This window comes from Rissa tridactyla, chromosome 4 (assembly GCF_028500815.1).
Source record: "Rissa tridactyla isolate bRisTri1 chromosome 4, bRisTri1.patW.cur.20221130, whole genome shotgun sequence".
NCBI lineage: Eukaryota > Metazoa > Chordata > Aves > Charadriiformes > Laridae > Rissa > Rissa tridactyla.
In genome coordinates this window covers 24,026,579-24,098,667 of record NC_071469.1, presented here as the reverse complement: position 1 = coordinate 24,098,667, position 72,089 = coordinate 24,026,579, and positions in this window count along the sequence as shown.

Here is a 72,089-nt window from a genome sequence, read left to right as displayed (position 1 = left end):
TTCCAGTCGTACGAGCCATCCCACCATGTTTCTGTGATGGCAACTACATCATAGTTTTCCTGCTGCACAATGGCTTCCGGCTCCTCCTGTTTGTTGCCCATGCCGCATGCAGTAGTGTAGAAGCACTTCAGCTGGGCCAATGGTCCTGTCACCATAATTACAATTTAAACAGATGGAGAAACTGAGATGCTGAAAAATCAAACATCTTATCCAGACTCAGGTCAGAATAATATTCACAATATGTCTAAATCATATAGAGGTGCCCTGGGATACCTGTGTCTCTCGAGTAAGTGAAGTCCACAAATGGAAATAATATAGTAATATCTATTATGCTTCTGGGACAATTATTTCTGTAGGGCTCTGCACTGTGTTATGTCCACGTCTTTGCTAGGTGTCTGTAATACTGCTCTGCACTGTGGCAGCATAGCTGGACCCTCAGATAGGCCCTTACGCATATTTCTTTTTTTAAGTTCTACTGACGGCACCAGGCATTGAATGCCATTGTGAAAAGAGGTTCTTAACTGAATACCTACTACTTCTCTTTCACAGTAAGCCAACAAAATGCATTTTTTTCAGTTGACTTATGTTCCAGTGGATTTGGATATAATGTCCTGTATCGATACCTTTACTATATCAAATTTTACATAATTTTTTTCTTCTTTTTTTTCTTGTCATATTTTTCTTACAGAAACATCTTTGCTATAGAATAATGTTATTAAGAATTAACTGAGGACCTGTTAAAGGCGCTTCATTAAATGCAAAATTAATTTGCAGCAATATAGACACATAGTCTGTCAATAGAGGGATAAATATGCTTCGTACTGGACATTTTCCTGAGCACAGCCTTCTTCATAATATCATACAATTACATATGCCTGTGGAGGTATTGCAGTGGTTATATTCAAGTCAGTATAGAATTTTTGAGTGCTGCTGCCCTTGTTTTATAATATTATATTCTTCATTTCATAGCAAGAGAATGATAAATTTCAGAAATGTTTTTGTGTGAACTTGAAAAATCAATATAATAAAGATGAAAGCATACACATACACAAAGCAATAAAGTTACTAAGAGACTTTAGGAAAATATATAGCTCAAATAGCACTAACTAATTAGAAGGCTGGAAGTTATCACAAAGGGTGTGATTCAGCTCCAGGTTAAGACACACATATAAGCTAAAATTTCTCTTTGTAACTATGTGTAAACTAGATTTCTAAGCTTATGCTATGGTCATTGGAAATTTATGACTTAATTCATAGCTGCCTGATGCCATTTCAGGTGCCTGGCCTTCAGCAACTATAGAAAGGTAAGTGACTGGAGGTTCAGCTGCTGCAGAAATGTATTCTACAACACATAGGTTTGCCTGGAACCATCAAAATATCTTCATATGCTATAGTAGGGTCTTAAATATGTGATCTGTGTTTTACAATGGGAAGAAAAAATAATTCCAATTTTGGAGGACTTATTTCTTTCTGAAATTGTGAAATGTGTGCAAAAGAAAAAAGAATTAAAATCTCCCAGAGTCAAGCTAGATAGTTCTCTGTATTCACATCCATTTAGAAAAAAGTTAAATAATTGTTAATTATACCACACATTTAAACCAGAAGCTGAAAGTCAAGGCGCTATCTATAAACATCAAGCAAACAAGCATCTACAACATGTAAATAGAAGACAATAAGAAAGGAAGACTATTTATGACCTTAGTTGATGTTTCTGTTATTGAAGGTGACTTTACATTGCTGTACCTTCTTTAACAAGATTAGAGAACACTTTAACAAGTTTATATTCTGATTCATTTTTGTATGAAAAGAAATTGTGTAATGATATTACCTTCCTTATCACTTGAGAAATAACTGTTTAATATTTTTCTTTAAACCAGAGAGGGTCACTTAGGATCTTGTCTTGGTCCTGTTTACTTCCGCTATTTAAGTCTCTCCTTTATTTTTCTTTTAATAGGACTTGCCACTCCTAGTCAAAATTATTATTGCTGTAGTAAGATGATCAGTCTTCCACAGTTGAAAACACTAGATATTTCACAGGAAAGTGCAAAAGACCTTGCAAAGGGCAGAGGATCATCTTCCTTAGTGAAATCTTTGCCAAATCTCTGAGTTAAGACATGTCCTGCTCATGAGATTTTTCTTTCTCTTGCAAATCTTGTTCTGCGGTGCTTTCTAATTATAACTCTTCATATCTTTATATATGCATATTGACTTGCTGGATATAGCACAGATCTTGCCTTCAACATTAAATAGTAATGCATGTCGTTGCCTAATTCTATAGTATGTGAAAAATATACTTTATTTCAGCAGTTCAGGACAGTCTTTCTTTACATACCATTTGAGATATTACATTCTTTCATTTAAGACAGGAACACTAGAAACTACTAATCTACCATATACTATTCTGTGTTTTTTTCATATCAAAGAAGTAAGCAGACCTTTCTCTGCAGCCTTACTGTATACTGAGTTGCTGACTGAAGCGGGGAATTTATCAGCTATGATTTTATGAACTATGTTGAGGTACCTACACCAGACTTCAGGAGCTGTCAGCCCATATAATAGAATTTTTCAAAAATTACTTGAAACTAGATGGCTTCTCCTATTATTGAGTGACCAGAGCCACAGGACTATACAAATCTCGAACTTCATAAACGATTATCAACCACCAGGGACAAAAATGGAATGGCAGTACAGGGAGTTGTCACCGGGAGAAACTGTTCAGTTATGTGAGCAAAAACCAAATCAAGACCAAAATGGCTTATTAATGCATTAGGAACGCATAACAAACTGGTAATCAGTGATCTATACATTTTGGATATGTTTCGGTAACACTTCAGATGAAAGACAATACTGAATGCTCACAAAATGTTAATAAACTACTAAAAATACCTAAATAGCCTTCTGTTACTAATCCCAAAGCTCTAACCACACACACACACAGAGATGCGTGCACAGAGCCACTTATACACCCCACCTCCCCAGGACACACGGGTCACAAGCATATACAACTTTTTCTGATAGTGCCAGTTCCCCTGTTTACTCACACTGTTCATACTCACATTCCTACCTTAACAAGTGAGGTTATCAAGGTATGTCACCAAGGGTAAGCCCACGCGATCACTCCCACAGGAATGATTCCTTGTTTATATCAGGAATAAATGTGTATGTATCCAAAGAGATAAATATAGAAGTAAAAGCAAACAAAACAAACAAAACCCAACCAACCCACCCACCCAGAAAACTGTGAAACCCAGTAAACCGTGAAACCCAGTAAACCATGCAACCAGGCATGTCATGTGGCTCCAACTGTTTAAACTTAACAGTTTGTGATAATGCCTATTTCTGTGGCTTATCTTGACACAAATCTAAAAAAAATAATAATTAATTAGACTCAGTAAATATTGTCCTATAAAACCTCCAATGCTCGTAGATGCTAACGAACAGCTCAGAAATACCAAGCTTATAAAAAGACATGCAAAGACAAAAGTAGGTGGTAAATGGGTGAGTTATTTGAGCTGAAATTTCCACCCCTGTAAAGATTAATATCCAGATGCCACCAGCCATCCAACAAGAGGAAAGGAGGGGGAGAGGAGAAGGAGAGAGAATAAACGGTTTGTCGCTCTAGGTGGTGAGCTCTCACACTGCTAGGGGATTCAGCCAGGCAGCGATCAGTTGCAATGACACAAACCATAAAATGGAAATCTGAGTTCCAAATCTCCCTTAAATGGAATTAGATCAAAAGATCTTGTGTTTTACTGTAAATAAATACAACTATTGAGTGGGATACTGTTTTCTCAGAGTTTACATTGATCGTACTTCCAAGCCTGCCTCGCAGTTGCCCTATCTCCTCATCTAAGACATAGAACTGACAGTATATCTGCCTTTAAAAGTCCCTGAGCCACAAATGGCTGAAGAGAAGAACACTCTGGGGCAGCAGGACAATGCACTTGCTCTGTTCTTGTGCACCTCTTTTAAGATATGGTATTAGCAACTGTCGGAAACAGCATGCCAGCACAAAGGGAACTCTGATCTAACTGTATATCCTTGGGCTTACTCTTTTTATGTCCCCATCCAATGGTCTCTTTTTTCCCCTCCACTTTTCACAGCCATCTTATCATAATCATAGTAGCTTACACTTTTCTGTCCAGGAACTTTTAATTCTGACATCCTCCAACCCTGGAAAGATGATGGAACAGCTCGTTCTGGGCGTCATCTCAAAGCATGTGGAGGAAAAGAAAGCTATCAGAAGTACTCAACATGGATTCACCAAGGGGAAATCACGTCTGACTAATCTGATAGCCTTCTGTGATGGCATGACTGGATGGATAGATGAGGGGAGGGCGGTAGATGTGGTCTACCTTGACTTAAGCAAGGCATTCGACACGGTCTCCCACAGCATCCTCATAGGGAAGCTTAGGAAGAGTGGGTTAGATGAATGGATAGTAAGGTGGATAGATAACTGGTTGAAAGACAGAGCTCAGAGGGTCGTGATTAGGGGCACAGAGTCTAGTTGGAGGTCAGTGACAAGTGGTGTTCCACAGGGGTCAGTATTGGGTCCAGTCCTCTTCAGTATATTCATCAATGACCTGGATGAGGGGACAGAGTGCGCCCTCAGCAAGTTTGCTGATGACACAAAGCTGAGGAGGGGGGCTAACACACCAGAAGGCGGTGCCACCATACGGAGAGACCTGGACAGGTTGGAGATTTGGGCAGAGAGGAACCTTATGAAATTCAACAAGGGCAAGTGTAGGGTGCTGCACCTGGGGAGGAATAACCCCATGCACCGGTACAGGTTGGGGGCTGACCTGCTGGAGAGCAGCTCAGCTGAAAGAGACCTGGGAGTCCTGGTGGACAACAGGATGACCATGAGCCAGCAATGTGCCCTTGGGGCCAAAAAGGCCAATGGCATCCTGGGCTGCATCAAGAGGAGTGTGGCCAGCAGGTCGAGGGAGGTCATCCTCCCCCTCTACTCTGCCTTGGTGAGGCTGTACCTGGAGTACTGTGTCCAGTTCTGGGCTCCCTGGTTCAAGAAGGACACAGGGAACTGCTGGAGAGGGTGCAGCAAAGGGCTACCAAGATGATTACGGGACTCGAACACCTCTCTTAAGAAGAAAGGCTGAGGGATTTGGGTCTCTTCAGTCTGGAAAAAAGACGACTGAAGGGGCACCTTATCAACTATAAATACTTAAACGGTGGGTGTCAGGAGGATGGGGCCAGGCTCTTCTCAGTGGTGCCCGGGGACAGGACAAGAGGTAATGGACACAAACCTGAGCATAGGAAGTTCCACCTAAACATGAGGAGGAACTTCTTTACTTTGAGGGTGGCAGAGCACTGGAACTGGCTGCCCAGAGCGGTGGTCGAGTCTCCGTCTCTGGAGACATTCAAAACCCGCCTGGACGCGTTCCTGTGCAACCTGCTCTAGGTGACCCTGCTCTGGCAGGGGGGTTGGACTAGATGATCTCCAGAGCTCCCTTCCAACCCTATGATTCTATGACATAATTTTGGCAACTTTTTCCTCATTAGAGCAGCAACTTTTATTCCTCATCCTTCCAGCTCCTGCTTTTATTCTCCAAACTAAATGCCTAATATTCCCTTCCACAATGTGGATTTTTCCAGAGGCGAAGCATGTGACAGGCCCACATAACACTGTCACAGAAGTCGATTAAGTAGCACAAGAAAAACTATTAACATCTCATGACTCAATGAAGAATTAATCATACATCACCAAGACATACATAAGCCAGTAAGGTGCAGACCTGGATGAAAAGGGTGTTCTGAACGTTAATGTGCTAAGATTTGTAGTTGAGATTCTCCTCCAGAAAGTTAAGTGGTTCGAAAATTTTGGGGCATCAGATTCCAGCGTCTGAACTGGAATACGACTGGTGAAGAACTTAAGATAAGGGTTGCAGCGGGAAGCACTTTGAAACACATAATGAGGAATAGATTCATCTGTCCTACACTGCCACGCTTTCTGCTAAGTAGCCTTGAGCACCATCTACTGGCACTTTCTGTATTAACTCCTTACAAGCAACCCTGCTCCTGAAAGAGGTTCAGCCCTGGTTACTAAATGTCTTACTAACTGACTGAGCAATTCATTTCATCCCTAGTTGACAAAGCACCAGAGGGACAGATTAGCTTCTATCTAGCCAGAACGGTAGACATGGTACTGCAGTCACAAAAGTATCTCTGGAAATCTTCTATGTGCACTATGATTCTGCATCACCTTGCTCAGCATAGTAGCTAAATGTCCAACACACTGTTCTGGGGAACTCAAAAGGAATTTACACCATCTCCTCAAGAGCTATGTCTGGTGCCCCCATACATGTCATCACTACTAATACACGAGCCCAGAAAAAAATAATAATGTACAGGACAACTTCCACAAGAATATACAAACACTTCTGAGGATCAGAATTTTGAAGTAAAAACTGTTGGGAGATCAGGATTTTAAGAAACATGAGAATCACACTCAAAGCTATTTTATTGGCTTTCACAGAAAACAGAGCAGAAAAGTATAATTGCACAGGGATCAGGACTGAATATATGATAAGGTCTTCATTTTAAATGGTATGTTATATGAACAACATGGGGGTTTGGTTGGTTTTTTTCGTTGGTTTTTGGTTTGGGGGTTTTTTTTAAGCTCTGGCTATACAAAGAAAGATAAAAATATGTTTATGGAAACAAGAAACTTTTAAGACTATTGAACTCTCCACGTTCACAGTGCATTAGAATTGTGTTATTTAGAACAGACCTTCCTGTAATTGCCATACATTAAGAAAATAATGCAAGGTTTAATGGTGTACTAAGAATTGAATTTATTGCAAAGTATTAGTGGATTTCTCTCAGATTACTGGGAATTTAATTTAAGTAAGATGCAATAGCAAGTAGGGAAAATGCAGCTTTCCTGACTGCAACTGTGTTTAAAGTCTGTCTTAGGACAAACTACATTGCCAAAGTATCTCTTCCAATGGTCTTGTTCTTATTTTGAGTGGACCATTCCTTTTATCAGAAAAGGAATATGGAGGGTACGAGATGTTGTGTGGGCTTCGTAGTACCAGTAAGTCAAGGACATGTGATTTATATCTTTTTTTTGCTAGCAGTAGTGTCACAAAAAAGTTGAACTGCATGTGAGAAACCAGACATGTATGAAAAGCAGATGGATAAGCTTCCACAAATTTAAGGCTGTTTGCTAGGGGAAAAAAAAAAAAAATGGCACTGAGCAAGCTGGTGCCATTCTTCCCTAAAAGCTCTTTCCTTTATTTGTCAAGGTGGTGCACAGTCATATGTCCCACTGGGCTTCCCTCTGGTGGATACATGACTAACAGTGATTAAAATTTACTTTATGTCTGTATTCATGTCTGTGTCTGTGTCTGTGTGTGTTTCCTTTTCTTCTGCCATGAAGACCTACACTTAGTTGCCACTGTATTAGGTCATTGTAATATAATCTATAAAGACCATGGCAGTCCTTTTGAAATTTCAATAACTTCATCAAATGAACAATTTTATTAGGTGGATAAATACACATACCGTAGACTCTGATCCTCCTCTTCTAGACTGTACTGATTTAATGCAAATTCATTATTAGAAGTGGCTGTAATCCGATATGTATCACCAATCTCCTTAGTTAATCAAGGCAAATACAAACTTTTTGGACTGTACTTCATAGGGATTTCAGACTCTCAGTCTCTTTGTCTGCACTTATCCTTTAAGAGAAGATGACTAATATGCTTTTCTAATCAGATTTGTAACTCAAAGAATGTAAATTGCACATCGAATTGCCAGAGCGGTGAACATCAGGGTGAGTTACTGACAAAGGAGAGAAATAAAACATTTAAAAGGAAAGAAAACAAAACCCCACCTGCTATGCTAAAAGTTTTGATTAATTAGTGTGACCTGTTTCGTATTTCGTATGTCAAAGAAGAAAAATGAATGTGTATACTAGAGCCATTTACTGTGTGCTCTTGTTCACTAATCAAAGCATCTTAAATAAAAAAATCATACATTAGGGTAGTCAGGCAAAGAGTTTGAAATGTAACAGATGACAAGTCATCGGCTAGTGCTCTGTGTTTCAAAACTTCGTGAGAAACTTTGGAAATTTATTCTTCCTAATGAATTTTCTAATAATTGTACTATCTTAAAGCTCATCTTATTATTATCATCTTATTATCATCATATTATTAACCACAAAGTTGTTAATAATAATATCTAACCGATAAATCCCAAACTGCTTCATTGAAAATATAATGGAATTTAGTTCTGAATATAACCTCCTGAAAGGTTAAGTTCAAAGGTTAATGAGCTAGAATGATCCACCTGCATAACTTAAGGTATGCTAATCCATGTAAGCTTTGTTTTTATACAGAAACAGTGCGTGCAGAAGACCCCTGCCATTCACTAACAAAACATCTTTAAAGAAGGAAAAAAATATAAGTAAAACTCTTCAGGGTTGGGAAAGGAAGCTGTTAGATTACAACTTAGATAGTTACCATCAATATTAATTATACTGATGGTAGCTATTAATTATGTGTTTGATGTTATTTATACCATATTTCAGTAATCACGACTAAAATTAGCCTTTTTCTTCAGATATTCTACTATGATACTGACAGCAAATAAAAATAATTATCTTTGATACCTTTTTGTGACTAAGGACCGGATTCCAAAGTAAAACTTCATTTTTGGTTTAAAACCTCTGAGATCGGTGCATATTGACAGTCATCTTGGAAATGAAAGCATTTAAAGTATATGAAAGTGAATCTCTGGAGCAAAGCTCTTGATTTCTTTACTTAAACAAAAACTATTTAAAGGTAGTTTTCCGTTTTACCACCTCTGGCTATATGACTGCTATTTCTCATATTCTAAGAGAAATTGTAACTGAAGGAACAAAATGAAATGGGGATTTCCAAACAGAATACAGTACTTGCCAGAAATTATAAATTCAGAGCCCATAAATATATTTAGACATTAGAACCAACAGAGTCCTTCCATACACTGTTAAATAGAAGGTATTAAGTAGGAAAATACTTGCATCAGTGAATAAAGGTGACAGTTCTGCTGGTTGGATATACAAGAGATGAGAAGCCCCAAATTCTGAATGGAGGTGTTAAATATAAAAGAAAATCTGAGGTAGTCCATTCAAAGGGTAACAATCTTAACTAGAGGGAGATGAAGTGCATTGTACTAGACACTGAATGTTACGTCTATGTATTTCATAGATCCTACATGGAGGACTGTTTTGAGTGTTTTTTTTCCTACCCTAAAGGAATTCATCAAGTGTATCTGCTGCAACACAAAGGTTAACAAGGAACACATCTTTTTATTTTAGCGTAGTTACATAAAGAAAAAAAAATTGTGAAGTTATTAAAAAAAGCACCATTATGTAACAGAAATTACACTTTGTGTTCAGTTCTTTTGCTTCTAATTCTCTGAACCTGACATTGTACAGACTACAACAGACTGGAAGGGATCGTGTGCTGCTCGCTCATCTTCTAAATTGAAGATCGGGTCCCTTATATTAGAGAAATAGAGGAATGTCCCTCCAATGGATGCCAACAGTTAGGCAATTCCCATCATCTTTCCAAGAATCAGTTTATTAGGCTACTAAGAATTTACAGACCTCTCAGTTTTAGAATGGGTGTGAGCAGCTGCTCCATAATCTCAAGCCGCCCTTAAGCGTCACTGAAGTTTTGCTTCTGTTGCCTTAATTTTATTGTGTATCTTTTGCTCTTGCTAGCAAATGTTAAACAAAGGATAAAACGTGCTTTGATTAAAAAGCTCTAAAAAGAACAAGAAGGTATTTTATAGCTCATTCTTTAGCAGAATAATTCTATGGAGGAATCCCCAATTATATTTCAGAAAGCTGAACAAGGCAAAGATCTCTTTTAAAAAAAGCTATGTTTAGGGTATGTTATAGCAACATGTACAAGTGCACCTAATATAATCACTAACACAAAAGAAACTCACTGAATCATACTTAACAGCTGTAAAAACCTACTGTAATTTACTAAATTCGAGAATTAGTTTTGCAACAAAAATGAAAGACAACACACCACAAAATATATTTTCTTCATTTACTCTGACAAGTGAAGCCTAGTTTTAATAATTCATGATAACTTATAATGAGCTTGTAAATAATGTGAAACATCTATTATAATAACAATAATAAAGTAGGAAGCTTTTATAACTTCTTTTTTTTTCCAGGGGTTATTCTGCAGCTGGGTTATGCTCTTAGCCCTGGGGCAGTTTGCTTCATAACATAAAAGACTCTATAAACAGAATTTGATATTGCATCTTCTAATATTTTTTTCCAAAGATAGTTACTAACTTTTTGAATGTCACAGAAAATAGAACATTTCTGATGTGTTCATTGATGGGAATATTATTTTTTTCTTGTATCAAATAGTTAAGGCATCTACACTGAGATCTAGAGCTGATGAAAAATAAACTTTTTTCCCCTTTGGATTCAAATTTTTACTGGTCTTGTGGTAGAGATTTTTAAATATTTTAGCAATGCCTTATTTAGAGAAATGACAAGCTACGTTTTTCTTGCTCTAAGGTAAAGGCACCCCTCAGATGTAGCTATACATGAGCTGTGGTAGAATAAGGAACTAAATTATGGTTTTATTTTCTCCTTGCAGCCTGGAATTTATTTAATAAGATTTTCCATAAAAGCATTTACTGTATACATAATGATAAAAACTTTAAAAACCTTACAGAGTTGTTTTTCTTTGCATATAAAAATAGGACATAAAGAGATGTAGCTTTGTTGCAAGTAATGTTGATAGATGCTTTCTTATTCAGCTCATCTTTGCTATTATGTCAATGACCATTATGTCTACGGTGCTCTGTCCTGGAATAATCGTAATTAGTGAGATTAAATTGGAAACATTTTTTTGTTAGCAGTAATTTTAGAATTTGTAAAAGGTCAGGAGAAATGCTGGGAGAAGTTTACTCTCCACCAGTGTGCAAAATAGGCTGGATCGTTACAGGGGGAAAAAATTAAAATATTTATCAAAGGAAATAAGTTTGCATGCTAAATCTGTAAAAATACTGTAGTTAATTTATGTACCATTAAGGAATACAGGTTTTTATTAAATTGTCTATTATACTTTTCAAGAATATTCTAATACCATCTGCCACTTACAGCACCTGTGAAAGAAAAAGTAAGGTTTTCTTTTAATTGCCTAATGCTTTCCCATGCTTTCCTGGGCTTCTTTGGTACTACCTGTAAAAATGTTGTAATAACAGAATGGTATTTTTGCATAACTTAATCATATACATTATAAAAATACCTTTCCTTCAATTTGCTTTTTAAAAATGCAGATTCTTCATAATTCTGAACTAACACCAATGTAGTAAACTCAGCACACACAGGTGCTTATAGGGGAGATATGTTTTGGGGATTTTTGTTGTTCGGGTTTTTTTGTTTTGCTTTGTTTTGTTGTTTTGGGGGGTGTGTGTGGTTTTTGGTTTTGGGCTTTTTTCAAAAATTCTGAGTATAAAATTCTGTGATCAGTTATATACTTAGTTGGTTGGGGCAGTGATCATGATTGCGTACACAAATTACACAGTTCCACTTTCAACTGGTTAATGGTGTTTGAAAATCAGTTACAAGACTCTATGTGACTTTCCAATACTGATTTGCTCATTAGTACTATTTGTTGGCACTTCTGCAGCCACTGACCTCAAAAAAAAAATAGTAATGGTGCTTGTATTCTGCAATTTACAGATCACAAAACTGACGCAGAATGGTTTATCTGAGCTCTCAGAGCAGACCCACACTTTTCCCTGAGCTGCCTTCAGTAAAAAAAACTTAAAATTGTAACCTGTTGGTGGCTAGCATCCCTAAGCACAAAATTCATGACAAGATTGCAGGTCAATAAACAGTTGGCGCTGGGCAATAGCCCTTTTATATTTTAAAGGCGGCAGTTGTTTAAGTAAAGTTCACATCTCTGATCAAAGTGGATGTGAAGCTGTTTACAAATTCAGGACCATTCAGGATAAATGAATCTCATACTGAAAAGAGAGTCCTACTTCAGGAACGAAATCTTATCCTAACGTGAAAATAAAGTGACTCCCTCAGTGTCATTTACCTAGACCAAAATACATAGATTATAGATAGATTATAGCATATAAGAATTTCTGTAGAATTGAATGTGATCCAAAGAAGAAAAGAAAGCAAAAAAGAGTAGGAATCCTATCTAAAATAAATGTCTGTTTTCACTCAGCCTCCTCATAGACTGGTACCCAGACCACCAACATCAACATGTTAGTTGGTACACTCCTTTCATATGGAGAACAGATCTGTCATCTGTGGTGACGGAACCACATTTGTAGTCCTAATCTCAATAATAACATGCCATAAATAGGGATTTCCACTGGAAATTGATCTCAAGAAGCTTCCCTATGAAACTTTAATATGCTACTTACGTTTATACCAGTTCTTACTATTCCAAGCTAAGCCCTCGGAGTTACAGTTTCTCAGAATAGGACTAAAGAAAAAAATTTGGATAGTACAAGCAATATTGCACTATCAAACTTCTGACTATTCCACAAATTCAAAAAAAAAACCCCACAGAACAACTCTGATTCTTTAATGCTATCATATAACAAGCTGTGAATTCATGCAAACATTCCCTTAGAAAGCTATCAAATACAAGTCCCTCTGATCAGTTTACTACATGAAGAGAAAGGGAAAAAGCAGAAACCTTTTAAAATTTGACCCATTTTATAACTGAGTTCACAGTAAAAGTCAGCTAGTCAGGAAATGAGTTGTTACATGATTCCAGCTTTACGTGAAAATATAGATAAGTTGCTGATTGCATCAGTAGTTGCATCTGTCATTTAATTAAACAAGAAATTAGAAACCAACCTTAATAATTCATCAGATACTGAATATATTATCTCTCCTTGATATAATCACAGAGAAATTCACTTCAAATTAACTCTTGCAAGCCAATTAATGCCTTTTATGAATCCGAACTAATATTTTTGTCTCAAAGAAGATAGGCACGTTTCTCTTCTCTCACATTTTTGGTTTGTACGATCTTTGCATGAAAAGAGATGCCTCATGTTTTAAAGGTCACCTGCTCCTGCTGTTTGTTCTGCCCCCGAAGTCATAATCTTCTGCCTGTGACATCACAATTAGTTTCTGCAGAGCTGATTATAGCCACAAACAAAGGATTATGACTTCAGGTGAGGGATAAGCAGCAGGAACAGATGAGCTCCTGAGGAAAATGTTCCCTGTTCATGACTGTATCCTTAGAAACAAAGTGCAGAAAGTAAAAGTTGTGCTTGATTCAAAACAAAACACTTTATATGAGATGGCAGTATCTGTTAGCAATTGCCTATTGGTCACATGCATATAATTATTTTCTGGATAAGTGCTGCTTGACAAAAGCAAGACATGGAAAACATTCAATATATAAGACCAAGGTTCCCAGAACTACATTTAATTTAGATTTACAAGACCCAGATTGTCTCATTATGTATTACCCGTACCATGCAATAGATAAGCAGTGCACTTCACAATATCAGTAAAGATACATTCCCTGCACCAAAGCGTTTACAATCCAGGCTAAATGAGAATAAGCAGAATTGTAAACAGGACTAAAGTACAAGATGTGAGGGCAGAAAAGAACAAATTAAATGATAATATAATTCTGTGGGAGGCTAACGTATATGTCTTGAAACTAAAAATGTAGATTTTAGCATGAATTATTACCTGCTCACTGTTTAAGAAAAGGGTTTTTTTTATTGCCTGTCAACTTTAACCCATGGAGAGAAGCGGTGTTTTCTGTCTAACGGTGACAGCAAGGGGCTTTGGGACTCCACCATTTGCTTGCTGAATTACTTTAAATAAGTCACTCAACGCATCCAGATCTCATTAACTGTTCTGTGAAATGCAGCATTGCAGCCATTACAATAATAGGGACTTTTTCGTCCTTCAGATGGGTGCATGTTCTGAATGTCAGAAACATCTATCTATCGATTTATCTACCTATATATTCATTCTCTATATATAAATATATTCATGAAGGCTTTGGGCCTGATTCTCACCTAGTGTAAATCACAGCCCTGAGAACCAGTGCTCCTACTGAAGTCAAGGGCAGAATGAATTTCCCAAACTTCACGCATAAAGAAATGACAGTTACATTGTAATAGAAGTACAGAATGAAGAACACTTTCCTTTCTGATTTTGGGCCAATAAATACATTTCAAAGATATCACAAATTATACTTCTTATTAATAAAGGAATTATTTTAAAAAATATATTATTCAGGGAAAGAGAAAAAAATCCCTTTAGAGAGATTGAAAATAAAAAGCTTTTTAAAGCTGAAAAAGTTCGGCATGTTGATACTGTGCTCTGAAACCTGAAGAAGCCTTCATTTTGACTCTGCAGAAATATAATATCTTCACTCAAAAGCTTTCCAGGTATTAATATTTCATAATTTATAATTAATCTTTTTAAATCTTACCTTGATGAAAGAAGCCAAGCAGCTAAGATTAAGTCCATAGCCTCTAAAATTTCCACTTGCCCAGAGGATATTCCACTGGGCTTAGTACTCAGCCCCCTATTGATTTTAATTTATATAAATGATCTGTTGCCTCTCTTACACTACTGTAGGGGTACCATGTGCACAGGCAAATTAGAGACAGGCTGGTGGTAATGAATTACTAGGCAGATGCTTTCCACATGGACTGCTGCTAACACTGATTTAATTATTTCTTCAAGAAGTTAAAATTCAGGTTTAACTTCAAGTATTGTCCAGGCTGTGGCCAGATGGCTAAGGGAAGTAATACCTATTAGGGCTTGATCCGACTATGAATCATATATTTAAAGTCAGTAGGGAGAAGAAAATAAGTAGAATAGTAAAATTAATAATAATGACGTACCTAATCTAAGTGGAACTAGCTCAGAAGACATAAAAAAGGCATGAGGTCATTTTTGAGGTACAATAGGCTGAAGCAAGCAGAAACTAAATGCATTTTTTTGGCTGTTTCTGACATTCAGAAATATGACATCTTCATTTCTCCCTGACTTACTTCTGGGCAGAAGGCCTATGCATTGAAATACTTCCTGTTTTTTTAAAACATAGGTGGTATGTAAATTTTATGCAAGTTCTCATCATAAGAATGAAATTTAACTTGGACAAGTTATGTTACTTCTCGGTGGATCTGGTGGCTTGGTCTGTAAGAGCTCTGTGTGAGGCTGACTGAGGACTGGTTCACAAATGGGTCACAAATGGGGCTAACCACTCCTCCAAAGGGCTTAAAAATACGCTTTTAAACTCTCATGCTCTGCTATTGCACACAACAGTTGTAGTTTCATCTTTAGGTGCTTTGAAGCCTGTTATGGAGTTTTCTGAAGTGCATGAAAACCTATGTTTCTTGTGGCACACAAAAAAGATGACTTCTGAATTACTGCATGTTGGCCTGTGATCCCCTCCAGCCATGTGCCCCCATAGACCACCAAAAGGAGATATATTTAATTGTGCAAATATCTACTGTACCATTTGAACTACTATTTGGCCTTGCTAGAGGCCAGCATACCTGAAATTAAACAACACTGTTCCATCGGGTGGATGAAAATCCATCAAGTGTTTGGAAGCCTGTGAGGAGCTACAGAGAAGGAGCTGGTAAGGAACTCTTCTTAAAGACGCATAGGGAAAGTCCCTGAATATCTTTGCAGGTATAAGGAGACTGTTGAGAAGACTGAAAGATGATTAACGATTGCTAAATGAAAACCTTTACAGAGAAAAAAGCAGGGACCGTTCCCAAGGGATTGTGAACCAGGAAGCCCTGGGTAAAATACTTAATAAACATATCCAGATTCCAGGTTAGGAAAGACTAATTTGAAGTTCTAACTCTTTCACATTTGGAAGATGCTGGAAGGCAAGGCATATAGGGTATCTTGAAAGCACGGTCCTGGGATGTCTGCCTACTTTTATTAGTGTCTCCTGCATACAAATACATATGATAGACACAAATGACAGATATCACAGGGAAAAGCCACTCAAATGAGTCTAAGAAAAAACAAGTGTGTTCCCCTATATGTAGACCTCTTGGTGGAGATGGAGGTGCTCCAACTTTATGTGTAACTATGCAATCCCTACTATCTGATAATGCTCACAGTGGTGAGAAGGTCCCCTTACAAGGTCACCTATGCAGACCCCAGGTGTGGATCTCCACCTTGTTGCAACCCATATTGTCAGTGCATGTGCTGGACACTGGCTGCTTGTGGCATCCAACAGGGAGGACGTTCTTTCTGGCCAAGGCAGGGTTATGCTGTGGAGAAAGTTCTGGTAGTGTCAAACCAGGTTTGTCTGCTGCTGTTTCCATCTTCCAGTTCCAAAGTATCTTACTGCTGTTAAAAATGTTTATTCTTTTATACTTAATTTCATTTTATACTTCAGCTGACTCTTTCTTTCCACCACAGGCTCTTGACAGAACTTTGGTTACTGTTCAGTCAGGCTGATGATCACCTGAAGCAAATTTCACTACAGCTGATTTCCTCATAGTATTACCAGTTTTGGCTAAAACCCTCTCACTCAGAGGTGGGTGAGGTAGTTTGTTCACACCCATAGTTTACACTCATACTCTCTCCTTATTATCTGTTGTTATCCAAGCCATGTCACCAAGTGAGGCCATTTGGATTCCCCCAGAGTTGTAATCTCCCAGAGTATTGCTAGGCATTCTCTTCTGATCTTGCGGTACAGCTCCCACGGTGTCCCACTGGCAGTGGTATTTGCCCCTTACACCATAAAATCTTACAATCTACGCCACAGGTTTATTCGATACTATCAGCCAGAAAACTTATCCTCCATGGAGAGTAGTCCTTTTTTCCTCCTGGCTGGAGCTAGAACCTTATCAGTATTGGTTCCATGCTATTATTTTTAATTTGTTTGGAGAAACCAGAAATTTTAAAGTTTAGTACTTCAAAATAATCAGTAAAACTGTGCAGTGAAATAAAACACTGCCTTGCCTGAGTCAGAAATGAATAAAAATCAGGAATGGTACTATATGCTGTGCCAGTGCCAAGGGATTTACGTTCCAAAGATTTCTTTTCACTAATGTCATGTAGGTCTTGAACTGACATTGCACACCACTCATCACTTGCAGAGACAGATGCTGCAGTACATCAACTTCTTTAATGACAGCAGTGACATATCTTGGATGAAGTCTCTCCCATGTTTATCCTTAAGGATGCAGTTTTATTCCTCCATTTCTAAGTATTCAAGCTTGTTTGCGGGTTACGAGAACAGTATCTTCAATTGCATGAAAATGACTTCAAAGTCAGGGTCATAGGATTACAAGAGGCATCCTGGATCATTAAGTCCTGTCTCCCAGTGTTTGAGATACGCACACGATTAGCTCATCTCATGCATCAGCCAGGTTCCATCTTAAATGTTAGGTTTTTCCCTCACCACATTAACTAAGAGGTTGGTTTGCTTTCTAGATTTTTATTTCCCTAATTTTAATTATTACTTTCGTTTACAGCCCGAATGTTTCTACCCATCATCAGTTTATATCTGTTTCTTCCTATACCAGCATTATCTATCTTTCAGCTAGATGAAATTATTACTTTCCTTTCCGGTGCATACCCTATTGATGTATTTTTCAAACACTTTTTCCCCATAATCTTCAATTTTCTATCTTTCAGTTTTCACTAATAAGATAGATTTTCCAGCCTCCTGGTTATCAATGTAGGCCTTATAAATCTGTCTATTAAATGAAAGCAGTAGCTCTGTTTTCATTTAGTTCTTCCGTATAGCAGATTTGTTATAAATGAGGTTCTGTGTGAAGTCTCATTGGTGCACTGTGACAGTGTGTCCTGGAAATACATTCTCTAGTGTGAGAGTCATATTGGATTTGTCCACGGCCACAGCCTCATACTGTGATTAACTAAATATTGTCTTTTCATCAGATGTGATATCTGGCTGATGAATTGCTTGCTTTAAGAGAAATTTATCTATGAAACAAATCTTATACCTTTCTTTGTGGCAGATATCTTCTGGAAGGCAGATACTTCCAAAATATGATACTTTATGATACCACACCTACTAAATGTTTTTTTTTAATTTTATGTTTTATGGCAACAGGCTGATGAATGTTTTTGACAAAATAATCCCAATCATAGGACTCCGCTTTTTTGATGTTGGTGTAAGACTGTCTTTCCTCCTCTCTGGCACCCTCCTTTCTGGTGATTATCTTATTGTCTCTTTTCCTTTATGATCTCCTGACTGCCATTTTCATTTGTCTTTGAACTCCAGACGTAGATCTTAGTAACAATTTGCCTCCTCTTTCTTCTTCTCCATCATGACCTCAAACTCTTGTATGCACACTGTCACTTCCAGTTTTCACACCTTCTGTGCTGGGTTGACCCTGGCTGGACACCAGGTGCCCACCAAAGCTACTCGATCACTCTCTCTCCTCAGCTGGACAGGGGAGAGTAAAATATAATGAAAAGCTCATGGGTCAAGATAAGGACAGGGAGAGATCATTCACCAATCACTGTCATGGACAAAACCAGACTCAGTCTGGGGAAATTATTTTACTTTATTACCAACCAAACCAGAGTAGCATAGTAGGAAATAAAAACTAAATCTTAAACACCTTCCACTCACCCCTCCCTTCTCCCTGGGCTCAACTTCACTCCTGATTTTCTCTACCTCCTCCCCCTGAGTGGCACAAGGGGACGGATAATGGAGGTTGTGATCAGTTCATCACACATTGCCTCTGACGCTCTTTCCTCCTCAGATGAAGACTCCTCACCCTCTTCCCCTGCTCCAATGTGGGGACCCTCCCAAGGGAGACAGTTCTCCACAAACTTCTCCAACATGAGTCCTTCCCACGGGCTGCAGTTCTTCACAAACTGCTCCAGCATGGGTCCTTTCCATGGGGTACAGTCCTTCCAGAACAGACTGCTCCAGTGTGGGTCCCCCACGGGGTCACAAGTCCTGCCAGCAAACCTGCTCCAGTGTGGGCTCCTCTCCCGCAGGGTCACAGGTCCTGCCAGGACCCTGCCCCAGCACAGGCTTCCCTTGGGGTCACAGCCTCCTTCAGGAGCATCCACCTGCACCGGCATGGGGTCTGTAAGGGCTGCAGGTGTATATCTTCTCCACTGTTAACCTCCATGGGCTGCAGGGAGACAGCCTGCCTCACCATGGTCTTCACTATGGGCTGCAGCGGAATCTCTGCTCCAGTGCTTGGAGCACCTCCTCCCCCTCCTTCTTCACTGATCTTGGTGTCTGCAGAGTTATTCTCACTCCTCTCTTCAGCCGTAATTGCTGATGCACAGTAACTTTTCCCCCATCTTAAATATGTTATCACATAGGCGCTACCACCATTGCTGATGGGCTCAGCCTTGGCCAGCAGCGGGTCCATCTTGGAGCTGGCTGACATTGGGTCTATTGGACATGGGGAGCGCTTCTAGCAGCTGCTCACAGAAGCCACCACTGTAGCCCCCCCATTACCAAAACCTTGCCACAGAAACCAAATACACCTTCCCTTCTGCAAACTTTCACAGGTGAATGCTTGTGCTTAAATGAGCTGAGAGGTAACTGTTGAGGGCCACTCCTTCACTAGGTCATCTCCCCGTCTCCTATGCTCTTCAGCCCACCTGGGTCATTAGCTATCCTTGTTTAAACAACATACAGTAGGAAAATAGTCCTCTGCGTGTTGCCTCACCAGAATCACAGAATCACTGAATGGCAGGAGTTGGAAGGGACCTGCAGAGATCCTCTAGTCCAACCCCCCTGCCAAAGCAGGCTCACCTAGAGCAGGCTGGACAGTAACACATCCAGGCGGGTTTTGAATATCTCCAGAGAAGAAGACTCCATAACCTACCTGGGAAGCCTCTTCCAGTGCTCTGTCACCCTCAAAGTAAAGAAGTTTTTCATCATGTTGAGATGGAATTTCCTGTGTTCCAGTTTGTGCCCATTGCCCCTTGTCCTGTCGCCAGGCACCACCGAAAAGAGTCTGGCCCCATCCTCTTGACACCCACCCTTTGGATATTCATAAGCAGGTTGATGTATAGTTGCTTTTCTATCTTTTCTTGGATCAGTCATGCCTTCATTTTCGTTTGTCATTAACTGCCCTTCATCTGTCAATAAAGGCAGAGACCTGCCCTCCAACCAGTCGCGTAAATTAGCATTCCCCAGACTTCTAGATGTGGGAACATTGTCATAACCACACAAATTAAAAAAAAAAAAAGTTCAAAAAACAGCATATACATGAAAAAAGCATATACATGAAATTTGATTCTAAATCTCATGCACCAAGAGGTTAACTTCATGCTTTTGAAGGTCAGTCTCTGATTTCGATTCAAGTATTGTTGTTTTCTTGGCAAGCTGCTGTTGTAGAAGTAAAAAGCTTTATAAGAAATCATAATGAATGCAAATATTCCCATCTGAGAAGATCTGCAGAGAACTGCAAAGACTTGCAGAAAACTTCACATTTTATAACTAAAGATCCAGCTTGATGGCATTTTTAAAAATGCTTCTAAGCACTGTCCAATTATTGCTTACTAAACTGGATTATTAAATATAGTATTGACTGCAGTCTTTTCTTTGTATTCCATGAACTAGGTGTAAAATGTAGCTGTACTTGCTCTGAATAAAAAGCCTCCCAGCTTTACGATACTTTGAAATTTTAGAGTTCACTTAATTTGGACAGTAACTCTCCCAGCGTTGGGTTAAGACATCTTTAAATTTTCACTTCTCTTCTGCTTCATCTCAAACTGAACTAGGCCAGTGAGGTTAGTCTCAGAAACCTAAAGTTATTCTGTGTAGAGCAAGAAAGCCTAGTCACAAAGACAATTTACACAGAGCTTCTAAATACTTCACCAGGAGTTTACTCTAAGTTCAGGAAATAAGTAACTTTCACTGTAGAGATAGCATTTAAATCCATGTTTTATATTCCTCAGAGCACAGCCTATGTAATGAATCTTTCTGTTGAGATTTATTTGCATACCTTGTGCTTTATGTTTATGAGAAAGAGCCTAAGAACCACCTGCCAAACACCCAGCAAGTTTAAGACAAAGAACCCAACCTAAAACAAAAAAAAAAAAACCAACCTTCAGTTTAATTTCAATTTAGCATGACACAATAAATAACTGTGACCAAAGTTAATATATCAGGAATGCAATTACAAACATCATGAACAAGTATATTGATTTTATAAAATGGATGCATTCTGACAGATCATCCACTGCTGAAGGGGTCTAAATATGAGAGACTGGTTTGTGTTGCTTCCTCCCATTATTCCAATACTGCAATGTTTCTTATCTTTGAGTTCTTTTGTATCTCATCTTTGAGCGCTTTTGTTTCTCTGTGTTTGTTGAAACATCCTTCTCATACCCTTTTGCCCCTCTAAGTCCTGCCAAATACTGCTGGGGTGTTCCCCCAGCCACATCATGATTCTTGTCTGGCTGAGGCATTTTGAGGTAAGAACTTCAGGAGGATACCATGCCAAAGGCTGCAGAAGGAGGTGAGACATGCAAGACACAGGATTCTCAAGCAAAAATTCAGTTTTCTATTCATTTCAGCAACAATATCTGAGAAGAAAAAAAAAAAGTAATTTTGTCTCTCCACGGATTAAACCCCATGATTTTTAAAACTAATTTAATTATCTTGTAAAAATATTTCTCAGCATATCTTTAGAATGAATGCATACCGCTATCTGCTGCACCCACTGAGCATTCATTTATATAGCATTCATTTGTTCCAGTGATTGAAATGTCAGATTACCCCCATATCCCCTGTGCAAGATGAAACAACTACTTTAATTGTTTTGGGTTTTTTTTTTTCTAAGAAATTGGTAGTGTGGTACTTTTGAGCACAATTCCATCCTGAAATCCCAATAAGACATCACCCAGCTCTTTTTAAGTTTATTCAAAGATCGACCTTTGTCTTATAGATTTCCATATCCAATACCTGTTTTTAGACTACGTACACTATTCAGAGTGAGGAAAATATTAGCTAACTCACATTTAGAACTTAGAATCATAGAATGGTTTAGGTTGGAAGGCACGTTAAGGGTCATCTAGTTCCAACGCCCCTGCCATGGGCAGGGACACCACCCACTAGACCAGGCTGATCAAAGCCCCATCCAGCCTGGCCTTGAACACTTCCAAGGATGGGGCACCCATAACTTCCCTGGGCAATCTGTTCCAGTGTCTCACCAGCCCCAGAGTGAAGAATTTCTTCCTAATATCTAATCTAAATCTACCCTCTTCCAGTTTGAAGCCATTTCGCCTCATCCTATCACTACATGCCCTTGTAAAAAGTCTCTCTCCAGCTTTCTTGTAGGCCCCCTTCAGATACTGGAAGGCTGCTATAAGGTCTCCCTGGAGCCTTCTCTTCTCCAGGCTGAACAACCCCAACTCTCTCAGCCTGTCTTCACAGGAGAGGTGCTCCAGACCTCTGACCATCCTTGTGGCCCTCCTCTGGACCCACTCCAACAGGCCCGTGTCCTTCTTATGTTCCAGAACTTCAGTGCCTTAAACATCTTCTCTTCTTCTAGTATGTATTTAAAGATACTTAGTTGCTACAGGGAAAATAATTAGATATGCAGATAAGTACAGGAAGATAGATGGCATACAACAGAGAAGAAAAATGTGAAACAATAAGGATATTCCGATATTCTGAAAAGTCAAATATTTTTTAAGAAATTATCCAATACCAAAAAAAATATTTAAAATAATGGAAAATTTCAAAAAATTATTTCATGTATTTGAACAACTCTTAAATTTCTGTTAATAAATATTCATTAGAATATATTATCATTTGAACATGTGAAAAAGGAAAATTTCTCATTTTTTAAGATTTAAAATATTTTTGTGACTAGGCAATTGGGCCTTCATAGTAAAATTAACTCATCCAATGTCAGACAAAAAAACCCCAAACCCTTATGTGTCTCAGTTAATTGATCAAATCTCCCAAATAATTAATTTACTTAATGGATAGAAGAATATTAGTATGGAGTATTAACTCTATAATTAAAAAAATGCTATTTGGAAAAAAAATTACTTCTGAAGAGATCTTTTAAAATTCCTATCAGCTTTCATGAATATGAAAGATGGTCTGATTACAGCCAATAGATCATTCTTTGTGAATTATCTGTCCCTATTTTATTGTGAGGGATGCATCTACTGGCAGCTGAAGAATGATTCCAACTCAGTTTCTCTGTCTGGACTAGATAGAAGTTTAGACAGAGAGGTATGGCGGATCTTCATGATTCATAAATCACTCAGCTGGGAACGGAAATCATATCTATTCTATCAACAGAAGCACACATTATAAAGCTGGAGTTTCTAAATAAAACCAAGGATAGTTATCCCAGCACCAACATTAAGGAGCCACAATCTTTGTTTTGGTTATCATTTTAGCAACAAATAATTCTGACAGATCTTATTTCTAATTAATATGCTTGAACGCTATATCACTGCCCTCTCTTTAAAATATGAGTTGTTTCTATCCACCTGTCTCACTAACTTGCCAGTGTTTGCATAAATGCACTACCCATATCTTTTGTAAGTGTATTTTTTCCTCGTTGGTCAGGGAAGTTATCAGAGTAATCAGAGCAAAGTTTCATTTTACATTTCCTCTTCTTCGTGTTCTCTGTTTATTTTGTCTCATTTGAAAAGCTTAAGAGTGGATATATCTGTAACCTCACTACTCCATCAGTCCTATACTTAGTCCCAAGAAAGCAAAGTTGAGGGTATGGTAGGCAGCATAGGAAAACTTACAGGATATTCTTTTAGGAACATAGAAGAATGTAGCCATCGCAGCTGACACAAAGCTTATTTCATCATCATGCTTGTCATTTCAACGGACAAAAATACGCAAATACACCGATGTATCTCTCATATTTCATGTAGGTTTTTTTATTTTGCTTAGCAACATTCAGTAAAGATGTCTATCATTACTGTCATACATTGTACGGTTAAGCCTCAAAGTCTGTCTGTTCGAATGGGTTACTCTGACTGATCCCGCTGCGTCATTTATTATGCTTGTATCCACAAAGGAATGTGATGTATTCAATTAGAACTGAGCCAACTATTGGCTAACAAGTCTCGATGCAACTGAAACAAACTTATAGCAAGGAACTTGAGACATGTGGCAAACCCAGGAAATTAAAAATTGCACTAAATGCTCGCTGTAATGAAACTCTGTTCAGCTCCAGAATTAAATAACCTACACTGTAGCTGAAATAGACAAGATGTAGTATCTGTATTATTCCAGAGAAGATAGTCTATGCTTGATTAGATTTACAGATGTTTAAAGAAATTAAAAACTTTAATAAAAATCATCATGCTGCCCCACTGTTTGACTTAATAGGCATAATTCAATTGAGACAGAAATCTAAAATTAAACACAATATCTGAAATACTACTGATTACAGTCTATAACTTCATAATAACTTACACATATTAATTGAAAATAACAATAAAACAGGTAAAATTAATTCTATTTTTTCCCCTCAGACTTTGAGATACAGTAAAGTGACCTGTATACATATACAGGCTGTTTTAGGAGGTTTATCTTTTTTATTTCAAAATTTTCTGGCCTGGCAATAACCCGTCAAATAAAGAAAAGAATAAATATGACTTTCAGTATTTTGACAATTTCATCCTAACTGGCATAAAGATATATAAGTGTGTACTTAAAATCAGATTTCCAGTTTTACTGGAGTAGCACAGAGGAGCCTCCATAGTAGAGACTTGCAGATGCTAGACACTGTATAAAGTTTCTTGTCTCAGGAAACTACAATCTAAATAAAAAAGAAAAGTTAATCCAACTGGAAATTCCAATTTAAATTACAAAAAAAAAAAAAAGAAATATTTTGTTTAGATTCGTTTTTGCATTTATGAATGTGTTCCTCCTTTTGTTTACAATGATTCAATAAGTGAAATCCAAAACTAATGAACTGTCTTAGTTATTCATACTCAGACAAAAAGAATGAATCTCAGTCCTCTGTTGATTTAAAGAGTTCTTTTCAGAGGAATAGCAGAATTATTGCAGACCTTTCTCTTGTAGTAGCAGTCACACTATACCACCAGTGCCCCAGAGAATGCCAGCATTTTCCTGTCATATTATATAAAGAAGCTATACTGAATATAAACAACCCAAACTGCTTGACAAAGAAACACTGAGGAGAAATGTTAAGCAAAAAGACTGCTATCTTAATTGCCTCCTCTTAAATATTAAGCTTCCTCAGTTTGAGTTATACTGAGGGTATTTGGAATAAGTCAGGTCTAATTATGTTCCATTTTCTTAACAGCCATTTTATCCTGACAGCATTTACATGGTTCGAGGGAATTAGAAGGACAAATGTTTTCACTTATTTATACAACTTGATGGAACATTCCATGTCTCACATCACGTTTCATAGCATTTCTTAAGCAGAGGCAAGATAAAACCTTGAAATATGCTTTTCATATTTTCACCAGTCAAGGTTTCCACAAACTTGAGGTTTTGCAGATTAAAATGCAAGTACATCTGCACACCAAATGGAACAGCTGTGATCAAATGAAGATGTTTAAGTACTGTATAAATACACACATATTTATATAGCCATATATACAATTGCAATACTTCAGAACTTTGTTATACTATGCTTAAAGCTCTTGATTTGATCACAGATGTTCTATGAATGATAGCACGTTCCTCTTCTCAAATGCAGAGATACAGTACTCCATATACACGGGATTTATACACACAAATATACCTATCATATTTCTTATTACTTAACAGGAGGTTAGAACAATGATCTACATCACCAATATCATATAGAGGAACCAGTGAACCGTGTGTGATGCCAGTGCAAAATGGTGAAGACATTGATTTTATTCATAATGCTTTGGAAACTGTTTTATTTTATGTCCAGTGTTTCTGTCCATGGCAACACTACATTACTGCTCTGATATTTCAATATGGATAACGATCCCACCATCCCCTGCTAAGTTTGCTAAAGTAAAAACTCATGAGAATGCTTCAACAACATTCTGGGAGAAAAACAATAACACCAAAATGTCATTGTTCCACAGTATTTATGACTAAACACTTTTCAAGTCCTTGTCTCAGAAAGGAATACAGAAAGAATAAGATCTATCAGCAACATTTTTCGATAAAGGTTTTGAGAAACTCAGCAAAAGTGGGATTCATCTCATGTCGATTTAGCGATCAAAAGATACAGACTTGATTAAGTTACATCAGTGATGTGCTTTCATAGCCAGTGAAGAACAAATGACTCCTAGTCAGGATGCCTTTATTAAGGACAATGAATTACTCTCTCATGGAAAGTTCTGTAGCAAAGTCTGCTGTGCAGAATTTAGATTAATATCACATGATGATTTATGTTCCCTGAAAATGGCAAAGCCAAATTGTTATATGACTTGAAGATCCCCATCTACCAGGTGATCTCCTTTGGATCTATCATTGGGAGACACTGGAAACAACATTATTTTCAAGATTTGAAAAAAATCATAGTCATTGTAAGAATTCGAATAATCCTTTTCTTTTCTGCTATAGTGACTTGGGTTACCATTAATATTATAATGGCACATCTCCATAATCTTTTGCAAGTAGATGTAAGCTCCCTTCATGTTTGATTGAAGCCAGAGAGACATGAATCAGCACTAAGTAGGTGTCATGGTTACTGCAGTGCTAGAGCTTATAAACCTTTCTCACAGGGCCTGAACACCAGGGTGAATCTAAAAGAGAAATCTTCTGTAGACAATGCTAGTTAATGCTATATTGGTCAAGTAGGAAATCACAGTGGGTACTGACCCCATAAGGAAGAAAAAGAGAATAAAAGATACTTAAGAACAAAAGATTACTAAAGCGTAGTCTTTTTTAAACTGTGACTGTTGCCACGTGCCTTTAGCAGTCAGAACATTTCGTAAGAACAGCTGATTTCATACATTTCAATTTCCTCATTGGAGATCAAACTTCATTCCAGTACAACCTCTAGTACTCTCTTTAGAATAGCTATCACAATATAGAATCATCCTATGGCATGGCATATGCCCTCAGCACTAAATGGAGCAGGAGTTGTAGTACATTGTAGGAAGTTCTGAGCTTTTCATAAGATCGGTTTTTTCGCTTGTTCACCTTAATCCTTGTATTTCCCCTTCATTGATGTTCTATTATTGCTTATATAGGCTATATATTGATATTACGATATTATCCATATATTAATAAAGATTTTGATGGCGTCTTCTAATGTTTGTTATTTGCTGTAGCTGCAATTTCTATTGTGTTGTGTAAAGAGTAATTCTGGCTCCTTGAATATATTACAGTTATGTCAGAATTATGTGCAAAATATCCCAAGACAAAATCAACTGACATGTTTTGTCTCCCTACAGGTGTTGTGACAAAGTATGATAGAAAAGTATGATAGGAAAGATGGGGAAGGACTCTTTATCAGGGAGTGTAGCAATAGGACAAGGGGTTACAGTTTTAAACTAAAAGTGGATGGATTTAGATTAGATATTAGGAATAAATTCTTTACTGTGAAGGGGTTAAAACACTGGAACAGGTTGCCCAGAGATCTCTGGAAATGTTCAAGGCCAGACTGGATGGAGCTTTGAGTAAACTAGTCCAGTGGGAGGTGTCCCTGGCCATGGCAGGGGGGTTGGAACTAGATGATCTTTAAGGCTGCTTCCGATTCTAACCATTCTATGATTCTATGATCTCAGATTTTGTTGCCATTACTAACAGAAACTTGTGCATACACAAATTACTAGAGGACCTGAGGGAAAATGTGCTTTCTTCCCAAGGATAATACCTTCTGCCAGAAACGTATGTCGAGTGCTCTCAATAGCATCCCAGAGGAGCTGCACCTTGGTTCCTGGCAAATACTCCAGAAACATATTCAACCTAAAAATTTGCATCTTTTAGATGCACCTGATGCAGCCAATTATCAAAGCAGAAGTACCCACTGTTACAGCAATACTGGGCTTTAAATTAGTTTTCTCAAACTAAAATCTTACTGAATCCTAATAGTAGGAAGAAGGAATAACTTAAGACAAAAATAATAATTTACACTTAGTTAAGCTTTATTACTTCATATCTCAAGCAGAGGAGAGCAGAGCTGTTTGCATCTATCTGTTTTAAACACCCAGATGGTTTTGCTGTGGTAGGAGAAAATAATTTTATGTTTTCAGCCTGTTCTTTCCAAACATTGTTCATCCAAATTTCTAGCCATAGAAGTATAACCTACCTAATTAAAATAGTCAAAAACATATTTTTAATAAGCCCAAAAGTTGTACTGAAATGCTTGTGTGCAGTCATGTCTTCCTGCCTGTTTGTCAAACAATCTGCTATTAAACAACATTGAAAAACATTCTAATAATCTAATCACATACTGTGTCAATAAACTATAGAGAACTCTTCTGAATCATTCATGGGGTTTTCAGGTGGTGTGAGCAGATGTGAAGTTTGACTAGAGTTTCATATGAATCTCTACAAATCAAAAATGCCATGTTTCAAAATGATCAGTATACTCTTAGTAGTAGACCATGCCAAACTGTCATACAACTCTGGTAACAACTTTTCATAGACCCAACATTGGGTTCCAAAAGTTTTCGGTTTCATAGCACAATTTTTTTTCCACATAATAATGCCTGATAATGCAGTAATACTTAGCATGTCTGAATTTTATCATGGTTTTCCAGACAATAAATCACTTGAAAACTCAGTAAAATTATTATTACTATAAACAGTCCCCTGGATTTTAGCAAATGGTCCCAATCTCAATTTTCCAGTCTTCATATTTAGCCAGTCATGACGATTATCATTCCCCTTATTTAGTTCATCACATCATATGGCACTATAAAATTCATTTAAATGAAGTTGGGTGAAACGCAGGGTACAAAAAAGGTGATGCATATGCTAAGTCTAAAAGAGAGGCACAATTATAAAATTTCATTCAGCTTTGGCTTTTAGGTGGTTAACATTTCATTCGATATTAATAAAGTATCTCCTTCCTAATGTAGATTTTCCAGGAAAGAGCATAATTGCAAAAAATGCTCCAGAAAATCATTTGCACTTGCTATGCAAAAATGAAGGCCACGATTGAGTGACTTGTTTAATAAAAATGAAGATTTGTTCCAGCTTTTAAGTAGATGCACATGGTAGATAAATGTTTTTCCCTTTGGCCGTTATCCAGAGAATATCAGGGCTGATAAAATATACAGTGGATTTATTATTAGCTGCCAGAATAAAGTACTCAAAGACACTGGTCTGCCTACAAGCATCCACTGCAGTGTTGCCAACACTTGACGGGGGCCTCAAGACTAGGTGAATCACTCTGTGGTCCAAAGCACCTTTATTGCCACCCTCGTCGTATCACTATCCCCTTGGATTCTCACTGAATTTGACATTTGGCTTACAACTGCAAAATTCCTCTAGATAATTTCATCCAGAAACACGGCTGGACTCCTTCTTGAGTTTGCATTTAGAATGAGCATATTCTACTCGGGCCTGCAAGCGTGAACACCACTGATTCCTTTAGGAGAAAGACTCTTATATATGTGATTAACTCATTAGGGAGTCTGCTCCTGTCCTTCCTCCTCTGTCAAATGACATGCTACTATAGCAAAGCAGTACCAGGAACTGGCTATGAGGAGGGCGTGTTCCAGAGCTGGAAGGGAGTTTTGCCCTCCAGTTTTTCAGAAATATGTGTTCTCCCATGATTAAAAATTAGGATAACAACAGTAGCCAATGACAAAACCACAACTAAATAATTCAAACTATCAATTAAAAAATGCAATTCTTAAAGACCCATTTTAAAAAATAAATCTATAAACACTACAATGCATTGCCAAATAAATATTTACAGGCACAGGAACCAAACAATCTAGCATGTAAGACGTAACCACTGGAAGGCTTTGGAAGGCCTATCCCAGAAAATGCTACCTATTCTCTGACAATAGTCATAGATAAAAGAATAGTGGGGGTGAATGCCTGTGTTTGCCTTACAGACAACTTAAATCATAGGGTGAGACACTGTCCCCCGTGAAACCAATATATCTCACTTTGTAGAAATACTGTGCAAAAAACTAACAGACATAAGAATACAAAATTATTATGCAGGAAATAGTATTAGTTCACTTCAAAACATGTGTCAGGCATTATACAAAAGTTCAGACTAAATGATTATAATGGTCTCCTTTGAAGTTTTAAAAAAATTAATCTAAAGCTGGGGAGGGAGTTTTTTAGAATATATAAAAAAATGTAAGTAGAAAAAGACATCAGAAATAAACCTTAGGTTGCAAAATTTTAATAGCACATCAGAGCTCCACTCAGTATAAAAAAGCTCAGGGTTAATTCGATGAGCATATCTCACTTGTACTCGAGCCTTATCAGTTGACCAGTGTAATCTTTCTAATTGTCCTTTTTTTCCTCTTCCTGTTCTATCTCTAATTTATGCTGAGAGTAGCCCTTTTGTCCTTGTTCAAGTAAAAATTGCACTCATACCAAAACTCTTGCAGGAAATCCTATATTTATGAACTACCTTACTCAATTTCAAGATGAAAGATTTTTAAATTAGCTTTAGATAAACATTCCAGTACAGGTTTTGAGTTGGAGCAAGTCTGTATTGCCCCATTGATTTCAATGAAGTAATGTCTCTTTAAGCCTACTAAGGATCTGGACTGCAGATTTCTGCAAATTTGAGTGATATTCATCCTTGAGTCTTTGAACTTTATCTCAGACTATTAATTATATAAGCTGTACACAGTATCTATTAGAAAAAGGAATATTTTACTGAGGGTTTACAGTAAATGCTGACATATCTTCAACAACATCTCATTTAAAATAACTGATATGAAATGCGTTTTAAACTACATAAATGCTTTGTAAAATGCTAAAACCCATGGTGCTCAGTCCTTGCTCTGAGCAAACTTCAAGCAAATTTATGGCTTTTAACACATAAATTAAAGATGGAAACTACCTACTTCACAGGGGTTTACAACACAAAAGACTATGTGAAGTTTTGAGAAGAAAGGCTGGGCAGTAAACTTTTAGTGTTAGAAAAAGATGTCACAAGCTTGTTTCTGTCATCACAAAGCAGTATCACAGCCATCACTAGCATTTGATCATTTCCATTCGTTATAAAAGCTCATGGTTTTTCCATAAATAAAGTAATTCACATATTTTTTATCATAGATGTAAATCTGCACATTTTGGAAGTCCTGTGGTTTTGCAGCACAAAATGGTTTTTTTTTCTCTTTACAATGGTTGTAAGCTTATGATGCTACATCCCATGCCTTACTAACGAAGTGCCTCAAAAATACATTCTGCAGTGCCAGTTTGTCATTTCCCAACTTGATCCAGTGCAAAGGTACCAAAATGCTCATAAATACACAAATACCAGCCCCCAACAACAACAGTTTTAAATGTTATATATATACACATATATATTGCTTATAAGCACAGGTTTTAAACAGAACATTTGGTTAGGGATTTTGCCGAGGTCTGCCAGTTAAAGACTCAGAAACATTATAAGCTTTTTTCAGGAGGAGGAATATTGGAGGCAGTGGTGACATATTTTTTACAATCCAAGGTGCTATAGCGGTCTGCAGGGGGTGCATGATTAGCAAAAGCTTACGGCATATTCTGCCCTCGATCTGCATGAAGAACCAGCGTTAGCAGCAAGAGCATACACAGACCCCAGGCAGTTTATGGCCTGTAGTTAGGAATGACATGCTAAACTTTTCCTGAATGTAATGTCAAACACACTGCAGTGGTATTGATTAACCTAATTTTTCTGTGCTTTTCACTCTTGCTGTGGTGATAAACTGCACTATTACAAGCTGACACAGAGCCTGAAACTGCATTTAGAGTAATGAATGCTTTTTCATGACACAAAAGGGGCGAACCAAAGAAGCGTTTAGCCTGAATTAGTAGCGAGTACAGGAAATAGGCAGGTAATGTGTTCCTTCTAAACTGCTACTCCTGTGTTGAATTATGGCCTTCTTTCCCTTTTGTTCTAAGCTCTTTTTCGCTTGTCTTGACCGAGCAGAAATTCTACCGGCATGACCCAAACAGGTCACAGTGGTTCAGCAGTGGTTCACACGGTTCAGCATCAAATACTGGACGGTGATAAGCTGTCAGGTGCTGCCATGAAAAGTCCAACACGCATTATTCCCCTCTGCTTTTCTCCTTTTGCCACCAGATAAGATTAAGAGCAAGAAATAATATTTCAACGTATGTTTAACACAATAAACCCAAACATGTTATAAAATACAATCAGCATGTGAAAAGAAACTCAACAGTTCCAAGGGGAAGTGGTGCTAGTCGCCCTCAGGACCAAGTTATCCTGCTTGGAGAACTGGAACCTACAAAGGAGATCTGCTTCCTTCATTTCAATGACACAGTATACTTCCATTTTACAAATCCACAAGAGCTAATGAGAATCCTTAGAAACGTTGCATTGTGTGACCTGGAGCATGGTGAGGTGAATACTGCCTACTGAGTTATAATCTAACAATAATTAGGATGCTGGTCAACTACTCAGACTAAGAGATGTTGCGGAAATACAGGACCAGAAAAGACAGGAGGAGGCAGTCATAAATATTTGATTACTTAGGCAATTCCTAGATTGGACGTTGTAAAAAAAAAAAAAAAAAAAAAATCTATTTTCCGGATTTCTAAGATAAAATAATATTTCATGAATTTAAAAATTACTACCTTTTTAAGGAAGTCTGATTTTTCAATTAGTTTGTCAGTTCAACTTGTCCTGGTTCCGGCGGGGATGGGCTTAATTCTCCCCAGGCTCCGGCAGGGACACGGGTGTTCCGCCCCGTGTGGGCCCAGCCCGGGCTGCAGCCGGGAGCTGCCGGGGGAGGGGGCGGGAAGTCGCCGCTCGGGAGCGGGCTGGGGCGTCCCGGGTGCGGTCGGTGAGCGGCGGTTCCGTAACTGTGTTTGTACGTTCTTCTGTCCGTGTTATTGTTGTTGCTTTCCTGTACACCTTTTGCTGTTCTGTTAAACTGCCTTTGTCTCAACCCGCGAGTTTTCCCTTTTTCTTCCCATCCTTCCCCGTGTGGGGGCGCGGGGGGGAGTGCGAGGGAGCGGCACGTGGTTCTTTGTTGCCGTCTGAGGCCCAACCACGACAAACTGCCTGCATTACGGAGGATTTGTGTCAGTTTACACTAAGATCTGGGCCTGAAATATTGAAAATAAATAAATGACAGGCTACTCCCTTAAAAACCAAAAGATTAACAAGGTACCTTTTTATAAAAGTGAAAAGTAATCGTCAGTAAGGCAAGCGGGTAACTTCTCATTCATTAAGCGTGAGTAATGGTGGGGATGATGTAATACAGCAAGTGTAGAGTAGCGAACGGAGTGATCAGTGTGTGATCCAGATCACCAATGAGTGATGATCCAAAACTCAAAATACATAATTTTAAGTTTATATAATGCCTTTTCTTGACTTTAAGGGAATAAGAGATCTATATTTTATAATATAGATGGTTTTAATCTATATTTTATATTTTATCCTATATATGATATATTATATATAATACATATATATTATTCTATATATATTATACTCAATTCTATATATATTTTAATCTATATTTTATAACATATATATATACTGGTGAGGGACTCTTATTAGGGAGTGCTATGATAGGACATGGGGTAACGGCCTCAAGTTGAGAGCGGGTAGATTTAGGTTGGATATCAGGAAAAAATTCTTTACTGTAAGGGTAGTGAGGCACTGGAACAGGTTGCCCAGGGAAGCTGTCAGTGCCCCATCCCTGGAGGTGTTCAAGGCCAGGCTGGATGGGGCTTTGATCAGCCTGGTCTAGTGGGAGGTATCCTCCCCAGGGCAGGGGGGTTGGAACTAGATGACCTTTAAGGTCCCTTCCAACCCAAACCATTCTGTGATTCTGTGATATTTTGTCCAGCTCAGTAAAAAAGTATTTACACAAACTTTGTCCAGGCTGGTTCTATAATGGTAATGGAAAAGCTTTCACATGAAATTTCAGGGTTTTTTCATTGTGAACTCACTGTGGACTTTCATTACTGCCTTGCATTCCCACGTCATGCTGCATGTGCAAGATGGGACATGTAGACAAAGGATATGAGGATATTTTCCAAAGATTTTGACTTAGAAAAGTAAGTCCATTTCCCATATTGAGGGAAGTGCATGAACTGAATTTGAACTAAATTAGTTCACTCAAAGCTGCATTGCACTAAAAAGTGCCCTAACTGTGGTCCTGGGGAGTTACCCAAATTGTACTGAAGCTTAGGAGGGTGCAGCAGATCTGTAGCTGACCAGTCCTCTTGTGGGAGGGGGAGCATACAGACAGTAAGAAGACGAGGAGTGGATCTTTTCTATCATCATCTTTTGGTCCATTAACCACCTCTGAGCAGATGAGACCTGCTTAGTGTATACTCATTAAAATGGCCAAATTTCTTAGTAGGAAAGTTTAGGATTAAATAGGATTAGCATATGTCATTCAATAATTTCAAAAGCCAGCATTAGACTTCATTTCTTCATTTTATGTTTTTAATGGAGTATGGTTTGTCATAGGGAATAATGTCTGTTGAATGTATTTAATCTCCAATTGCTACTTGAATTTATTAAGTCCCTATTAGGTTTATTTTATAATTTGTCATCTAAATGATAATTTATATCTTTCCTTTATGCCTCTTTAGTTTTAAATAATGAACATTAAATGAGCAGCCTGTTATAGAGAAAGGCAGCAGAATTTTTTGGTTAACCTTATCACATGACCAGATGAACGCCATTCTGAAGGGCTTGCAGGACCGTGTTCAACCTTTGTTTAACCTTTCTAAATTTCTCTTTTGAGAGACATTAAAAGATCCAAATCCTATTTTTTGCCGTTCAGTTCCCAAAGTCCTGACAAAGTGAACCTTTTACCTTCGGGATATTTTGTCTACGTTTTTGACAACAGCATTTTATTTAAAGCTGCTGCGACTTCCTGAGATACTTGACACGATGCAAAAGGTGCTGCACTTCATATAAAAAAAGTAATTTAATCGAACTGCATCTAAATTTTCCTGTAAATCTGTAGGCATGTTAGCAAGGCTACACTTACTTGTTTAAGTGAACCTGAATTTTGATGGAATGTTAAAGAGCAGAAATAAACATATGGAACTGAGTGTAAGACCAATTTTGGAACATTTTCTTCACGATCTTATTGTCTGAACCAAACCAAGCCACCATGCATTGTTAGGATTCCTTTACATCTAATTTACAACATGTCAACTTGTCCTTTCTACAAGCACTTGTATCATGTTCTTATGCACTCCTTTTGATACTGTCACAGCCTGCAGATGTAGCCCGTTGTTTTTAGGAGGATCTTTCTTAATGCCTAAAGACTAATTGTGAATTCACTCCTATCTTCCAGAAAAGCCTGCTATTCTTTGGAATTTATCTTTCTCATAGAAATTGACAATCAAATTACAAAAAGAAATTTAGTTTTAACCATTAAAGCAATTTTGAGAAAGACACTCTTAATCTAAGGTCTTCTATTGGGGAGGGGCTTGCTGAAGCTTTAGAGTTGAGCCTTCATGCTCAGTGGAGCTGGAGTTTCCAGTCTCGGCTATTTCAAATAAACTCTTTGTATTTCTAAAGCAAGCAAAACCAAACCCTGCTGGAGAACAGCAAAGCAAAAGCTAGATGAGCCAAATGCCTTCAAACCTTAGGAAATATGCTTACTCAAATGTGAATCTCAAGGTTAAGCTTCTTTTCCTTGTCTTTGCAGTGTTTTGTCTGTGGGTCTCTGAGCTGCAACTGCAAAAGTCAGGCTCCAGTTGATGTTGCCTGCCTGCTAAGATGCTGTGACACTGCAGTAAGATTTTTTTCGCCTCACACATTCAGCCAAAATGTTCCCCGTAAATTAGCAAAAAGTATATAATTCCTAATGCTTTTAAACATAAGGAATTTATCCAGCCTTTCTGCCTACGTATGTCTGTGTGTATGTCAGTGTGTGGGAGCAAAGTGTGAAAATCAAGTCTAAGCCAATGGGCTGTATTCTCTCCTAGAGATTTAAGCCAGGATGAAAAACTGTGTCATTCAAAAGCATTCGGACAGAAAGCTTCAAGGCAAGGTCAGACCTGGAAATCTCCAAAGTACTGCTTTTATAAAAGTACTCATTTCTAAAATAAACTTTAATCTGAGTAGGGAGCAATGTATCGCTTCCATAGGCTGCCGTTATATTGATACAGTGAAATGAATGTGATTTTATTTACTATTCGGATTTATGCAAAATGTTTAAAATTAGTTTCAAACACCTGATCTCAGAATTCTCCTTATATATTGATTTGATGATCACACTTGTGTCAAGGACTACTAACACAAACGAAGAACATGTCTATGGGATGAACAAATGAAGGTGTCTATGAAGAACGTAAGTTCTGTAATACCTGGCTAGATCAGACAGCTTCTGGAACAATGTTAACCAACCTGTGTTTCCAGATGCAGAAGAAAACTTCTCTGCAACATAAGAAAGAACAACAACAACAAAAAGTAAAGGAAATAATTCAGTTTTACTGAGTTATGCAAACAGGACTTTCTTCTATGAGATCTCTAGTCTCAGCAGTTAGTCGTATGCAGCCTGTCTTAAGCAGCTGCTTAATTTGCTTATACTTTATTCCAGACCTCCCTGAGTATATTGCTTCAGTACAGCAGAAGAATGGATATAACCATTAGTAGTCCCATGTTCCAAGTTACACCAGTGGAATAAATCTAATCTATTAAAAAAGGCAAGAATTGCTCTCATGAGGTTTATGATTAGAATTTGTCCATTTTTAAAATGGATTCTAAATAGAAAAATTCTGAATTATGTTGGCAATTAAAAATATGAGGTAAAGTTTTAAATAGTCATGTCACTGGGGGTTTGGTCAATTTCTTCAAAAAAGAGAGAACAAATTTAAAATTCAAATCCTGTTATAACGGTCATGTGTTAAGCTTAAATTGCATATGTTTACAAGACTAAAAATAATAAATGCAACATTTCCTCTTCTTGGCAATCACATTCCTATTGCTTCTTTAAATTACTATATTTTAAAATTAACATCACTTATTCATTTGGATGGCACTTCTTTTCCAGCATAGTCCTAAAGTGTCCTATGCAGTAAATAAATTAAAAAGAAGACAAGGTGTGAGTCATTAAGTATAATGTGGTACTGACAGAGCAAAAGCAAGAGGAACAAAAAATATATGCACTAAGAGCAATAGCAGTAACTAAAGATGAGCAAATCAGTTTAGATAGGATAAAAAATGACTTGCGATTACTCTGAAAATCATAGTGAACAGGATCTGAACATTTTTGCACTTTAAAGGTTTCTGTGCTAACTTCGTTCCTTTCAGCCACTGTTTTCGATTTTCACCTACCATGAATTCTTTATTCTGGCCAGGATCTGAAATTAAATGATAAAAGACTGTGTTCTTATACAGCCCTTCGAATTCAAAGGCCTAAAAAGCAATTCACCAAGACAGGAACTGCTGTTACCCCATCTTCACCAGTTAGGAAATAGAGACTTTTAGCTATTGAAAATGTCCCCATTTCCTGAGGATTCCGTCTGACCACTGTTTGCTGAAGGGACACACAGGCTGAATAAAGTTTTATATGTTCTAGTGTCTGTGGAAACAACCTTTTACCTACTCTGAGGTTAACCTGTAAGAGATAAGAAATCCCATGGAAGAAAATGTTGAAAATGTAATTTTAAAAGATCATCTCACCAAATAAATTGCTCAGACCATTCTTATAATTTATTGTAAGTTCAGAGGTTCAGTAACTAAACTAATTTTTTAATTTGCTCTCAAATAAAACAATGTTTTCAAGCGATCCGTGAAGATGCATTGATGTCAACTAATAACAGATAACATTTCTGGCATACAATATGACCATTTTACATGCAAAAATTTATCTCTCCAGGGATTTATGTGCTTTGTTTCCTTTGTATTTTTCTGTCACAGCCTTAAACTTACCATAATTCTGTCTGGAGTAGAAGAGGCTGTTCTTTTAGAGACATAAAATTACTGGTAAGGAACTTTCCTCTTCTTTTCATTCGTATAGCTAAAATTTGTAATAAAGAGTACAGATAGTTTTACATAATTTGCCTGATCAAGTAAATTTCATTATCACTTTTAGTAGTTTAACAATGTTCCTTTATTTTAAAATAAAATGTAGTAGAGAGGTCAAACAATTTACAAATATATAAAACCAGAAGATATTATCATGTCTATTAAGGTGTCTGTAAGACAAATTTTGTCACATAAGGCCTTTATGACAAAAAAAATTTACGAAGATGATCTTGTAGATGATCTTGTATGTGCTTTCACTATCACAGAGTAACATTTGCTGTCTTCTTCAGGTAGATACCTTGATATGAATATTTTATCTTTGTGCTAAATATAAAACCATATACACACACACACACACTCTCTCTCTCTCACTCTGATATGATGAGAATAATCATAGAATCATAGAATTGTTGAGGTTGGAAGGGACCTTTAAGATCATCGAGTCCAACCTTTAGCCTACCCTGACAAGAGCCACTTCTAAACCATGTCCCTAAGTGCCCCATCTACCCTTTTTTTAAACACCTCCAGGGATGGTGAATCCACCACCTCCCTGGGCAGCCTATTCCAATGTTTAATAACCCTTTCAGTGAAAAAATGTTTCCTAATATCTAATCTAAACCTCCCCTGACGTAACTTGAACCCGTTTCCCCTCGTCCTATCACTTGTCACCAGGGAGAAGAGGTCAGCCCCCATCTCTCTACAACCTCCTTTCAGGTAGTTGTAGAGGGTGATAAGGTCCCCCCTCAGCCTCCTCTTCTCCAGGCTAAACAACCCCAGCTCCCTCAGTCGTTCTTCATAAGGTTTGTCCTCCAGACCCCTCACCAGCTTTGTAGCCCTTCTCTGGACACGCTCCAACACCTCAATGTCCCTCTTGTAGCGAGGGGCCCAAAACTGAACGCAGTACTCGAGGTGGGGCCTCACCAGTGCCGAGTACAGGGGGATGATCACTTCCCTAGTCCGGCTCACCACACTATTCCTGGACAATAAGGACAATAATGCTTTGTAAAATAATGTGGTTCAGGTGTGCGATATATTTGGTACCTTCAAAGTTAAAAACAACTTTTAACTTCAACAGCCTCACATTATCTTTCAGTGTTACATTTTTGAAGTAAAGGGTTTAGCTCTATCAACAATGCATGTTGGTTCGGTTTTTTACTTGACGAGCATTACAAAATGCATGAAAGTTCACTTTGTGACAGAGCAGTATTATGAGTCTCTGCACTTAAAATAAAAACACTTTGCAGCTGCATTTACGTAGTATTAACACATTTACAGCATCAAATCATCATTAGTGCTAAATTACAGAACAATTTGCTTGCAGGTGTTAAGAACCTGGACACAATAAACGTTTTAAATTACCTGGCAGATCATTCATGTTAAAATATGATGTTTTTTCTTTACATAGAGTGTGACAGCTTAGGACATTTGTCATTTAAATGGATTTCTGTAGTTTTCAATAATTTATTGACTTTTTTCAAACTGCACTCCTTTTTTTTCCCAAAAAAATAATGTTTACCATTACAGCCGACGTACATCATTAGCTATGGACCCTGCAGATAGCTCTGTGCATGTGAGCCTGTCTCAACAACAGCTGTGCAATTCTGCCCCAGCTACTCCTTTCCTCCTTCCACCTTGACAACCTTGATTATAGGTGTCAGAGAGAGATCCAAAAAATGACACCTTTCAGAAAAGACTATTACTATTGAATTGTTCACCAGTAAACAAGTGTTGAGCAACATTGGTGAAAACGTAGAAGACCAAAAGTAGCTTATTTCCATACGCATATTAATCAAAAGCATTTCTAAATTTTTCTGTGTGAAGGTTTAGCAATACTAATAAAAACAGTTCCAGATCCTTTATACTTACACATTCACAGACTTCATGTTTTTCAGATAATTTGTTAATTGACCTGTTTCCAACCTGTTCAAACCTGTTTCCAACAACAGACAAAAAAAAATCATTATATGTAATTCCTGGGAATGAACACTGACTATATAGGTATCCACCTTTGTCTATCTTTGTCTGCATTAGGTATAGCAAGATTTTATTTTCCAACTTTGTTCCTCTATACCATGCCCAAATTAGATTCCTAAAACTACTGTAATTTATGCCTCTCTAAGTATGCCTCCTGACAGTCAAAAAAGGAGTTTTCATTAGTTTACAGGTTTGAAATATATCTTCTTGTAATTCGAATCAAATAGCAGAACTCTTAATAATCCAAGTAAGCCAGGCAATTCAGCAGTAATCTTGGAAACATCACTTGACCATTATCACTAACGTTTTTTAGGAAAAACAGTAAAATAATGAAAGATCAATCAAAGAGTAATATCGTGAACAGCACCCATCTCCTAACTTTATCAAATTCAAGATTCGGTAAATCATAAAAATTAATTCATTCAAAATTTGACATACAGACAGTTAAAAAATATGTTATCACCTCTACAGAAGTAAATTTGTTATCATAGAGGTGTGAAGGGCTGAACATTCACACCAGTTTTGTTTCTGAAACTAAATGTTGTTGGAAAAGTTATCAGAATGAGCACATGTATATGGAATTTCCTCAATATATTTTTCAGCTGTGTTTTTCACTACTATAAAACACAGGAGAACAAGTCCTTTGGATTTTCCCACAAGCAAAAGTACCGCTTCTTTCTTCCATAAAAATACAACTGACTTACACTTTATTAAAATTTTGGAATAATTAGGCTGGAAAGTTAAAAAAAAAAAGAAAAACAGCTCTATCTTAGGAGGCCAGGGTTAAACAATTGCATTGCCATTGACTGGAGGAAGTAGGGAGAGATGGCAAGACGAAACTTAAAACTTTTCTTGTCGGAAATATCACCTAGGAAATAAATCTGAGCTATCTAAGATTGATTTCAACTATGCACATCACAAACTCCTGCAGAGTTAGTTTTATGTAAATGAACAAAGGGAAATTCTGCCACGCACAGCGCCTAAACAACAGAAATGCTCTTCATTGAAGACCGTGCCCAGATCCCTTCCTGTAAATTACAAGTGTTCTTGCTGGTTTTGGCACAAATGTAGAGAATTTACCTGCTGATGTGGCCAATGAGACTCTTAACTTCCATGACACTCATAAAATTGTATGGTGAATGCAATGGGTTTCTTTTGCTTCTTAGTGCTGTTTTTAAGACCACAAAGGCTGCAGTTGGAAACCTTGTTCTTTCATATTGATTTAAACTCTTTCTATTGGTGTTTATGACTGCCTGCTGGTTTACAGCCATGTTATGCTCGAAGTATTAAAGCAAGAGAAATAAAAAGTCTCCTTGTCTCACAGCTGTACTCTCAGTACCTGGCTTACCTATATTTGGTTTTATTGTTACCAGGGAAGACTGTTTATTTATTCATTCACTCATTCATGGGTCAGTTAATTTTTAAGAACTTTTTTTGAGGTGCTGTGTTCAGGAAGGCGTTTGCTTCAGATGAGCTTGAATTAGAATTAGCTTTTAAAATATAAGTTCCAGCCTTTCTGCATTTCTCTAGTATTGAAAAAAAGAGGTTGAGGTTTCCCATAGTATTATATATTTCCTCTAGCATATATATATATATATATATCTCATTTCTCCTGTTCGTTCCAAATACGAACGAGGAAAGTAAGAAAGTTTCAGAACCTTCAGGAGAGTGAGTTGCGTTCTTGAAAAAAGTGGAAACTTTGGGATTTTTCGCATTTTACAGTTACTATTGAGCCTCTGGTTCCCTGGTGTCCAGGCAAATACGTTCTTTTCACGTGATCACAGATGATGATCTCAGATATCTTTTGCTGTGTCTGGATTGGAAAAACAATACCTCACTTCTGCGCCATTTAAGACCAATGGTGGGATCACTAACAAGGCATTTTGCCCTATTTTTCCTTTTACCTATCTGTGAAATGGAATTTAGAGTTAAATTGCAGAATCACAGAACCATAGGGTTGGAAGGGACCTCTGGAGATCATCTAGTCCAACCCTGCTGCCAGAGCAGGGTCACCTAGAGCAGGTTGCACAGGAACGCGTCCAGGCGGGTTTTGAATGTCTCCAGAGACGGAGACTCCACCACCGCTCTGGGCAGCCTGTTCCAGTGCTCTGCCACCCTCAAAGTAAAGAAGTTCCTCCTCATGTTTAGGTGGAACTTCCGATGCTCAAGTTTGTGCCCATTACCTCTTGTCCTGTCCCCGGGCACCACTGAGAAGAGCCTGGCCCCATCCTCCTGACACCCATCCTTTAAGTATTTATAAGTGTTGATAAGGTCCCCCCTCAGCCATCTTTTCTCCAGACTGAAGAGACCCAAATCCCTCAGCCTTTCTTCATAAGGGAGGTGTTCCAGTCCCCTGATCATATTGGTAGCTCTCTGCTCCACCCTCTCCAGCAGTTCCCTGTCCCTCTTGAACCAGGGAGCCCAGAACTGGACACAGTACTCCAGGTACGGCCTCACCAAGGCAGAGTAGAGGGGGAGGATGACCTCCCTCGACCTGCTGGCCACACTCTTCTTGATGCAGCCCAGGATGCCATTGGCCTTTTTGGCTACAAGGGCACATTGCTGGCTCATGGTCATCCTGTTGTCCACCAGGACTCCCAGGTCTCTTTCAGCTGAGCTGCTCTCCAGCAGGTCAGCCCCCAACCTGTACTGGTGCATGGGGTTATTCATCCCCAGGTGCAGCACCCTACACTTGCCCTTGTTGAATTTCATAAGGTTCCTCTCTGACCAACTCTCCAACCTGTCCAGGTCTCTCTGTATGGTGGCACAGCCTTCCAGTGTGTCAGCCCTCCCCCCCCCAGCTTTGTGTCATCAGCAAACTTGCTGAGGGCGCACTCTATCCCCTCATCCAGGTCATTGATGATATTGAAGAGGATTGGATGCAGTACTGACCCTTGTGGAACACCACTTGTCACTGACCTCCAACTAGACTCTGTGCCCCTAATTAAGGTATGTTGGAGTGCTTTCAGACATGCAGATAAAAAATACTTCTGCATCCATGAAAATGTTACTGTGTCCTGAATTAATTAGATTAAAAAATGAGTAAGAGGTTTTTGTGAATTGTGTGTGTATTCCTTCAGTTTGTTTTGAAAAGCACTCTTTCATATAATTCACTTGGAATGATCAAAGGGATCACTGTGCGCAAAACAACTTTTTCAATCTCTTTGGTCAAAAATAGCAAAGAAGCCTCAGAAGACAAAACTCTTGAGGCTCCATATTCTTCCAGCAGTCAAGTCTGTTGTCACTTGAAGGCACTCTCTGAGCTGCAAGAAACATAGACGTTGTGTCCTTACGGAAGTGATTTGGAATATTTGCATGATTTCCCTAAAAATATTTGGTTTCTGTTGACTGTTGCTGTGAAACATGTAAGTATTTATCAAAGGCATTCATTTGAAATTGAATCCAATTCCCTGTTTTTCTGTAAACTCAAAAATTTAGTTAACCATTTTATATTTTGGGGTATTTTTTTTAGCCATAAACAGTACATCACAGTTTACATGTCTGTCCAAGAGCTGGAATAGGATGCCTTATGCTCCTTCTAAATAAAAAAAAAACAACTCTTCTCAAGGAGATCTGCAATTCAAAATATTGTTGATTCCAAAAATTTGATGATTTGGGTAGAAAGCGGTACATGAAATCCAAACCTTTTCAGCTCTTCCCATCATACTGTATAATGGAAAATTCAGTCAGGTGGTGATGAAAAAATATTATATAATGGATAAAAGGTAAGCTATACATCACCACTGGGCTCATTTGTATTACTTAAATAGACTCCTGGGCACACAGTGATGAGAAGATGTTTTGCCTTGGTGCATGAATAAGACGGGGCTTAGGGAAATTGAAGGTGATGCATTCAGATTTCTGAAGCATGACTGCACCCTAATCATTGGTTCAGCTGAGGCAAAGTTGTTTTCTCTCAACTTCCCCCTTAATTGTATAGAACGTCAGACATCCACCACAAGCTGGTTTAGATAATGCGTACAGTGATAGCATGATGGGCAACAGGCACAATTTCCAACATGACAATTCTGCTTGTATGTTAGTAGAAAATGTATCACCTTGTGTGATAAGACCTTGGAACAGGTTGACTAGAGATGACGTGAATTCTCCACCCCTGGAGATACTTAAAACTAGAGAAGGGCCTAAGCAATATCATCTGCTTGGTCCTGCTCTGACTTAGGTAATTTGACTAGACGGTCTCCAGACATCCTTTTCCAAACTAAATTATTCTATGATTATACAACTATTACAGTTCATTCAAAATAATGATCGAGTTAAAACATATACACAAACGTTTTAGTATCTACATCTTTCTCTGGCATTATCTCCACCCTTTTGCTGCCCCTTGGATCCTAAAATTGGGGTACCAACCTTCTTTGAAGAGAAGCAGAAGTGTGGTGTTACAATAAGTTGCCAGCGCCTCAGGTTCTTCTGTGGGAGAAGCATTGAAGCTGATGCTGATGCTTCCTCCTCACTCTGGGTCTGCCTAGGGCATTTTTATACATTTGCTAGGGCTGTGCTTATTAGCTCTTTTCTCACTAGTTCGCAGTTTGATGGTATATCTAAATATACTATGCAATGTGAGCTTCACATATGTGTAATACTTGTTCTTTGTTCTCTTTTTTCTGTCTGAAACAAGTTTCACTCAGCTCCCAAGGTTGCATTTCATTAATGACCAGGAAATAACCATTTGTGATCAGTGTTAATAGACCTGGCGCCTCTAGCATTGTTTCATGCTTGCACTTTCCAGGCCTCTGCAATTATCCTGTACTTGAACTTTTGGGGAGTCTCTGTTACAATCCTCTGCTTTTCTTCAACAGCCTTCAAGCTGTGGTTTCCTGATAGCCTAACTAATGTTTTATTACCACAACCTCATCACATATACATCTTTGTTCCAAGGTAACTGAATCATTCACTTTACGAAAATAATGAACCATTCAAACACATATGTATCTGTAGATACAGGTAGATATAATGCTTTGGTAACTTCTTGCAATAAATATCTACTAAGTGCATTGTCAAAATTATTTTACAACCAAAGGTAGAGTCATGGTAACTCAGAGCATATTTTTCCCTCAGGAAAGAACAGAGACTCAATTTCTCTCCTTGCAGGAAATGCAGCTTTCTCCACTCTTCCATGTGCTATTCACCTGCACCCACACAAAATGACAATTCACATTAGCTCCACCATCAATTTTTTGTGTCCTAGCAGTCTTTTGCCATGACACCTATTCTCAGGTTGCTACCTCTTAGCATCCATTTTGCTGCTGTCAAGTCCAAAATTTATGAAGTGTTAATAATTAGAGAAGTTTTACATATTATGTAAACAATCAGTCTGTGAATGTTTGTTTACATTTTTAATGAATTTTCATGAACTGTGCTGACTCCTTTTGGGTTCACTGTCTGCGGATTATTGGCAGGAAGGCTTACTTCTGAATCCAGGAATTTTAAGCAGAATACTCCTGAAAAGTATAGACATATCCAGTTATTCACAATATTTACCTAATTATAATTGTGGCTGAGAAGAGCATTAAGCACTGTCTAAAATTTCAGATCTCATGAAAGTCAGGTGAATATGGCAGAGTGAAACTATTCAACATATTTGTATCTACAATTATCTCAGAATAATTTTAAGTTAAGGTGAAAAACAGTTAGATAGTACTGGCAGCAGTTAAAAAGTATACCAGCTGTGTGAAATTACTCATCATTAGTTATTTGCTCAGCTATATATTGTCCATATTTTCCCAGAACCCAATAATTTAATAGGAAATAGGCTGTATATGAAGATATATACAAGACAGAGGTAGATGGACCTCAGCCTACCATGGGTACGCTAAATGATGCCTACTGCTCTATGTGTGTATGTGTTCATCTAATGTCTTGCAGTGAAAACACCGTGCTGGGAAACCATAGATAGTATTATTAGCACAAGAAGAATGAAAGGTTTTAAAACATATGTTTGGAAAAAACTAGCAGCAGTATTGAGAGCAACCAACAGCACTGTATTTGAGAGGCAGCCTGTTTAGTTTTCAGTAACATTACCTGATACAGTTACACAGACTGTCAGATGACTATTTATTGATTGATTAATCAGGAATATATCATTAGATACGAATTGCTGCAGTGGACTGGGATATATACGATGGGATCAGGCCAATATAATACTGGCACTTTTCACAGAGGGGAAAAGAGATTTAACAGACTTCAGGACTTCTGAATCTTCACGTGACTATTTCTAAATGTTTATACTCCTGATTTTCACCTTAGGGTCTAACTGAATTATTTATAGTAGTTATTATGATACAGACATCTGAAAGCTTTGATACTTAGTCAAAGTATAAACTTCTGTTATTAAAAAATGTGCATCCTACTTAGTGTTTTGAGGAAAACAGCAAATTCAGCAATACAGAATTTCTTGGCTCCTAGACTCATTTTCTGATCAGTATGTATTGTGAGTTATTCTTACAGCTTCTCCCTAATTCAGACACTTCAAAAAGTTATGAATGTTTCTTTAAATTTAAATACCATGTTTCATAGGTGTCCAGACTCAACATAGCTAAAGAAAAATCAAAGTACACTACTGTATAACTAGCTGTCATTTTGCCAGGTGACCCACCTGACCCATCTAGGGTCACCTGACCCATCTGTGTTTCTGTACTTTTAGAAATCTTGGAGTGTTTCCAGCATTCTGTTTTAACGTTCATAGAAAATACAATTTACAGAAGGAAAGAGTTTTAATCACCTTCAAAGCTATCAATCTCTGGTGTACAATATTCTGCAAGTTTAACATAAAACAACAGGAGAACATTTCTTGTGACCCTAGCTTCTGATTCCTCATCTTGTAGGGATCCCACTTATGTCAGAATAGCTTAAATATCATGTTTATGGCAGAGATGATAATCATCCTACCTTTGGGCAAAAAAAATTGATATGTGACTTGAAAAAATAAAGACACAAATATATGTACTCATTAGATCAGTGACCCCAACATCTTCCTGAAGTTGTTGCAAGAACTCTTATAAAATGTGCAAATCAAAAGGTGCTTCTCACACATTCTCCCAAAAATTGAGATAAACTTATGGAATCATTATCAGCAGAGACAAAAGATTTTATCATTTTTGGTAATAATTATTCATTTAATTATTTTATGTAATGAAAAACTAACTATGTGCTTAACAATAAGCATACCCCAGAAGCTTTAGATGTTTACCTGTTCAAATAGGTACCAAAGTTCCTCGACCTAGACACTGTCAGAAATTGCCTTCTGATACACCTGATAGCTGAGTATCGTGGTTTAACCGCAGCCAGTAACTAAGCACCACACAGCTGCTTGCTCACTCTCCTCGAGTGGGATGGAGGAGAGAATCAGAAGAGTAAAAGTGAGAAAACTCGTGAGTTGAGATAAATACAGTTTAATAGGGAAAGCAAAAGCTGCTCACACAAGCAAAGCAAAATCATTCATTCGTTAATTCCCATCAGCAGGCAAGTGTTCAACTATCTCCAAGAAAGCAGGGCTCCATCATGCATAACTGTTACTTGGGAAGACAAAAGCCATAACTCCGAACATCTCCCCTTCCTTCTTTCTCCCCAGCTTTTTATTGCTGAGCATGGTATGGAATGGTCATATGGTGTGCAATATCCCTCTGGTCAGTTGGGATCAGCTGTCCTAGCTGTGTCCTCTCCAAGCTTTTTGTGCACCCCCAACCTACTCACTGGCAAGGTGGTATGAGGAGCATAAAAGGTCTTGACTCTGTGTACTGCCCGACTTGGAGTAGAAGCAAGAATAATTTTTATCTGAAGGTCCTTCCAGTTCTTTTCTCTACTGTTCTATGATCAGGAAAATATCTCAAAATATTACTTAAACTATAGAACTACTACTCCGAAATTTCCTGCACTGTGAAACATAGAGGTGTATCCATATTTTCATATGCCATAAGACTACAGATAATAGAAATGCAAATACTGTATAACGTTCAGCTACTGTTCTTGGCATCTGGGTGAACCAGTTTGCTTTTTACTTTCTTGCCTGCCAGCAAGGAATTTGGAACACCAGAATTTTATCAAATAGACAAAGACAAAAAGAAAGACAGCAACTCAATAATGGGCAGTAACATGCAGAGAAACAGGGGAAGCCCCAGAGATATACATGTGAGCATCAGAGAAGAGGTTTTTTTGCCCGGAATAGAGAGATTCATGAGCAAACCAGATTTAGAAAGCAGTCTGAACTAGAAAAACTCATGATACATCAAAACACATCATGACTTGCACGAGGAGCTTGGATTACCTGGAAGCCTTAGCCTTCTGGGAAACTGCTTCTAAAACCGGACTATAAAACAGTGGCTTTGTTTAAAGTTGTGGATTAGATGATTTAGAATCCTGTATAAAATCTGTCATTGTGATAGATGGAATGCACAGATACTCAGTAACATCCTACTTTCCCTAAAAGGTAAGCTGCTTGGATGGTAGCATGCTCCTAAGTGCAGTGCTTGTAAGGTGCTGATGAACTCTGAATTTATACCTTATTCTACCTCATCTTGGACTATGTATGTAGCCACATAGATGTAAAATATAATCCTGAAAGTCTTTGTGGCTGGAAAAGTTGTATTGAAGCTGCTGGGACACACTGGGTGTCTACGCAGCGCCTGGAAACCTTCAATAAAACAGGCTCAAGATTAAACTTCTCTGAACAAAAAAGAGAGATTATCACAAGGCAGAGTTAAACATCTCAGGACTCTAAGCAAAACACAGAGATAGACAAGTACTGAATGCTGAGGTTCACAAAAGACAAAATGCTAGTCAGAGGCCCTTACTAGTAGCTAACAGAATGCACCTAAGAGAGATGCATGGCTTAAGTCCTTGAAAATGTGCAAATCTTATCTGGCAGATAGCACCAGCTTTGTTTAAGATTGATAATGCTGTGTAATCTGCAGGAGATAAGCAACTAATCCTTTCATTTAAAAATAGAAATGAGGAATCAGTTCTTTAAAGAAAGGGGGAAAGAAAGAGAAATGAAGAAATGAGTAACTCAAAGGTAAGAGAAATCAGAAAGAGACTTAGGTTCTATTCTCACACCTGCCTGAAAGGGCTCAAATTTTATCAGCCTGTTTCTAATCTCACTACTTGTTACCAGAATCTAAAGAAGATTTGGCTTTCTTGATGACTACTGGGTAGTTACTTTACATGCAAAATAGATCAGCTTCCATGGAAAAAATAACTAATCCCTCCTTTAGAATGCTCGAAAATATACGATCTAGCTTCATATCTATTAACTGAAAGAGAAGTGATGCTTCTTGCATTCTTTTGATTAAGTTGATCATGTTCTTAGCATGTTTTCCTCTGTGTGTGAGAGGATATGTCTATTTTAAGGTCCACAAAAAATATCACCGTGCAGGTGGACAAGAGTGATCATGCACAAGCCCAGAGAAAAGAGCTTAGAGGAGGAACTATAAATTAACAATACATGTCCCTTAAATGCAAGGTTAGCACGTGCTTGTGGAAGTCCTTCCCCTAGGGGAGAAAGAGATCAGAGAGCAACAATGATGTGATCTACTGAGACACACTTAATTTCAGTATATAAACTAGGAGAGGTTAGTCACCATAGGCTCCTTTATGTATAACAGAAAGAGACTGGCAAATCCATAGGGTCATTCCAATCTTAGTCTGTCTTTCTGCATTAAGAAAGTTTTCGATGATTATGCTTCTGACTTGGGTATCTCAAATAAATGCAAAAGATTGTGTGGGGCGAATCTATGCTACAAGTTTTTTATATTAAATTGACAATGTTATGGAAAATTCTAAGTATTATTTACACCAACAAAAGTCTGAAGCAAGCCACTTCTACAAGGTTGCCATTTATGTGATTCCAGAAGGTATAACACTATTCTAGTGATAAATGGTGTATCATTCACTGCCTTCCTCCTCCTGGATGGGAATACTTCTGGCAATGTGATAAAAGACTTTTTGTGCGTGCCCATTGGCAATAGCTACCAAGTACAGCTAAACTGGTTGTATGGAAGGTGAGACTACAGGGTTCCAGTCCTTCAGTCTGTTCTTACTCTCATCTTCTAGAAAATCTTTTCATATCAGATAAAGTACATTGCAAGCTGTGAGTCGTGGTGGCAAATGTGGAGCCTTTGTGTAGCTTGCCATGTCTCACGGAATGACAGAATCATAATTTAGGTTTGAAGGTACTTTCAGATGTCACCCAGCCACCTACTCAAAACAGGTCTAATTAGATCAGGTTGCTCAGGACCATACCCAATCAAGTCATGTTCAACTATGTCCTTGAAGGTTAGACACATTTCCTGGGTCCCTTTGCATTCCAGAGCAGCTTCTCACAGGACCCTGCCTAGCAGGTTCCTGAACAGGAAAAAAAAATTGCTTTTCTGAAGCCCAGGGTGTTAATTCTGTGGTTTGTCTTGCTTGTTCCTCTCTGGATCTTAAACTCCACAGTCTCATTGCTATTGCAGGCAAGACAGCCCTTGACCAACATCAGTCATCATCCAGAAGTTCTTTCTTGTTTCTGAATAGACTGACCTTCCCTAGTTGGTTTCTCCTTCACCTGCAACATGAAACTGCCTTCAGTACATTCCAGAAATCTTGCTTCTTCTGCCTCCTGTTCTTGAGCAGGATGTATGTAGACTACTACTACTACAATATCATGTGTGCTGGTCTGTCCTCTAACCCTTGTCCACAAGCTCTCCATTGCTACATCTCATGCCCTAGGGCAAAGCTCTGTGTATTCGAGTGCCCCCGCCACGTTACATAGCACACAATCCCTCCTCCTTGCCTTCGCATCCTATCTCTCCTGAAAAGCCTGGATATCCAGTGCAACCTTCCAACCAGGAGAGCTATCCCACCATGTTTCCAAAAGTCATAGCTCTGTAACAATTCATGGACTTCTAATTCCTCTTGCTTATTCCACACACTACACACATTTGTGTATAGACACTTGAGATGAGCCCCAAATCAAGTTGTTTTGACAAGGAAGGTGTGACACTCTCTATCATGCTCTCTCCAGGACATACCTTCTTTATCCCTTATAGAATCATAGAATCATAGAATCTGCATGGTTGGAAAGGACCTTTGAGATCATCGAGTCCAACCATACACACCCAAAAAACCCCCTACAATCTCTGCCACTAGAGCATGCCCTAAAGTGCCAAATCTATAAGTTTCTTAAGTACCTCTAGGGATGGTGACTCAACCACCTCCCTGGGCAGGCTGTTTCAGTGCCTGACCACTCTTTCAGTAAAGTAATTCTTCCTAATATCTAATCTAAACCTCCCCTGCCGCAACTTCATACCATTTCGTCTGGTCCTGTCATTATTCACTTGGGAGAAGAGGCCAACACCCACCTCTCTACAACATCCTTTCAGGTATTCCTTGCTTCTTTTCAGGATATGGTGATCCTACTCTGGGATATCTAATTTAAAGCTTTCCTTACAAGAGTAACAAACCTGTTTGCAAAGATGCTGTTGTTCCACTTGCTCACGTGCATCACTTCCCTGTTCAGTAGTTGTCACTCCTTGAAAAGGGTCCTATTGTCAAAGAAGCCCCCAACACCAGCCATGCAGCCAGGTATTGGCTTGTTGGATGAGTCCACTTCTGCTTGAGCTTTGCCCCCTTGCTGGAAGGACTGAGGAGACACCACCTTAGCTCCCCTGCCTTCCACCCTCACCCCATGTGTTCAGGGGTCCCTCTTAACATGGTCTGGGTTACCCAATATTTCTGGTGTCCTTGCAGAAGAGAAGCAAGGGGTAACGGTCTGAGGGCCTGACACACCTGCAACGTCTGGGTTTCTGGACCCCGGTGAGCAACACACCTCCCAAGACACCTGGTCAGGTCAGCGGATTGCTGACGCAGTTTCCTGCGAGAAGGGAGTCTCCTAAAATTGTCATTCACCTTTTCCACTGTGTGTGGATATTAGGTTCACCAGCTGGCTCTGACAGGTCTTGTTTATTCCCCCCAGGGCCTGGCACTGAGCCTGTCCCGCAGCAGTGGATTTGAAGGTGGATCAGGAACATTCCTCCTACTGCCGGGAGTCACCAGCTTCCAGCCTTTCTCACCGTGGCAGCCACCCTCCACTGCCTGTGTGACCGTGCCCCCCATTGTCCCTCCTCCCTTGCTTTGTGTGGCTCAGGTTTTCCTGCAGAATTTCCTCAAAGACCCTCTCACTCTCCTCTCTATTTTCCCTGCTGTTGCGCACCCTTCTCGCCTCCTCCTGCGACTCAGAGCCTCAGCCCGAGCAGCTCCTACAGGAGACACCCAGCCTGTTCTGCAGCCCTGGGCCTGGGCAGCCCCAGCGGGTGCCACGCGGCTGTGGAAACCGCAGACCTGCCATCTTGGAGTGGCCCCGCACTGCTCCATGCAGAGGGGCCACCCCACTGCAGCACTGACCATGCCCGCAGCCCTGCCTGCCTGTCCCTCCGTGGTGAGGACAGCAGACAGCAGACACCGTCTCTGTGCTGGGAGATGACCACCGCAGCTCCCAGCACAGAGTGGGGCAGAGCCTGGAGCAGCAGCGCACGCCGAGAACCTGCATCTCACACTTCGCAGTCCAGAGCTGTCTCAGAGCAAATGGCTGCCACAGCATGGCCTCTCCTGGCCTTCCAGACCTCCTGCTGAGAGGTGCCCTGAGGGGAGAAAGGAATCTGCAAGGTATTGTCTTTGGGCAGCGGTGGGCAGGGCCATCACCCATTACCATAGCTGCTCAGTATTACGCATTCACCTCCTGTTTATTTCTTCTAATGAAATGCAGCTGGCGTTGCCTTGGGGCCCTGGGAGATCCGGGCTTGTTCCAGTGTTGTGATATAACCTGCTGCTGTCCGTGGCTTCCATGGCGGAGCTGAAAGAGGGCTGTTTCTGAGGAATGACAGTATTCTGAGTTGTCCCTGAATAATCTGAAAAGCACTGAACTTGCTTACTTATACACTATGTGGACACTTTTACTCATCTTGCTTCATTTTGTCTGAGCAATTCACTGCAGAAACAAATGCCTGATTCCCTGTGGGAGGCAACAGTACATGCCACCCACTAAACTGAAGGAAAATGTATTGCGTGTGAGTGAATGTTTACACTCTGAGGTTTAAAGCATTTCCTATTGCTAGGTAAACCATCACGCTTTGCTCTGCATATTTAGAGCAGCTGGCTCAGCCAGATCTTGAACCTAGCGGAGATCAATTGTGCTAGAAAAAGAGGAAAGCTAATAATAAAAAAGAGGAAGCTAATAACGAAGACATCTAGACACCTTAAAAAGATAAGGAAACAAAATAATGAGGAAGGGAGACAGACAAGAAGACTGTGTTAAGGAGAGATAAAATATGCTAAAACAAATTTCAAATGGCTTGTATTTGTCTAGGAGTTTCCTATTCTGTAACTGTATTGTCTGCAAACTTTGTTCCTCTAAATAAGAGTCTAAAGTATCAACTGATGTAATTTAGCATGGCTTCAAATATCGTAATGGACATTATGATTCTTAGAATTATGGGACACCTGACCCTTTGAGCCACTGTACCATCACAATTATATTTTGAGACCACATACAGTCTGGGATGGAGTTCTCCTATAGATGGGACTTTGGTTAATACATGTGGTGCAGTAGCATTAGTATACAGTGATCTGAACTGGAGGTATTGCAGTAGCTCGTTTCCCCATCAGGAGTTCATATATAGGCAGGAAATGCAGTCAGCTCAAATAGCATTTTTTAAGGAAAGTACTGCTTTCCTTTTTGCACTGGAAGCAAAGAATAAGGTGAAATAATTATTAAGATAACAGGATTTCTATGCAGCAGCTTTCGTACAAGCAAATTAGATACATTTTCCCCCAGTTAAATGAAACTTTGGAGTTTGTATTTAACTGATTACAAAATTCCTGCCTTTGTAAGGAGACAGTCTCTAAATGCAGTCAGATGTTATATTCCCCCTTCCAGACTTCTTATCCTTGCTGATCAAAAACTTGCTTGAGCTATACAGGAATGCAGAATTAAGGTACCAGAATACCTTTTTTCTTCTGGATTGTCACTGCGGTGTTATAGATAAGTGTTTCTTGGGATTCACCTCTCCTTCTCTGCTGTTTTCACCTGGGAAAGCTGATATGATATATTCATATACACCCTTTCAGCAATCGGTCAAACTGAACATGTAACATTTATCTGTATGATAGTGCAGACTTGCTCCAGATGCACTGAGAGGGTCTCATACAAGGTATTGGCACATCTTGGCAGAAGCGAAACTACAAAACTCGGTTGCCCACCAAGATATTAAAGAGAATGGAACACATTAGGTCGCTCTCATACATTTTGGCTGAGAAGAATGAGCAGCAGTCTCTTCTGATTCAATGCACATAGTACAGGAAATGGATAATGCCACAGGAATTATCCATTTCCATGCAGTAAACTGGACAAAAAAATACGGCTTTACAGTTCCTACAAGACTATTCAAACATATGTACTTCAGATGTGCATTTTTCTTCCTATGTGTGCATGCACATACACACACTCACAGTTGTAGTATGTAGGTACATAGGCACTTCATTAATAAATACTACAGCATCATATTACTGTTATCAGAAGCCAGCAATAAGATGAGTATTAGTTTCCAGCATTCTGTAAGGAATAGTGCTTTTCTTGTCTGTGGAGAATGTTGAGTAAAACACTTAAGATAACAGATCCTAAGAAATAAAGGCAAGATGACTTTATGACTTTAATATTCTACTTAATGAAGCAAAAATTATCTCTGTGTATATATTAAATTCAGTAAGTGTGAGTAAAATCAGAATTTGTACTCTGTTGAAATATATTTTTGCTTTCTTTTGATGTCCTTTCCAACCTTACATCAATTCAGACACTGGAAACTCTCCCTCATCTTAGCTTGATACCTGGAGAGAGTTAGAAAGTAGAAAATTCCTGGGAGGACAAAAAAATAACTGTTGTGTTCTCAGCTGCTTCATTAGATAGCTAGTTATCAGTGTAAGCCCTGGTGCATAAGAAACCTGCTGCTTTTTGGACCTGCCGCTGATAGCACTCTTACTGCCTTTGTCCTCTTGATATGTCTCCCTAGGAATTTCCAACCTACAGTAGCCACAAATACTGCTACTATCTACTCACCTCTGCAAGTGTTTTTGTAAGTACAAAAGGGACGCTTCCCTTTCTTGTCCTCCATAAAATAAGAAGCTGACCTTCACTATTTTCTAGTAGTGAACAAAAGAATGTGAAGGACCAAAGCATCCATAGAAAAGAAGGAAAATGAATTTGCTGAAAGCTTCTGAAGGATCTTTTACCCTGATTACCCTGGTTAAAGCAAAGAAATTTTTTGGTGTTCATATAAGCCCTAAGAATAAAGTAAAGTGAGAAAGCAGCAACCAACACTTTTCCTGCTCACCTGTGATCAGATTATTCAAAAATATCGTGACGATATAATCAATTATTATTTATATTTCACTTAACACCTTGTATGGGACAAGAGCCCTATTGTTTTAAAAGCATATAATGAAACAAGTCTTTCTAAAGGATATCATCTGTCTAAAGTGCTAACAGCCTAAAACACAGGGAAGGAAAACAGACACAAAGGTGTGTGAAATGTCTTTCCTAAGAGTGCAGAGATATTAGATTAGTCCAATGCTCAGTTCATACCAATTCTAAAAATAGCATGAGAAAATAGAAGACACGGAGGGGATCAGGAATATATCTCTGAGTGGGAGAAAGTGAGGAAGGCATTATAAGAACTCCAACCAACCTTTGTCTCTCCGTTCCCCTCCTGGGCAACCACGTGAAGTATGTAACATTTATTGTGAGCCAAAGAAAAGGAGTGGGGGGACAGGAGGTGAATGGGGCCAAAGTTTGCCTGCAATTCATAGTTCCCATATTGTGGCTGTCAGCTACGTAAGGTTCTCTTTCTCTGATTATCTCTTCTCTGTACACAGTAATAAGCAAAGTTAATTTATGTGGAATAAGTTGTGAATGCACTTGAAGAAGCTCAGGTTTGCTGAACAGACCTCAGTGTCTTCAGTTAATCTATGTGAAGATATTAGAATGGTGAGGTAAAGGCACATGGGCTGCAACGGGTTTAGGGATCTCTGGCTTTGGATACAGGGACCTGGTTGAGAAGATGAACAGGAGACAATGAGGGTACAGTGTCCATCAACAGCTATAGCTGGAGTGTGAGATCTTGGGGGGTGTAAGGATTTGAGGTGCAGGTGTTGGAAGAGAAGGGAACAGATCAGTCAAGAATATTGTTATACTCAAGGTAGGTGGAATCTGGATTGCAGGGATTTGGGAATGAAAGGGAGTTGTGATGTGATTGTGCTTGGGGTGGAGGGAGAGGTGGGAAGGAGCATGTCTCTGTAGGGAAACCAAATTATCACAGTTGTCAGTTGTGTCCACAAAGAGTTTTTTAGGACTTGTATCTCTCACTTCCTGTCTTTATGATCAGGATTGAAAACACCCTCACTAGCTAGTTTAACTATTATATATAAATTTAAGGGGCTACTAAATCAGGACAGACTGACCAAGAAGAGAATCTCTAATTACCTGTCTCCCAGAAGAGGATTTCAGATATTCATCTGTATAGTTAAACCCCTATTAATTTTGAGATATGATGATGACTATTAGATATGTTTTTATATATGTTTTTGCATCAATTGAATTTAAAAAAAAAAAAGTGGTTTAATAGTTGCTTACTGATACAGAATCCTGGTTCCAGCAGGGATAGGGTTAATTTTCCCCTGGCTCTGGCAGGGGACACAGGTATTGCATCCCGTGTGAGCCATGCCCAGTGTGTAGCCAGGAGCTGATCGGGGAAGGGGGAAGAAGTCACCGCTTGGCAGCGGGTTGGGGCATCTATGGTCTGGTTGGTGAGCGGTGGTACAGTAATCGTGTTTGTACATTTCTCTGTCTGTGTTATTGTCGTTGTTTTCCTGTTCCCTTTGCTGTTCTGTTAAACTCCTTTGTCTCAACCCATGAGTTTCGCCTTTTTCTTCCAATTCTCCCCCACGACTGTGGGGGGTTGAGAGAGCGGCCGCATGGTTCTTTGTTGTCAGCTGAGGCTAAGCTGCTACACAGCACAAGTCACACCCTAAATATATGGATACTTCCATTCTTTACACTGAAATCCAAAGCAGTACCCAAAAACAAATCTTCCAAATGGTATGTAACTGAATGAAGCGCTACAAAAACCTCATACACAACCAGGTCAGCCCCTGTGGAATATTTTAGCTAAGCATTGTTTACACACAAGTGGAATCCATGACAGAATATCAAGGTATTTTCTGTGACAGTCACACACTTTCATGACAACCAGAAATGCTGCTTGGCTTGATTTCTCATAGATCCTATGAGATTTTTCACCTTACCCTAAAATGACACTAAAGATAATTTCAGTAAGGCTGTTGCGATATGCAGAACTGACTGATTAATCCATTGATGCATTAGCAGATACAACAGACAAGCAGCAGCAGGTATTCTCTTTGCATGCATTTATACAGCCTTATAAACACATTGATGTTAGGTTTATATGTCTCATTGACGTATGGATCAAGCAATACAAAATCGGAACAAGCATTACTAATAACCAATTCCTTTTATCACATATTGTGGTAAACAGAGAGGCATGTAGCCTGTATTTTGTACTACTTTGACCTTGCATCATCTCTTCATGGCGTATATATGTTTTAAACCAATAGGAAATGTTTTATTCCATAGACTATGAAGCTCTCAAGTACATAAAATATAAATACTAGTGTAAAAAAACTAGAACTCATGTTAGCTAGCATACTGGTATATGTTATTCTCTAATAAGACAAAAAAATTCCATACAAGTGTGAATATCCTTTGAGCACAATATAATGCAGTTACATTAGTTTTCTTTCGTTGCACCCACAAGTGTAATCATACAGTGATATGCTTGTTCTTTATTTATATTAGAGCTATTTGCTATGAATTTGTGTGCTTACAAGTCCCATGTTCATACTCTCTCTCTTTTTTAACATGGATTCCTAATTTAAAGGGTGAAATTGCAAATGTCCCCCAATGAATAGAACAACATTAATGAAGTATGTAGGGAACCATGTACAAATGACAGTGACTCCAGGGCTACATGCACATAGAGAGCATGGCCCAGATTCTTTCTACTTAGCTGCTTTAATGTACATGACTAAATTAAGAGCATGATTGCTGTAGGCTGTCTGTGTTGTTAATGGAGAGAAATCAGGAGTTTCAAATGGCAGATTACTGTGTATGAGATCTGAATAATGCTTTGAATGTGCCTCTCTCTCCCCATTGAACAGAACCTGGGGCAACTAGGTGTCCAGTTTAGGACTAAGTATTTAATGTTGAGATATTAGGTACATTATGTGCTTTATGGTGGGAAGACCTTGGGCCAAGGTCACTACATGTTATTTATATAGGACGTAAGAATCATCCTTCTGATAGAAACACACAGTCACACCTCTGGAACTCAACAGCAAGAGCTAAGTCAACTGGAAGAGAAAATAAACCAGGTGGGAATGAATAGCCGTATGTAATTTAAAATCATATGCCTGATATCCCCTGGAGGAAATATAAAACTGTATTCTATCATATCTTCTATGCGTTAGGAAAAAAGCAGAGATATGACAAGTGACATAATTTGGAATTTCAAATATATACATACCTTTGTGTATTCTACACCGAGGATAAGATATTTCTGGATAGCTTCACTGTGATGTACATCTTACTATATAAGAGTCATGCCCTGAACAATTCTGCTTTTATGTTATTGCAAGGATCCTAAAGCAGGCATTTGAATATTGTAAGATTTTGAAGAATTAGCTTTGTGTCTATGGCACATGGCACATCATTTTTTCTTTACCAGTCTGTGGGTGTTCTTCCCCTGGTTGCCCATGTATGAGCTGCCCGTCTTCAGTGATCTTATTGAGCACATAACTGGAAATAAGGAAATTTAAAACAAATATGCCGGGGAAGAAGTTGCAGTTAAAGAAAACAAAGTATGATCCATTGCTACAAAGCAGTAATCCAAACTGCACATGATCATAAACTTGGACCCAGATCAGTTTCCCTTTTGACAGAATGGTGCCAAAATAATTTTTGTTTACAGGAAGTGATATTGAGATAATTCTTTAAAGACATGGACAGTTAGATTCACATACGTGATTACAAAGGAATTTCTGCTTCATTCCATATTACATCAGGAGGCCTCCTCTCCATTGTTTCCTTTTTATAGCTGTATGATATAAAATATGTCTGGAATTTTTTCCAACAAATTCGATTAATTTACTTCATCTGAATGTCATTTGTATTTTTATGAATCTTGAGCTCACCTTCAGATGTTTGTTAACTTGCCAATGACTTTACTGGCAGTTACATGAGGAAAAGGAATGCTGTGATTCAGTTGGTGCCAACTCTTCATGATTTCCTGGATGCTTAGTGGGCAATGGGTCTTGCTTCTTTGGGAAAAATGCCCAAATGGCAAAACTCAAGCTTTATGCATGTGGGAGAAAGAGAATAGGAGTAGCCCATTCACAAACAAACATGCACACATACATAACTTTTGGCAGAACAGACACACAAAGACAATCCTTCCACAGCAGCACTTTTTCATACAGTGTGTTATATATGTGTAAAAATTTCTATTCATGAATGCACATACACTGTCACTGATAAAAGCTCAGCCTATAAAGCAGCCTGAGATGCATATAGATTCTTCATGTACTCCAATGGCTTCCTTGTAATTAGGGCCTCTCTTAAAGATCTTTTATTTTTAAAATTTTTGAGGAATATCCTCTGGCGCGTTTCCAATATTCTTGATTTAGCACCTGTCTCTGAAGGGCTTATGGCACCACGTAACAATCCTCTGTCCAGACTCATCTCTTCACATCTCTCAGGGATGCCTTGGTCTTTGGCCAGAAGGTGGTGAAAATACAGTTTCTTTAAGGCGGAAAACACAGGTAAAGGGGAAAATAGTGATTGTTGGCTGTAAAAAGAGGCAGAAGCAGAAGGTATACCTTTTGGTTCTGACATCCCAAACTCTTAGATCAGTAACCTTAGTCTGTGCTCTGTTGTCCCAGGAAATACTCCTGGATGTGATCTTAATTGGTAACTTAAATGTTTACACTGAATTAAGAATGTGATCTTAACTGGTAACTTAAATGTCTACACTGAATGTATGTACACCCTATGTATAAATCTCCACTCTACATTTACAGTATTCCCTTAAAGTCCCAATAGATTCCTAAGAAGTCTTGAATTCTATTCAAAAAAAGCAGTGCTACAGACATCATCCTGCAGAGTTTTTGGAATCCTTTTAGACTGTTTGAGTGGGCTCCTCACACTTTTTGCATCCAGCTGAATCTCACCAAGAAGCAATTAATTACTCTGATTTTACCTGTCACCAGTGCATATTTTACACAGCTGAATTGTTCTGTGGCTTTTTCTCATCAAGAAAGTGGTAAAAAGCTTTTTGGAAATGTCAGAACAAACTATGGCCCTTGCTTCTTTAAAACTGAGGAGTGTCTTAGAGATGGTTAGAAATGTCTTAAAGCTTGCAGATTATGGGACTGGTCTTTATTGCCGTAGGCTGCCAGAGGTAGCAATGTTACCATGGGATCTGGGATGGAGCTGAAGTAAGATACCTGTTGATAGAAATCTTAAATCTAGGAAGTAGTTACTATCACCTGCTTGAGCATGAAGACCAAGAGAATCCTCTGAAGGTGTCATTTTTGCAAATACGAGAAGATACAGAATTCTTATGGGCCCCTAACTATGACCATGTATTCTTTGCCAAAAATATGTAGGAGGCTTCAATAAGCACGGATTAGTATTTCAATTCTGGTTCAAATATATAAATACATATATATAATTTTTATAATTATAGCACTTGGAATAGTAATGTTAGAAAACATTTCATTTCTCTCCTCATCCTAAGGAGCTGTGCATATTGGCTCTATGTTAGCTCCTACTGAGGCAAATGGAGTAGCTTTTCTTTATTAAAAAAGAAACAACCTTCACTGAAAAATGACACATTTTTGAAAAGCAAAAAAGCCTCTCCCTGACAGATGATACCTGTCATCATTTTTTCTAGGGCAGAAGAATTTGCTTTCAAAAGGTTTCCATGCAGCTTGATTATTTTTTTTAAGCCGAATAAGCATGATATGGAGCAAAATGACAAAATGTAAATTACACCTGACAGTTTAGTATCCGTTCTGCAAAATATCTGAGTGCTACCCACAGCAAAGTATCTTAAGTCAGAGATGTGCAAAAATCTTCAATGTGGTTTCATCAGGTACTGAATTATGAGCTATTCATGGATAAATTGTACTGCATCATGCTTTGGGTAAATCTTGAAGTTCTTAAACAATAGTCCTTCAAGTTCTTAGTACCAGCCAAGTAAAAACACCATGGCCATCTACAACGTTGATGACAACTTATTTCCCAGCCAGAGTCAAACAGTATTTTGCCTCGGTTATTTAGAGAATCAGCGGTGTAGTTCACACTTTTTCTTGTACCCCTATGCAGTCCCTTCTTTGACTCAAATATGCTTGTAGAGCAGGAGTAAGAGATAAAATGAGATATAGACTGGGATTTTTCATGGGGTTTTTAGAGTTCAAATTTCTATCCTTTGCTCTTAAATCGCTTAGCTCCTTCTCAAAACTCTGAAGTAGTTAAAAAAAAAAAACAACAAAAAAAAACAAACAAAAAAGCCCCAAACCCTAACCAAAAAACCTATCCCCTGAGCTGGTTTCTGTAACACAGAAGTAGAAGATTCTGCCAAAAATGACATAGTCTTATTAGGGATTTCTCCTTATTTGGACCATAACAAGAATTTCAGAAAGACTTTCTTCAAATATGGGAGAAGTTAAAATGGCTTTTGAAACAGGACAGTGTTGAAGGCACAAAGGGAGAGTTCATATTCGTCTCTTGTCTGTCTGGCTATCTTTCCTTCGTATTTTGGGTGGACAGAATCTTCCAAAGCACTAAATCATTACTGGGCTTTTTATATCTTATTAGCCACATCAAATGCTAAGATAACACACCACAAATGGCAAGGCTTTCACAAGATCCTAACGCAGGAGTAGCATGGCCCAAAGGCCCATAAATAAATTTACTCGGTGCCAAAAATGGATACAGGTCTACGGTAAAAAGTCTTTCTCCTGGAATTTCATGTTTCCTTCCTGCATGGAACATTATTATTCTTGGCTGAGTATTTATGACTATTCTGCTGTACGTGGATGGATATATTGATGTACATGCAACTGAACGTGTCCTCAGAGGATAACATGCAGGCAAACATACAGACACTTTTCCTTTTGGCTTTACTTTTCCCATGTGATTAATTATCTTTGTTATGCTATGAGGCAATATTACTGCAAATAGATGGAACAAATGCAGTCATATCTGGAAAATCCTCACATTTCTGCAAACCAACAAGCCACAAGAAACTCACTAACATTGTTGTGCATGAATTTAAAAGGGTTTCCACTAAGTCCTGTGCCAAATTAATTTTTATTTTTGGGAAAATATATATTAATTACTTGTGGAAATACATAATTTTGACAGGATATTAGAATCACTACTCCCTGATCTTTCTCTTCCTCCATAATACAGCATTTCGGATTGCAAAAGGGACAAAACTCTCTGATTTAAATGACTTCAGTCCAGCTGTGGGAAAAGACTTATGACAATTACAAATATCCACGGCTAGATAGGTGCCATGACAAACAGCCTAGTTACTGTAATAAGGTTATTCGAAACACATGGCTTGATTTCAATAAAATACAGTCTCTTAGTACCAGAGCAAACTATTCCAATATCATAAATCAAGTACCCGGAGTAGTTCATTATTCTAAAGATTTCCTGTGATATAATGCATTTATAGGTATATATTGTATTGACTACGCAAAACAGCTGAGTGCTAAGGTCCTCTACAAAGAAAGTTACACACACTCTTTGTGGAGATAAACTTGAAAAGATTTGCTTTAGAACAAGGCCCCTTTTTTATCTAATTGAATAAGACTTTTCTTTTTTTTCCCCCGCTATGGAATGCATTCTGAATTAATACTGCTTAAAACAAGCCTGTAGAAGAAAATAAAGTAATAATCCTTATGCTAAAACACTTCATAAACTTCAGAGCTCTTCAGCATATACACATTCAGTCAACCAAAGCTGTTTATCATTAGCCCACACGTAAATATTTCCCATAACCATAGTACTATCCGAGAGATACTGCTCCTCTTAAAGGCTAGTCTGATTTTCATATTAATGTGACTGAATTTCAGTGAGATTAATCTAATATCAAAAAGGAACAAGAAACCTTTCAGTGCTGTAGTTGAAGTGAGATGCTGGACTGTCTGGATGTAGTTTCAATATGGATGTGGGAATTGGACAGGAGAGCAGATATTCCTTTTTCTCATGATCTTCTGAACAGTTGGAAACTACAGCTTTCTCAGTCTGCCCACATATCTACATCAGCAATAGACTATGACACATCTACTCATATATTTCTAGATCATCTATGCATAATGGGATGTTTTTCACTGTAAGTATGTGATGATATAGCATAATATAAATGGAAAATAAGATAAAAGGACAGCTACTCCAGGTCAGAAGATGAAGGTCTATCTAGACAACTCTCCTGTTCCCAACACGAGAATGGATGATAATAGGTGCCTGGAGAAGAGTAGATAGGCTATAGCAGTATTTTCTTCAATATCCCACATTAGTTGGTGACTTGGGAATTCCACAAGATAGCTGGTCTGTCACAGCCCTTACAGCTAATCACCATTGTGTTTAATAACCCTAGAGGATTTTACAGACATTTATCCCCCGTTTAACTGTCCTTTTCCAGGCTGAACAGTTCTTTTTTTTTTTAAACTAGGGAAGACCAGAAATTCAGACAGTGTTCAGTATAAGGGCACACATGTAGAGGCATAATCTTCCTAGGAGATAGAAAAACCTACCTTTCTTCTGTTTGCCTAGACAGTAATACAATGAGACTTTATTCCATTACCAGTGATCCTAAACACTATTATAAAACAAAAATAAGAATAAATTTTACATTGGGTATGGTCTTACTATAAAATCAGGTAGTTTGAGGCAGGAATGTAGTGGCAGGAATTTAGGCAGGACTTGGGCACGGGATTAGTGAGTTCGTTCAAGCCTATAACTTCAAAAAACCACAGCTAGTTGAAAACAAAATCCTGAACCAATCCTACTTTGTTTACTTTCAGCTATTAACATTCAATAAATGCAAACTTGCTGAAAGCAGGAAATTGAATTTCTAGGTTGAAAATTAATCACTAAAAATCATCAAACCAACTTCCTGCCTTATCATGAAAATGTCAGCTTTACACGTATCTGGGAAGTCTAGGACTTCCTTCGAGCAAACAAACAAAATTGTTTATAAGAAAAGCATGTTTTCAGAGCAAGGGAAAAAAATCATTTTAGTCCTAATTAGCACTAAAGACAAGAGCATATGCTGACATTTACTTTAAACAGATAATCAGATGAAAAATAGCACAACTGAAATATGTTAACATATGATCATACACAGACAATATACAATGATTAAAAAAAAACGTTTTCCATATAAACTGCGGATCAAAGTAAAGTATTCATCAGTACATTCCTGGTCATTCTTTACAGAAACCTTTCAGAATTTATATTAATTTAAAAGGACCTGTGTTTTTTTTAGAGCTTCTTACTCATGGCGTTGCCAAACATTGAGATTTAGCAAGCACAGTGGCCTGCAGTCTAATAAGTTAGAATAACTTTTTATTAGTCTAGGCAATTTGATAAAGAAGATTTTTTTTGGCCAGCTATTATCTAGTTATTATTAAAAAAATAAAAGCAATGATGGTTCCCAGTTGCTGTCCAGTAGCAATTCCTCTCTTCCTAGGCAAGGTAGTGAGAAGTGAGTAGCTCTCCATCTGCCACATAGGTTTGTTTAATCTTTGAATTCTCAGATCTTAGTAGTCTGCTGGAAAATCTCTGTTTCTGGTCTTACGACCTCCCCAACAACCAGATTCATTCTGCTTGTGAAGCTTTAGCTGGTGTCATCATGGTTTATAGACTTAAGACTGTTTTCCCTCAACTAAGTCATGAGTATCGATGCTGGAAACAGCATCATACTTTGCCCTCATGTCAGGCCAGACAGTAATAGCCAAAGTTATTACTGAATTTTTAATGAGCTGAGGCTGCAAGTAAAGTCAATGGGTCTCATGGGAGACAGCTTTCAGTATCTGCGTTATGGTTCTGCAGATGGAAGTCAAGTGGGAGGTAGCTTTCTTACAGGTCTTCTTTAAGGGTGGCATAAATATAGATTTCAGCAGGACATAAGCAGCTGCCTATGATTAATTGGAGCTAGGTAAAAAAGCCACCTAACTCATGGCATTTGGCTTCTGGCTCTGATTTCAGGCTAGAGAACAAACTTATGCCCATACATCTTTAATATTCCTTAGATTTGAGATATCTGTAAACAGAATGTTGGCAGAGAATTGTTTTAAGCAATCCAAACCAGCCATACTTAATACCATCAAAGTGATTTTACGGAGATGTATTCAGGAGGATATATTCTCTTCAACAAGCTTCTCAGTACCCATAGGCATCCTAGCTCTGGAGGAGTTTGGAAGCCTTCTTGTCTCCTCTGTGCTCCTGAGTTGCCAGAATGTCAATGCTTGCTTTTATTCAAATATATAAACTCAGTACTCAGTGAGATACTGGTTTGAAAATAAACTTTGTACCCATACAGTCATAATCTGGGCATTTAATTTTTTTTTAAAACTATCTATTTGTAGTATGGTTGCTTGTTTTTCATGTCAATGGTCGTTCCTTCTAGCAGTCAGCTGGGATTTAAAACATTTTTTATTTTAAATACGTTTTATTTTACTTTCAGCAACAGCATCTAATTGGGACACGAGCTTTGTGATAAAACCGTGCGATACATTTTTCAACTCAACAGAATCACCAGACAAACAAAAGGTCCCCAACTCTTTTTAAAGAAAGCTACAAGCTAGAAATATTTCAACAGTAAAAGAATTAGGAGCCATGTTTGACAGGGTATTTATTTGTATTCCTTTAATACTCTTGAAGACTTCAACTGGGAATTTCAAATGGTCCTTAGACCCTTGCCCTCTTTAATTTTGAAGAGTTAACTGCCCAGTTTCTTGTGGATGTCTCATTGAAGCGTGCATGCATGCATGCGCACACACACACGAACACACACAAATTAAAATCCTGGATTTTTACCTAAGAATAACTAAACTAATTCATTTTTTTATCTTCTAGAGAAAGCTATGTAACTTTGCAGGTCTCTCCAGTTGTTATATAGGCAGTAGAAAAGAAGACATTATACCACCTATAGATGACTTTGAGTGGTACTTCCTAAAGAAGTCAGTACGAGCCAGCAGTGTGGTTTAGCTGTGTTTCCAATCAATGAAATGACAATCGCTTCAGCCTTTTTCTTCTATTTAATGGAGGTGCTTGTAGTTCCTGGCTCCCACAGATTGAAACTAGATCTTCATTTTTTTCCTCCTCCTTCTTTTGAAAACAATCTCTGTTTTTAACATTCTGTCATCCTAGGCTGTAGCCTATACAGTCCATTCTTTCACAGTTCCCCAGGTGCTGAAAGAATACATATGGATAAGAAATGACCCATGCAATCCTATGTAGCAGAGCATACAGTTTCTGCATAACTGCATCTTACCTTTGTCTTCGACAAGACAGTGCTAGTTATACTCAATGAACTGGGCAGATTTTTAACAGTGTGTGAGAGGAAGTGCAGCATCTGGGAGAAGACTGATTGAATCTTACAGGGTTCTTTTTGTTTGTTTTGTTTTGGCTTAGCTTTGGCTATGCTGATACTACTAAAACTACCACATTTAGAGCTAGGAATTTAACTACTGAATTAGGGGATGGCAGAGAATGTCAACAACAATAATTAAATGGCTGATACGTGGGGAGATGATGTAAATGCAGCTGATGTATCTGAGCTAGAAGGAAGCAGGGTACTTACACAAGTGTATGGGTACACTTGTACTCTCTCATAAGAGAGAGCTGTCCTTTTATGGACTCATGTCCTTTCTCATGCTACCTGACAAGACTCTTTAAAACTATGACTTAGAAATGTTAATTCTGCAAATAGCTGTGTTACATTAGGAAAACTAAAGGAAAACAAAGGACACTTTGGCACACCTCAGAGCACTCCAAATAATGGTTTGTCATATTGCTGTCAAACTTGAAGTAATCCATTATTTAGCTTATGTATAACACTGCCTTTTTTGAGATCATTTGGATTACAGAAATCTTTTGTCCTAAGGCAACTCAAGTGGCTCCAGAAACCTGATATTACATTTCAAACAGGCTTTCCCTGATGTAGAGATGTAAGCCAGATGAACTTTCCTGAACACAGGCCTTTTCATTTATGATAAGAAAACAATTGAAGGGGCTAAAGGATTTATTTTATTAAATAACATAGGCAAAAGTGTTGTTTTCCTTTTTTTTCAAATTTCTATACAGTTAGAATTTGAAATTACTCTGCTATCCCCTGATTATCCACACTCAGACACTTTCAGATGGGAAAGGGAGGAAAAGATCTATAATGAAGAAAGTGCTTTTATTTAAAACAAAGCACAGTAACTAACAAAAAAGAAAATATCTTTTGCAAGCCTTCATAGAATCTATGATTATATGAAATGATACTTGTTGTTTGTCATGGAAATATTGGTGAATATATTAGGATGAATTGCTGGGAGGTTACAGAGAAAGAAGAAGGAGATAAAAACAATTATTTTTTTTTATTCAATCTCTTTGAAATGCAGAAAGAATGTGGAAACAATCAGAAGTAGGACATCAAAGTCTTTGATTTCAGGTAAACATCTGGCCAGGAAGAATTTACAACCATTTACTAACAATTCTTGCTTTGTCTTGCTTTGGCAAGATAGTGAAGTTTGATGCCTGTGGAAGTATGGTATCTCTTTGCTAAAGCTGCTTTCCTTACACATCTCAGCCATTATTCTTTAGCCCTGAGCGTGTATGCCCAATGCTCTTACACCTTACTGCTGTCCAGACCCCTTCTGATTTTATAGCTTGTTGTTTAAATTTTATTCCTTTTGTCTTTCAGTCAAAACTTTTGTTTTAAGAGTGTCCTATGTTATTCCTGACCTAGGACAGTTCTGTATAAATAAAACTAATGCTAAATTATACTCAATCTATGATTTGACTAGAGAAAAATGTTACTGTAGAGAATGCAGAACATTAAGATAAATAAAAGTTAATGTATCATTTAGGTTTTCCATAGCTGGAAATGGTAAATCAACAAAACTCAGTTGAAAACATCATAATTACACCCAGATATTACATCTTAAGAGGTTATTTCTTTTATAATTCATAGTAGAAGGGGATGAAGACATAGTCCCTTCACCTATCACTGTCTATTACTCAGCAATGTTTGTAAAGGAATTTCTGTATGCAGAAACTGTAATTTACTGCACAGAATTTCTTTCACAGAAGCTTCCTTTTTGAACTCAGCATACTCAAAAAGGAAAGGCATCTCTTACACAAATATTATTACAACAAGAATTCATATTGCTGCCTGAGTAAAGAAGCTGAGAACAGAGTTTGAAATTGCTTAATCTTCTGCATTGTCTAAAGAATCTCAAAAATAACAAGAAAATATATGCTCTTTTTAGTTATGCTTAACTGCCGTTAAACCAGTAACATGTACTTATTTCTATAGACCAAAGTAAACTTTGTTAATATGGCCACGACAACCTTTATAAATCACATAGAAAGAATTTTGGCAGGAGAAATATTAATAGGTAAACTAGAATTTATCACCAAAAGAAAAGAAGGTGTTCATACATGGAAAATAAAACCGATACAAAATATGATTTTTCTCATAATAAAGAAAAATATATGTCAGGAATGACTGCTTGCTAACAGATTCCTCACTTCACATTGTATCAAACCATGCAAACCATGGATGCAGCAAAGGGATAATGTATGTATCTAATTCCTGGGTTCAAGGTAAAGGTATCTGTGACCAAAGGCAAAACAAATTCCAGCTAGAAACAAGTTAAAATAAGCAAGTTAAATCATGTATGGATCCCAAAACCAGCGATAGCCCCTCTTCTAAAGTTAAAAAATTATATGCAAATTAAAAACAGTCTACATAAAAAATATATTGGAAATGCTCTAACCTTCAATCATGACAGCATTGAAAGGAGTGATAACAATGAAAGACAACAGGCTACTTTTTAAATACTTCGAAATTTCTGAATATGAAGACCAAAATGATGATGAACTTCCTATAGTTAGGTTAATTCCTGGAATCAGATCAGTGCAGTGGCCCCAATATATGCCAGTGGCTAAGTTTGGGCCTGGCTCCTTAATCCTAATCAAAACATTGAAAATCATAATGAAAATTGAAACTCACTCATCTGAAAAGTAGTATGTTAAACTGAGATCTCTTCAGGTAAAACGGATATCTAATTTCAAGAGCTTTTTAATTTACTGTGGAATTTTAGATAGAATCTTGTGACTCTATAAAGCATTATATTTCAAGTTATTGATTAATTGTATACTATTTTAATTAAATACGCAATATGATTGCTTAGAATCAGAAAATTAAGTTACTTAGGTCTCAGGGTAATTAATGATTTCTTTTGTAAATGAAGCTGTATTAAAATTCAGAAATTTTTATCTGGAAGATAAGTTTATCACCGTGTTTTCAGTATTACCCAAGCATTCTTGTAAATTGATAGAGTGTTTCAAAAACTAGAGGAAAGTTGTTTGTGATTTGAAACTGGCATCTTTAGCTAGATAAAATGTGATAGTGAGATAACCATAAACGTGAAGAAGCATGATGAATTTGAATAACACACTGGGTCATTTTTTGAAAACTAGAGACAAGTTTTGAGAGAAGCTTAACATCAGAATTAAGTCTGTAATGTAAAAGGCCTCAGGAAAAGTGAATTAATCTTAGCTAAGTAATATGAAGACAGTATTGGCAGTAATTATGATTTTAAACCATATCACCTCCCAAAGCCTCATTGTCTCAGTCAATTCCTTTTTCTTTAATTAGATATAAGCAGATGAAGCCCAAAGGATTTTAGCAAGAAGATAAATGTAAACTAATCAGGTCTGAAATAACATATGAGCTGTTCTTTGCCACTTGTTTATTTGAGCATCTGGTCTCAGCTACTGTTACATTGTTAGTGAACAGTGACAGGAGCAAATTCAAAGCATTGACATAAACCATCGCTAATTTGGCGATTTTGTTTGTGTCTGACTATATTTACAGAAGAAGGCAACCTTCATTGCATGAAATAGCTGGACTAGAGAGAGACTGGGCAATAGTCATTAGCATTTATAATGCTTTTCCAGTAACAAACTTTTAGTTCTCCTGTGCTTTCTTCCTGTGAACACTGATACATATCTCTCAAAACCTAAGAGCAGGAATGTATTCACTTCTATGGGTTTGGTTTTTAAGATTTAAATAAAGATAAGCAGAAAGCAGGAGTTTCCTGGCAAAAAGGTGAAGGACCCTTCAGATAACAAAATATTTGTAATTAATCCAGAAACTGTATAAAGGCCATTTGCTCCTAGATTTCTTGATGTCTAAAAACACACAGCCCTTTCAAATAAAGCATTTGGTCAAGTAATAGGGGCTATTAAAATACTATACATAGCAAAGCTTTCTTAGTGTGAAATCTGTAGCAGGCACCTCTAGAGGAAAGAAAACTGAAATATCTGATTCAGCTTGAAGTCAGTTGTTTAAAAAATATGATAGAACCCCAAATTAATAAAGTTTAAACTAAAAAATGATAGTTCTATCTGTAAGTCCACCAGGACTACTGAGCAAAATTCTTATTTAAGTGTAAGAAATTGTACACAGAAAAGACGTAGCACCTTTTACTTGCATAAATTTGCTTCAAAGAAAACCAAAGAATACCCTTTTTTTTCCCCCCTCCTTACACGAGAGATGGCTGTCTGGATTCAGACTCCTCTGTTTAATATTAGGATGTGCAAGTATATTGATGCAAACTCCCCTGCCTTCATTTCAAGCTGATTAGACATGACAACAGTTTCAATCTCAAAGCTGTATAGCAACATTAATACACATTGATGTCTAAGCTGATGAGTCCTTCTGAAAGGAGGTGATCTTTTGCCTCCTCCTGGTTAACATATGTTTATTGATCCAACAAATCAGAAAAAAGTCCTTAACCTCTGGAGCTTAAATTCATGATTTCTGTTTTAGTGTGGTCCACCTACCTGATCAAAAAAAGTACAAAGGACCTTATGATTTCTCCCTTTCAACCTGTGCAGTGTGGGAGGGTCAGAGAGGAAATAAAGAATAAGGAACATTATTACATCCTACAGCTCAGTGATTCCTCTGAAATGCATGGAGTCTCTGGCCCTGATCTTTGTCTTCCCATTGTACACTCTTCATATACTTTCCATCACTGTACAAAATATTTCCCTTTAGGAACATGCCTTGAGAGTACTGCAAGCTTCTTTGACTATTGGTCTAAGTCAGCTGGTCAGCTCGTACCATGACAGTTTAGGCACATTATGATTTGACACTTCTGAAGTCAGTGATAATAATAACTGCACTCAGAGACATTCTTTTTACCTTATCCCTGTTATAATACCATTAGAAAATTTCAGTGATCACTCCTTGATATGCACATGGGTCTTCAGGTCTACATGAGGTTCGTTCCACACAACTGTGCGATTTCTTGTTCTGGGCCCAGGCAGTATAATTAGATCCTGACAACTGCAGAGCAAGAGCTGTCACTCCACTGTGACAGTATCCAGTCCAAGTGCCATCTGTCCTATGAAATACAAAGGTTCTTCCCTTTGATTTTTTCCATTGAGGGTGCAAGCAAGGTATCATAACTATGAGGTCATCCCAAAGCGGTCTGAACCTCAACATTATACTTTTGCTCTGATTACACATTTTTATTCTAGCTGGCATTGGGGGTTTTGACTTTTAATCAAACCACCATTCCGGGAATAGGCTCCTGATGATTAAAAGATTACCTCACTGAATCAT